Source organism: Quercus lobata, chromosome 3 (assembly GCF_001633185.2).
Source record: "Quercus lobata isolate SW786 chromosome 3, ValleyOak3.0 Primary Assembly, whole genome shotgun sequence".
NCBI classification, from domain to species: Eukaryota; Viridiplantae; Streptophyta; class Magnoliopsida; order Fagales; family Fagaceae; genus Quercus; species Quercus lobata.
This window is the reverse complement of record NC_044906.1, coordinates 22204532-22276620: the sequence shown is the minus strand read 5'-3', so window position 1 is coordinate 22276620 and position 72089 is coordinate 22204532. Positions and strand designations below refer to the sequence as shown.

At 32.9% G+C, this 72089-nt stretch overlaps 3 protein-coding genes and 5 long non-coding RNA genes across 11 annotated transcripts; 5 read left to right on the top strand and 3 right to left on the bottom strand.

Moving 5' to 3' along the window:
- Positions 1-8296: 8296 nt before the first annotated feature.
- LOC115982603 lies at positions 8297-9767 on the bottom strand. The gene is made up of 2 exons (XR_004089672.1): positions 9617-9767; positions 8297-8421 (listed from the first exon to the last, which is right to left on the bottom strand). It is a non-coding gene; the product is annotated as an uncharacterized LOC115982603 (long non-coding RNA).
- A 10996-nt stretch (positions 9768-20763) lies between these two features.
- Positions 20764-24028, top strand: LOC115982563. 2 transcript variants are annotated; one of them, XR_004089662.1, is made up of 4 exons: positions 20764-21354; positions 23212-23422; positions 23541-23780; positions 23925-24028. It is a non-coding gene; the product is annotated as an uncharacterized LOC115982563 (long non-coding RNA). The 2 variants fall into 2 exon arrangements; XR_004089661.1 differs by lacking the exon at positions 20764-21354 and adding an exon at positions 22053-22270.
- Positions 24029-24111: 83 nt separating this feature from the next.
- On the top strand, positions 24112-26437 carry LOC115978834. The gene is made up of 3 exons (XR_004088880.1): positions 24112-24702; positions 25644-25849; positions 26356-26437. It is a non-coding gene; the product is annotated as an uncharacterized LOC115978834 (long non-coding RNA).
- Positions 26438-33641: 7204 nt separating this feature from the next.
- LOC115980095 lies at positions 33642-37578 on the top strand. Its single transcript, XR_004089332.1, has 4 exons — positions 33642-33802; positions 35144-35236; positions 36298-36362; positions 37432-37578. It is a non-coding gene; the product is annotated as an uncharacterized LOC115980095 (long non-coding RNA).
- Positions 37579-46203: 8625 nt separating this feature from the next.
- Positions 46204-49351, bottom strand: LOC115980096. The gene is made up of 2 exons (XR_004089333.1): positions 48954-49351; positions 46204-46494 (listed from the first exon to the last, which is right to left on the bottom strand). It is a non-coding gene; the product is annotated as an uncharacterized LOC115980096 (long non-coding RNA).
- Positions 49352-50036: 685 nt separating this feature from the next.
- On the bottom strand, positions 50037-52333 carry LOC115980568 (protein FAR1-RELATED SEQUENCE 9-like). Its single transcript, XM_031102803.1, has 3 exons — positions 51280-52333; positions 51019-51180; positions 50037-50164 (listed from the first exon to the last, which is right to left on the bottom strand). Exons 1-3 carry the CDS (start codon positions 52331-52333, stop codon positions 50037-50039), a joined length of 1344 nt encoding a protein of 447 aa, XP_030958663.1.
- A 12042-nt stretch (positions 52334-64375) lies between these two features.
- On the top strand, positions 64376-65795 carry LOC115980567. The gene is made up of 2 exons (XM_031102802.1): positions 64376-65708; positions 65782-65795. The coding sequence occupies exons 1-2, from the start codon at positions 64376-64378 to the stop codon at positions 65793-65795; spliced, it is 1347 nt and encodes a 448-aa protein (XP_030958662.1).
- A 17-nt stretch (positions 65796-65812) lies between these two features.
- Positions 65813-67303, top strand: LOC115980093. 3 transcript variants are annotated; one of them, XM_031102365.1, is made up of 3 exons: positions 65912-65954; positions 66047-66262; positions 66846-67303. In XM_031102365.1, the coding sequence occupies exons 1-3, from the start codon at positions 65933-65935 to the stop codon at positions 66896-66898; spliced, it is 291 nt and encodes a 96-aa protein (XP_030958225.1). In that variant the 5' UTR covers positions 65912-65932; the 3' UTR covers positions 66899-67303. The 3 variants fall into 3 exon arrangements, 2 of the variants coding, with proteins under 2 accessions (XP_030958225.1, XP_030958224.1); XR_004089330.1 differs by lacking the exons at positions 65912-65954; positions 66846-67303 and adding an exon at positions 65813-65878 and having other exon boundaries at positions 66047-66464; XM_031102364.1 differs by lacking the exon at positions 66846-67303 and having other exon boundaries at positions 66047-66464.
- The last annotated feature ends 4786 nt before the right edge of the window (positions 67304-72089 follow it).

Here is a 72089-nt window from a genome sequence, read left to right as displayed (position 1 = left end):
TGAATATCACGCACACCACCATGCCCACAATCACGCCCTCAAGCATAACGGCCCCGATGTCTTCCACGATCACCAATGCTGTGACACTTCTCGCTCCGCCCCTAACAATTACCACATCATCTCTTTGCCCGATCAAGGTATTATTGTATTCCAAGCAAAACCCATGTGAAAACTCAACAAATTAGCAAGTGGGTACTCATGGATGGAAACAAAACTCCAAAAAAAAAAAAAAAAAAAAAAACCTTAAAAATTAAGTCTTTTGAGAAGAAATTACATTTGGGTTTCTTGGAATTTCTTCTGGGAGCTATAGAAACAGCAAATCCAGCGACTCCTGTGCCAGACGACACTGTATTGGAGCTTATCATAGACGAAAAGATAAACAAAAAAAAAAAAAGACTGCTTTTTTTTTTTTTCCTTCTCTGTCTCTCTCAAATCAAAAAAGCAAAACAAACCCACCAACCCTCAGAGTGAATTTGATTCAAAATCAAAGCCTTGGAATTTCAGAGAGAGAGAACAAAAGGGTATTGGCCAATTTGGTTGTTGTTGTTTGTTGTTGTTGTTGTTGTTGTTGTTGTTGTTTTGAACTGGGTATTTGTTACTTTGTTTTGTAAACATTTTGACTTTTTAGGGAATCAAAAAAGACTATAATTTTCTCTCTGCCTATAGAGGCCGGACACACACACTTGTTAATATATATATATATATATATATAAAATTAAAAATTTATTAATTATTTATATAATTTAAATAAATAATAATTAAATTATTTATGACGTCACCGGTTCGACCATCGGTCGGACCCTGGTTCGATCAAAAAACCGGTAATTAGCTCCTCGACCGGTTCTTTCACCGTACCAGTTTTTAAAACCATGTTTTGCAGTCAACATCTTCCTCAAGTTGGTGAGCGAGTCACATACTGGGAGCCGTGCATCATTGGTTAGTCACATACTGGGATTCATGCATTGAAAGGAGAGATTGCCGCTACATTGCAAGTCCAATTGGGTATTGGGGTAAGAGTTCAACTGTAAGTTGGTATTAGGTATTAGGATTTAGGATTCCTTTTACTTATAACCACTTGTATTGATAATAGTGGATTCTCGGAAATTGTGACCTTAAATTCACCCGGTGGGGTTTTGCCTTGGTGGTTTTCCCCATTTGTAAACAAATCACCTGTATCAAATTTATTTTTTGCTGCATTTAACTTAGTTGGTGATTTGTTTGTGCTACCACGCTATTGCTTGTTAAATTGACTTAATTAATTAACATGGATAATTAATTAATTAATTTACCAAATGGATCAATACATTTTTTGCCTATCACTTAAAATAAGGTTAATTAATAGGATCCTCAATTTGCCTAAAATTGAGCGTTATTCAACTCAATTATTATACTCAATAGTTTAAATAGTCTTCTACTCGGCTTATAGTGGCTGTGTGTGTTTGTATTTTTTTTTTTTTTTTTGGCTATGTGTGTGTTTGTATATAATTATGTATGTATTTATTTATATGTTTATAAAAATATAATTTAAAATCTTCATATTTTATAAGCTTAAGTACAATTATTGAATTAGGACAAAACTTAGGTACAGTACCTTAGGTGCTGTTCTTTAGATTCCCCTCTTAAAATTCAACCATGTGGCTACTTAACTAAAAAATACACTTCCTTCCCATGAGAAAAAATTCACATGGAAAAATCTTAAAAGGGAAACTTAAAGAACAGTACCTAAGTACTGTACCTAAGTCTTGCTGATTAAATTAATACCTACAAGCTTAGTTTTACATAAATGAGTATCCAATGCACTTGCATCTATGGACATAGCAACATCACCACTCAGCCCAACAACCGTGTGATTGAAAACGTTTATAAGTGGAGGGGATGCTGAGTTGCTCACCATAAACTTTGAAGTCATTAGGCTTTTTATTCCTATGACTTACACCTTCAAAAAATTTCATAAGCAAGTTTAGCTCTTGCATCGACTTTGAGATTCTTTTTAGTTTTTATTGAATATGAAACCACAAAAAACAAAAATATGAAAAATTTAAATTCAAAAGTTAAAGTTGACAAAGAAGAATTTGGAAAAAAAAAAATTTTGTGGTAATACAAGTACAAGGTAGTTTTATTTTAAAATGTTGCTTAATGCACAAACGTCGACAAGCATGAAAATATTAAAGCTTATTTTTTTTGTGATTTCATTAAGAATTTCTATTGAACAACCATAATCATTAATTAATCAACTATATTAAAAAGTTTTCACAATACCTTGTCACTGACAAAATCCACATATACTCAATCATAGAATATATTTTAAAGACATCCTATGTCTATGTATATAGGCTAGGTTAGATTAGCTTGCCCATCATAGTTGTAAACTAGGGCTCTTAAGTCTTAATCCATTCCTTAATTATTCATGAAAATCCATCTATTCTTTAATTATTCATGAAAATCCTTATTAGGGTTTATATCCTTTCTATTCATAATTGAGTGCTTATTCTCCATAAGGTTCTATATAAAAGAAATTTGGAGAAATTTCTAAGGGAGTTTGTGTTGTTGATCTTCCTAACATTTCATAACTACAAAAGACTTCTTTTTTTTTTTTTTTTGGACAAATAAGGGTGTCTAGACATCTACTAGTATCTGATTATTCTTGTGAGAATATGCAGTCTATCCCACACACACCAAATTATTATAGGAAGTAATCCCTTAAGGGTGGTCCCAAAATGATGACATAAAGTTTCATACTCAAGATCTCATGGATATTATATAGCTCTAAGAAATTTCTTTTCTTTACATAAAATAATATCTTCTTGCTTCTTTTTTTGGGCTTGGTAATTAATTCATGCATGCATTAAAAGGGATTTGAAACTATGGTTTCACCCACTACTCAGTATTTATAGACCAAAGTGGTCTTAGGCCTAGAGGTCAGTAGTGAAAACAGCAACATTAGTAATGAGCTAAAATTTTCCAACTCCACAATAAGCAACCTGTGATAAACTGTATCTCTGAACTCTACTTTTGATAAAACTGAAAAATGTGACCTTTTTCACAAAAACTAGAGGTTTGATAGAGAAAATGTGATGAATAAACCTTTTTTTTTTTGTGTGTAGTTATTTGGGTGAAGGAGGCTTGGTCATCAGGCATTAAAGAGGACTAATTGGTCGTGACCAACTTCCCGTGCATTAGGAGAGGGCAACTTGAGACAGTAACAGAGACAGACAAATAGAATTTCATTTTCATCTTTGACAAGAAATGTTTTCCTGTGGTTACCCTTTTTTTTTCTTCTCTCTTTTTTGGGTTTGAATTAAATTATGAATTTTTTAGGTAAAGAAGTTGAGAAATGTTATCCCAGTGTCATTATTTCTTGATCTGTATGTTTTGATTTCCCCGTAGACTCATGCTAGATTAATTAACAAGCTCTATCCTCTCGGTGAAACACTTTTGAGATCAGCGTCGTCATCATCATTCGGTGGATTTGTGATTTGTTGCGAGTAAAGATACAGACTACCAAGGGATGGGATGGGTTTGGGTGATGGTTGTTCTTCCTACCAAACGGACCCATTACATTAATCTCTATTTATTAGCTAGATTTTGGAAACTTTTTTTCATTCAAGCACCTTAAGAAATATGGGCTACATGTTCTTATGTATAAAACTTTTGTGAAGACGCTTTATGTTTCATCGATATAGGAGGTTAGTTATTACGGGCCACCTTTATAATTTTTGGTCCCATTAATAACTAATAATTATATACACCCATAAAAAAATTTATATATTCATTACCTCCGAAGTATTTGGGATGAAAATATTTTATTTCAAAAGGTTTGTGATACAAAATTTATACTTTATGACTTTGGTTGAGAGGGCTAGAAGATGGAAAAGATTTGAAGAATAGAATATAGGAAAGATTTATACTTTCCACCACGTGTTTGGTATGGAAGATAAGACGGAAAGTAAATTATTATTAAGCCTAAATTATTATTAAGCCCTTAGTATATAAAAGTGAAAGGAAAGAAAGATTGATTGAAATTTTCTTTTCAATGTTATTAAGTTTTCACCCTTTTTTTTTTAATTTGGATTAAAAAATGATATAGGTCTTGACGAAAATTTTCAGTCACCTCTTTTGTTCTCTCATATTTCACGCTAGCAAATGAAAAATATCACTATGCTCTTCATTTCCTTTTTCCATTTTTTCATCATCTCCCTATTCAGTTTCCACACTTCCAAACACAGTATACATGTGATTGTCAAAAAGGCACCAGTTATTTTGAATGCTTTTGTTTTTATTTTCTCACGTTACGTATGATTAGTTAGAGAAGACTCACAAGTCACAACCATTGCTTTGATCAGTGTCTCTCCTTTTGTCACTAACTACCATAGTGCTTGTAGTCTGATTCACGTTTTAGATAATGCAATTTCATTGGAAGCCAAGAAGACCAGTCATTCTGTGTTTAAAAGTATCCAATTATTATTCACTTTTTCTCCCTTCTTTTCTCCTTTTTATTTTTTGACCGGCCACCTCTTCTTTTCACACAACTTTTCTCCTTTTATGTGCAAAATGTATTTATAATTGGATAGTGGTGATAACTGGACAACTGGACAAGGGTTCGGTAGGTAAGGATAGGTTGTTTGCAAGAGTGGTTCTAAAAACTATTTCACATTTAGAATACTAATGTGACAGACTATAAGAGTTTTCCAATCATTTATACATAAACTTATCATTTTTTCTTTGCTACTTATACTCTGCCACATTACAGTTTTAGCAAAGAATAGTGTCCTGGTCTATATGATTAATGTCAACTTTCTTTCTTTTGGCACACTTGGCAAGTGGCAAACAATAAATTAGGCTTTCAATTGGTTTGGCTACAATGATTACTAAGGCAATGTGACATTGTTTGGGTCCAAACTCCAAATCCTATCTGATTTTGGATATCAATCAACTTGCTAGCTTGTTTGATTACATCAACTTGTCAAAGATTTTGGAGGAACTAAGAGTTCATCGTTACCATGCGGCATTATTTTATTAAAATTGATAAGTTACTTACTAAAACAAGGTTAACAAGATCCCAAATTTGCCTAAGATTGAACGTTACCTAGCTCAATTCTTATATTGAACAGTTTAAACTATCTTATACTCTGCTTATAGTAGCTTTGTGTGTTTGTATATTTATAATTAAGTATGTATGTATTTATTTATTTAGGTTTTCAATTGGTTTAGCTACCATGATTACTAACGCAATGTGGTATTGTTTTGATCCAAATCCTATCTGATTCTGCATATCAATCAATTTGTTAGTTTGTTTGATTACATCAACTTGTCAAAGACTTAGGAGGAACTGGCATTATTTAATTAAAATTGATAACATTTAAGTTACTTATTAAAACAAGGTGAACAGGATCCCCAATTTGCCTAAAATTGAGCGTTACCTAGTTCAATTCTTATACTGATCAGTTTAAACAGCTTTTTACTTAGCTTGAGCATTTTTATCCAAGTTTCTAAAAAAGTACCTATTTTACACTCTAGAAATCTATTTTATCTATTTTACCAACTCAATTTACAATACACCCAACATCTCATTTCTTATTTTTACATACAACCCAATAAAATAATATAAACTACACAATCAAATAACATTAAAATATATATTTCTCTCTCTTCTCTCCCATTTCTCTCTTCTACCCAACTATAAAATATGATATTTTAGTTTTACCATCAAGCTACAGTAATTCTTATATTTATGAACCTACTTTTCATAGTTCCTAATTTTTTTACAATAGCCACCCGGATAATTGTGGTTTTAAGGAATGTGTGGATCTAAAATAGCTATTTGGAGGTGTTTTACATCCCCAATGCTAATGCTAATGCTCTTGTGTGTATTTGTCTATAATTATTTATGTATTTATTTATTTATCTATTTATAAACATGTAATTTAAAATCTGCATATTTTATAAGTTAAGTACAATTATTAAATTAACACCAGTAAGCTTAGTTATACGTATCCTTTATATTCATAATTGAGTGATTATTCTCCATAAGGTTCTATATAAAAGAAATTTGGAGAAATTTTCTTAGGGAATTTGTGTTGATGATCATAACATTTCATAACAACAAAACAAATTTCTTTTTTCTTTTTTTCTTTTTTTTTTTTCACTCTTTTTGGACAAAGGAAGGTATCTAAACATTTTTGGGTATCTGCTATTTCCAATGCAATCCCTCGTCCCACACGCACCAGGTTATTATAGGAAAGAATCCCTTGAAAGTGCCCCAAGATGATGGCAAAAAGTTTTATACTCAGGATCTCATGGATATTCATATTATAAAACTTCTTATCTTTACATAAAACAGTATCTTCTTACTTCTTTCTTGGTAATTAATTCGTGCACGCATTAATTGAGATTTGAAACTATGGTATCAACCACAAATCCATATTTATAGTAGACCAAAGTGGTATTAGGCCCAGAGGTCAGTTGTGAACAATAGCAACATTAGTGTAGAGCTACAATTTTCCAACTCGACAAGATGCAACCTGTGATAAACTGTATCTTTGAATTGTTCTTTAAATAAAACCGAGAAATGTCACCTTTTTGACAAAAACTAATGGATTGATAGAGAAAATGTGATGAATAAACGTTTTTTTTTTTAGTTATTTTTATTTATACATTTGAATTCTATTTGGCTCTTAAACATGTACAATTTTGTACTTGGAAGTTTGAAATTATTAGGGTGTCATACCTATGTCATACCTGTGTCGATGTCCTATATGCCATATCATGTTATAAATTTTTTTAAATTGCTCCTGTCGCCATATCATACTTGTATCTGTATCCGTATCCATAGCAGTGTCTATGTCCATGCATCCTCTTTCTTGAGTGAATATATAATGTGATTCCAACAATGATAAATATAAATAAGACAATGCCTAAAAGGATGGAATTCAGTGTCATAACTTTATTCCACTTTTTAACAAGAGGATTGTGGCTAATTGTAGAAGGGCAAGCTTTCAATCCAGTGGCATTGCCACCCAACCCCTTATCATTTCTAAATACTTTTATAGGTGCCTCATGAAAAATTAAAAATAATACTAGAGGTAATTAAAAATTATTCAGGATTTGGAGTAATTCTTAGGTACATCCGAAGTACAAAGAATGGTACTCTCTCCTCTCATATTTATGGTGGGATCCACTCATTAAATGTATTGTGGGATCTACCATAACTGTGAAAATGGGGAGCACCATTTTTCCATGCTTTAGAAGTATGTAAGAATTTTCCTAAGATTTCATGCAGGTTTTGTAATCACTAAATAATTATAATCTTAGAGTTTGGACAAATTTAAAACACTAGGATTCTTTCTTGCTGGTGTACAAATTAAAAACACTATCTAAGATTCACTAATAATAGTATATTCTACTTCTTTTTTATTTTTTAATACAATGGTTCCTTTTTCAATTTGGTGGCCTTATACCATTTACTAAGTGCACTGTGATTGAGCTAACCTCAACAATCATTTATGGTATTTTGGTTGGGATTTTTTTTCAAAGGATGGAAAAAGAGAAGTGGAAAATAGGAGAGAAGATGGGCAGGGCCAACTAAATAACTTTGGGGGCCTTAAGCGAAAATTTTAAGTGGAACATTTTTTATATTTAAATATTAATTAAATAATATGTATTGAATTTTTTTATTTCAAATCTATTTTTCTTGCTTTTTGAGATGCCAAAATCTTGCTTTTTGAGATGCAAGAAAAATAGAAATGAGTTAATATTATCTACATCAAATTAATTTGATAATATATAACAATTGATAAAGTAAGAGAGTATACATTAAAAAAAAGTGATAAATTATAGTGTGTGGCGGGCCAGTTGTGATGTGCTGAGTGTTGTGGCCTGTGGGCAAACTATGTAGTGCTGTGCGCACTGTGCAGTCTTGTCCGCACAGCCCATAGTCTGTGTGCAATGTGCACTGTACAGTATTCTGGGTTGTGCAGCATGTGCAGGAGAAACTACACCCTGTTTCGGGTGTATGTTTCTCCAGTCTCACAATTGGTGGGACCTACCAGCTGTGTGTCACGCCCCGAACCCGATACCTAGATTTGTGATCATGACCGGCATGCTAATATCAAGTTTAAACCTGATATTAACAAGAACCAACTTAACTTTTACAAAACTTTTCCAAAAACTTCTCTTTTTCTTTTCATACTTGTTTCTTTACTTCTTGATATAACCTTTCACTTGACATTCAGAGCATGTACATTGTACTCCAAAGAATAACATAATTCACCAATTGTTCAAATTCGGAATTTCACTCTAAAATAAACAATGCTACAAATCTAAACATCATATTGCTAATTTAGGATCTATACATATAAAACTAAACCAGCTCCTTCCAAAACTCGACTAAGGCTCCCTCTGTTTCAAAATAAAACCTGCTAACTGAAAGAGTGGAAGTGATGAGCTACACAGCTCAATAAAGGTAAGATATATGAGAATTCAATAAGGATGCATGTCAATCAGATTATTTCATTCTATGAATATTCAAATAGGAGAACATCTTTTCATGCATAGTATTTAATACTATTCATAATAATAACTTATACACTCTTCATAGAAAACAATTGTTCTCCTTTTTCTTATTAGGTTAACATTACCAAACCTTTCAGATTAAACTTCTTTCATTTCCTACAAAGTCGCCATATATATATATATATATATATATATATATTCTCATTACAAAATAATTATTTTAACTTAAATCAGATAATCGGCAACTTTGTATTAAACTAGAAACATCTTGACTAATAAGAAAATTTTTCTGTATAAACTTCTTCTCATAGAATACTATAACTTTCATGGTCATAAAACTTAACGTTTCATAAAAACAGATATCTGATAACTTTTAAACATAAACTTGTACTTTTATCAGAAACTTTATCTTTATAGCACAACAGAACTTCAGAAACTTTTATCTTTAATGAACAGCTTTCTTTTCATCAGAAACTTCTTATTTTCGTGAGAGCTTTTAACTTTTCACAATGAATTTAACAAAATCATTTTCTCATGATTAATAACATAATATAGCTGTTCATAAATAACTTATTGGTTAGCCCGTATTTGATAAGTCTGTACTTATTTGGGAGGCTTCTAGCACCACAATGCTAGGCATCCAGCATTCCCCACAATGCCAGGTATTCCCGGGATTACATCATAATACATATCTTCCAACCATGGGGGTAGGTTGGCTTCCCCCACAAGTTGGCCGTAACCAACAAGGGGCAGGTACAGCAGAGCCAGTCCCACTTAATGGCCAATCATATAACGTTTTCCATGGAAAGCTAGTAATTAACCCCTACTAGCAGAGTTCAGATCACCAGAGGACATAACCCGAAAATACTTCATATTTTACATCATACTGAAATTTTGCATAACATTTCATAATAATAGCATTTCTATTCTTTTCTTTAAACATCATGTTCGTGAAATCAATAATGGCATCAATATGCTTAAATCATATACGTAAGTTTTTCGAAAGCTCACGAATATATCTTTGTCAGAATAATGATTACATGTCATATCTCTAATCAAAAATGGTTTAATGCATAATATATTTTAAAATAACCTCATGATTTACCAAATGCCCATATAACTTATCCCTTACCTGAAAGCAGAGGAACCGAGAGCCTAAAGTCAAAGGAGCTTAGACTTGGATACTGGTATCACCTAAACCAAATATCAAGCTTATTACTATCCATAATTTCCTTTTCATAAACTTCACATTCATCTCAAAGCCTGTCTCTTAGAATCAAGGAAGTCCTAATCCCACCTCAACGAGGTTCCCACAAACACAAAATGCATTCATCAGACAACATGATGTACTAAATCATAGAGAAACCAATTCATAAAATTTATATATGATTCTAACATACCAAAGGATGAGAATATTTAATTATAGCTCAAAACATTCACCCTAACTTTAGAATTAAATCCTCAAAGTTTGGCATGTCCCTTACTGTTCACTGTTATATTCCAGCAGCATATGCCCCATTTGTAAAATACAAACGGGTTGTCCAAACACATCCAATTGTCATGAAATTTTATATAACTACTCCCCTGTATGTTCATTATAAACCATAAAAATTACGGAGTCAAAGCATAAACACATGATTTACTAAAAATCACACAAGACAGCATACTCAAATCTGTCCTGACAGAATTTCATGCAACTTATAAATTAAACCATTATTTTTATATTAATCCAAATTCTGTGAGACCAATTCAATAACAACCAAAAGTGTCTTAGGTTTCATAGGAATTATCTCTAGCATCCAAATTCACTATATAAAATTTCATACATAATTTAACATGCATGAACACAGAATCTGTCACAGTGACAGCTTCAGTACATATTCTTATAAAATCATCAACAAATAGCAATAGACCTTAATTTCATTTGGGTATTTTTATACCTATAATTAACATACTAAAATATGTTATTAAACATTAAATAAACCATAATATCATTAAACATTAAGTTTGAGAAGATTACCTCTAGTATGTCCACGGCTCATGCTGCGCCTTTTCAATTTTGAAATTTACTGTTATTCGAAGGGAATCAACAAAGAAAGATTTCAAGTTAGACTGAGTTTACAGAAAAAGATCAAGAATCAAGATGAAGAAAAGAAAGGTAAGAGTAAGAATATAGATGGAGAGGCAGAGAGATGAGAGATTTTTTCTTTTGTTTTTGGAATTTATAATCTCTATTTTAGCATATTTGAAGACAATTATGTTGTATTATTAATGAATTTGTCTGGTATTAATTTTGATTTTAACATATTTCAAGAATGAGTTATAAATTTGTCTCCTAAAATTTAATTTTGTCAACTAAAGTTTGACTTCTTCTTTTTTCCCTTTTTAATCTTATGCATTTTAGGATACAATAGGGTCTTTTTAATGCATTTTATTAACCAATAAAAATACTTAAAAAAATTCAAATTAAAATATATAAATAAATATTATATATATATATATATTTATATATATTTTACAAGAAGGGGCCTTCTTTTATTTAGGAGCCTTAGGCAATTGCATCAACTATTGAGCCGACCCTGAAGATGGGTGGATGGAGTGCTTGGTTGGGAGGGTATAGGGGAGAGAAAAATGTTGGGACTTACTATTTTATCTCCAAGACCACCAAAACTTGATCTTCCAAAATCGGGTAGCTAGAAAATGAAAGTAAAAAGAGGAAAGTGTGATTTTGATAAAATTGTCATTCCCCACCTACAAGCAAGTTTTTTGTATTTTTCTCCTTTTTATTTTTCAGTTTCTTGAATTTCACTTGGTTCTAGGTTTCTTTTCCTCTATTATTTTTGTGCTCATCTAACTTTTCCTCTTTTTCTCTTTATTGTTTTTATATGTTTCTGCCAATCTCGTTCTCGTTCTTTTTTTTACATTTTTTTATTTATTTTATTTTATCATCAGTTTTGGATCTACTTTTCTATCATCTCAATTAAACAAATATAAGAAAAAACTACATCTTTTCTATCTTCTTACTTGTCTATCCCTTTTCCCATTTTTTATCCTCTTATTTTTTCACCCTTCTAACCAAACGGACCTAGTACATTAATCTCTCTTTATTAGCTAGATTTTGGAAACTTTTTCATTCAAAGCACCTTAAGAAATATGGGCTGCATGTTATTATATATAAAACTTTTATGAAGACGCTTTATGTTTCATCAATATAGGAGGTTAATTATTACGGGCCACCTTTATAATTTTTTGTCCCATTAATAACTAATCATTATATATACAATACCCATAAAATCCGAATTATTTGGGATGAAAATATTTTATTTCAAAAGGTTTGTGATACAAAATTTATACTTTTATGACTGGTTGAGAGGGCTAGAGGATGGAAAAGATTTGAAGAATAGGATATAGGAAAGATTTATACTTTCCACCACATGTTTGGTATGGAAGATAGACGGAAATTAAATTCTTATTAAGTCCTTAGGGTCCGTTTGGATACAGCTGAAAACTGAAAACTGAAAACTGAAAAACACTATAGCAAAATAATTTTTAAATGTGTGAATAGTACTGTGAGACCCATTTTTAATATTTTTTTTTCTGAATAAAGTGGTTGTGAGTCCCATGAACAATGCGTGAACAATACATGAACAGCAAAATTTGTCTCCCGCATAGTGCATGAACAGTTCTTGTTACTGTTCATAAGTGCTAAAAAAAAAAAAAAGGCCTGCTGAAACGCAAATGTGTGCGCTTCCCAAACGCACACTTAAGGTCCATTTGGATATAGATGAAAACTGAAAAACACTGTAACAAAATAATTTTTAAATGTGTGAATAGTACTGTGAGACCTTTTTTTTTTTTTTTTTTCTGAATAAAGTGCTTGTGGGAATCATGAACAGTATATAAACAGTAAAATTTGTCTCTGCACAGTGCATAAACAGTAAAAATACTGTTCATGCGCTAAAATTAAAAAAAAAAAAAAATTCTAAAACGCACACTTAGTATATAAAAGCGAAAGGATAGATAGATTGAGGGAAAATTTTGAAATTTTCTTTTCAATGTTATTAAGTTTTCACCCTTTTTTTTTTAATTTGGATTAAAAAATTATATAGATCTTGATGAAAATTTTCAATCACCTGTTTTCTTTTCTCTCATAATTCACGCTAGCAAATGAAAAATATCACAATCCTCTTCATTTCCTTTTTCCATTTTTTCATCATCTCCCTATTCAGTTTCTGCACTACCAAACACAACATACATGTGATTGTCAAAAAGGCACCAATTATTTTGAATGCTTTTGTCTTTATTTTCTCACGTATGATTAGTTATAGAAGACTCACAAGTCACAACCATTGCTTTAATCAGTGTCTCTCCTTCTGTCACTAACTACCATACTGCTTGTAGTCTGATTCACGTTTTAGATAATGCAATTTCATTGGAAGCCAAGAAGATCGGTCATTCAGTGTTTAAAAAGTATCCAATTATTATTCACCTTTTTTCCCCTTCTTTTCTCCTTTTTTTTGACCGGCCACCTCCTCTTTTCACACAACTTTTCTTCTTTTATGTGCAAAATGTATTTATAATTATGTGCTGGTGATACCAAGACAAGGTTCAGGTAGGTAAGGATAGGTTGTTTGCAAGTGTTGTTCTACGACTAAAAATTATGTCACATTTTTTTTTCCCCAATTCTAAGGTGGCAGACTATAAGAAATTTTCTATTACTTACACATAGATTTACTATTTTTTTTATACTATTCATGCAGTGTAAAATTACAGTTTTGGCAATGAATAGTATTTTGGTCTATATGATTAATGTCAACTTTCTTTCTTTTCGCACACTGGGCAAGTGGCAGACAATAAATTAGGCTTTTAGTTGGTTTAGCTACCATGATTACTAACGCAATGTGGCATTGTTTGGGTCCGAATCCTATCTAATTCTGGATATCAATCAATTTGTTAGCTTGTTTGATTACATCAACTTGTCAAAGATTTAGGAGGAACTGGCATTATTTTATTAAAATTGATAACATTTAAGTTACTTATTAAAACAAGGTTAACAGGATCCCCAATTGTCCTAAAATTGAGCGTTACTTGGTTCAATTCTTTTATTGATAAGTTTAAACAGTTTTTCACTTAGCTTGAGCATTTTTATCTGAGTTTCTAAAAAAGCACCTATTTTACTATCTAAAAATCTATTTTATTTATTTTACTAACTCAGTTTACAAGACATCTAACATCTCATTTCTTACTTTTACGTACAACTCAATAAAATAATATAAACTACACAATCAAATAACATTAAAAAATCTATTTCTCTCTCTTCTTTCCCATCTCTCTCTTCTACCCAACAATAAAATGTGATATTTTAGTTTTACCATCAAGCTACAGTAATTCTTATATTTAAGAACCTACTTTTCATAGTTCCTAAATTTTTTTAGCAATAGCCACCCAAATAATTGTAGTTTTAAGGAATGTGTGGATCTAAAATAGCTTTTTGGAGGCGTTTTACATCCCCAATGCTAATACTAATGCGAATGCTCTTGTGTGTGTTTGTCCATAATTATTTATGTATTTATTTATTTATCTATTTATAAACATATAATTTAAAATCTACATATTTTATAAGCTAAGTACAATTATTGAATTTACACCTGTAAGCTTAGTTGTACGTAGATGCTTAAAGACATTTGTGTATATAGGCTAGGCTAGATTAGCTTGCCCATCATAGTAGTATACTAGGGCTCTTAAAACATTCCTTAATTATTCATGAAAATCCAACTATTCTTTAATTATTCATTAAAATCCTAATTAAGGTTTATATTACATATCATTTATATTCATAATTGAGTGATTATTCTCCATTAGGTTCTATATAAAATGTTAGAGATATATTAGCCCATTAGCATAGGCCTAAGCCTAATTCTATTTTGTGTGCAAGCCAAGTCTCCTACTTGTACTAGAAATCTATTAGTCTAGGGTTTAGTCTACTATATATACACATATTATGAATCATTATAACACAGGATTTGTACTACACTCTAATATATTATTGATGTAGCCCTTTTAGGGTTTCCTCCGTGGATGTAGGCCGTTAGGCTGAACCACATAACTCTCGTGTGTTACTGTATTCTATATTCTATAATTTATGATTTCGCTTCCGCATCTATACTAGCATATTCAACATGGTGTATCAATGCTAATATTTAACATGGTATCAAAGCCAATCCTCTGACTTTCTGGTTCCTGTGGACATCTCCGGCGTTCTTCCGCTGCCCTCGCCTTCATCCAGTAGCCACTGTCAGAAGCGAGTCACTGCCGTCACGCCCACAGTCCCAGCAACTCTCGGATCTCGTTGTTCTACTCATCCAATTGTCAAAGCAAAGGCATTGAGTGACAGAACAGGCAATCCCGAGCAAAACCCAACCAAGAACGGCTAGAAAACACTTCACACGCGCCTCCACGCGCCGCCTGAAGTTTCTGCCTCACGAGCACGCGCCGCCACGCGCCGTCACTCTCACTCACGCGCCCCACGCGCCAGACCAGACGTCCTCCACGCGCCCCACGCGCTTACACGCGCCCCATGCGCCAGCTTCGTTTCGCGAACTGCCACGTCAGCCCTAGTGTGACGTCATACTGCACACGTCAGCCGTTGACTGGACCAGACCTGACCGTTGACTTTGACCTGACCATTGATTTTGACCTGACCGTTGACTTTGACCGTTGACCAAGTCAAAATTTTTCAACAGGACCTGTCTTGCTCAGTTTTTCGCGTAGATTCTGATTTTGGGCTCCGTTTCTGCATTTGAGGTATCTAAATCTCACTTTTTGGTTATTTTCTTCATTATGGTTCAACAAAGTGAACGAGATATCATACGTCCTATCACCATCATGTTGGATGGTCCTACTAGCTATCATGCATGGTCTCAGAATATGACCGTCTTTCTCAAGGGTCGTAAACTGTGGAGATATGTGACTAGTTCAATTCCTAAGCCAATACCAAACCCTAAGTCCAAAGCCACAGCTGCTGAAGAGTCTTCCAAGACTGCTGTTACAACAGATGATTATGAAGAACGTCTAGAAGAATGGGAGAGTATTCAGAGTAAGATCTTATCTTGCTTTATCAATACCTCTATTCCCTCCATTCATAATCTTCTTCCTCGTCTTGAAACTGCTGAGGCTGCTTGGAAATTTTTGGCCGATCGTTATAACTGTATTAATGATTCAAGCTTGGAGTTTCACATTGAATCAAAGCTTTATCAAATGCGCCAAGAGACAGGTCAGTCTATTTCTGATTTTTATTCTCAGACTTCTACTGTGTGGGAACAACTCTCTGCTGCAGATCCTCCACTGGTGTGTTCTAAGGACATTGAGCTCTTTGTCAAATATCGGGATCGCCGTAGATTTATGCACTTCATGATGGGTTTACGTGAGGATTTTGAGCCTACTAGGGCTTCTTTACTTAGCCGGTCTCCTACTCCTTCTCTTGATGCTGCAGTAAAGGAGCTCATTTCTGAGGAGAATTGTCGGCCCACTTATCACATGACATCATCTGATCATGTCTTGGCTACACCCTCACCACAGCCTCCCATTGTTGCATTCACTGCTCCTCCGCGAATAAACTCCGGGCGTCCCACCTCTCAGTCTTCCAAAGGTGCTCACTGCAAGTTTTGTCGTGCCAAAGGCCATGACATCTCTGTTTGTCGTAAGCTACAGAAATTTGTGCAAGAGCAGAATAAAGCCTCTCTTCCTCAGGCAGCTGCTGTATGTCCTTCAGATCCATCGGTTCCTACAGGTCCATCTTTGGCTTCCTCACTTACTACGGCTGATATTGAGGCAGTTGTTCAACAGGTTTTATCCCGCACTTCCACTGCCCTTTCTGTCACCTCAGGTAAACAACCTTGGTTTTTTGATACTGCATGTTGTAACCATATGACTCCTGATGAATCCAAATTTTCTGATAAGGCACCCTTAGAACATCCAATCACCATTTACACTGTTGATGGAACTCCTATGCCTGTTAGTCATAAAGGAACAATCTCTTCTCCTTGTTTATCCCTTAGTGACACTTTTCATATTCCAAAGTTATCCCTCAATTTGCTTTCTGTTGGTCAACTTTGCAAATTAGGCATAGATCTTCTATTTACTAATCATGGTGTGGATGTGCGGGATCCCCGGACGGGTCAAGTGCTTGGGACAAGCCGTAAGGTTGGTCGCATGTTTGAGGTGCATGACTTGAAGATTCCTTCACAAGTTGTTTCTGCAGCTGCTACCACTGCCACCTCCTCACCTGATCTATGGCATGCTCGTCTTGGTCATCCATCCTTATCTCGTCTTCAATTGTTAGCTTCTCAAGGTCATTTAGGTTCAGTTTAGTTTTCAAAATTTGATTGTACTTCCTGTCATTTTGGCAAACAAACAAAATTGCCATTTAATAAAAGTGACTCCTTTTCTTCTGCCCTTTTTGATCTTATACATTCTGATATTTGGGGTCCTGCACCTGTTCCCACTGAGGGGGGATCTAAATATTTTGTCATATTTGTGGATAATTTTTCTCGGTATACTTGGATTTATCTGCTTCACCATAGGTCTGAACTTGTGTCTATTTACCAAACATTTCATAAAATGATTGAAACACAGTTCAATCGCACCGTTAAAGTCTTTCGATCAGATAATGCTCAAGAATATAATGATAAATCTTTCCTATCCTTTTTAGACAGACATGGTACTCTTCCTCAGCGGTCTTGTCCTTACACCTCTCAACAAAATGGTCGTGCAGAACGAAAACATCGTCACATTCTTGATGTTGTCCGCACCCTTCTCATTTCTGCCTCTCTTCTTGAGCGCTTTTGGGGTGAGGCCGCACTCACTGCTGTGCACACCATTAATCGTATTCCTTCACCAACTACACACAATAAATCACCATTTGAGCTTCTCTATGGTCAAACTCCTAACTACTCCTCTCTTCAGGTTTTTGGTTGTGCTTGCTTTGTCTCTCTTCCTCCTCATGAACGAACAAAGCTCCAACCTCGTACTCGTCTATGTTGTTTCCTTGGTTATGGTGTGTCTCAAAAAGGGTTTCGCTGCTATGATCCCATTTCTCATCGCCTTCGTGTCTCCCGTCATGTTGAGTTTTGGGAACATCGTCCTTTCACGAGTCTTCAGTAGTTTCCTACATCTTCTTCCTCAGAGTCTCCCATTTTTACTGATCTTTTCCTCCCTCTCTATCCTGAACTTATGGAGGATTCTTCAACATCGACTGCTTCTCCAGACGACTCATCTCCGGTTCTGTCTCCGGCATATGACCCGCCTGTCTTGGATCCTGTGGCACCACCCTCTCCTGAGTCTCCTATTGGTCCTGAACTTCGTCGTTCCACTCGGGTAAGCATTCCTCCCCCTTATCTCACTGATTATCATTGCTCTTTTGCTCTTGCCACTCTCTATGAACCTCACACCTATCGTGAGGCTCATACTGACCCTCTTTGGCAGCAAGCTATGAATGAAGAACTAGATGCCCTTCATAAGAATTACACTTGGGATATGGTTGATTTGCCTCCTGGTCAGTCTGTAGTAGGTTGTAGGTGAGTTTACAAGATCAAGATCAAGGCTGATGGATCTGTTGAACGATACAAGGCTTGCCTAGTTGCCAAGGGCTTTACTCAGGAGTATGGTATTGACTATGAGGAAACATTTGCTCCTGTTGCTCGTCTTACATTTGTTAGATGTCTCATTGCTGTGGCTGCTGTTCGCCGTTGGCCTCTTTATCAAATGGATGTGAAGAATGCTTTCCTCAATGGAGACCTCCATGAAGAAGTGTACATGCAACCACCCCCTGGCTATCCACACTCAGGCAATCAAGTTTGCCGCCTTCGCCGTGCTCTTTATGGCCTCAAGCAGGCTCCTCGAGCTTGGTTTGAAAAGTTTAGCTCTGTTGTTGCTCAGCAGGGTTTCACTTCGAGTTCTCATGACACTGCTCTCTTTGTTCGAAGATCCTCTGCTGGTATCACTCTTATTCTTCTTTATGTTGATGATATGATTATTACTGGAGATGATTCTGCAGGTATCCGCTCTCTTCAGAACTTCCTTAGTCAGCATTTTGAGATGAAAGATCTGGGCACTCTCAGCTATTTTCTTGGGCTTAAGGTTACCTCATCCTCTGATGGATACTATCTTTCCCAGGCTAAATATGCTTCTGATCTTCTCTCCAAAGCCGGTGTCACTGATAACAAGACTGTTTCCACTCCTTTGGAATACAATGCAAAGCTCACACCCTTGGACGGTGAACCTATATCCGATGCTACTCGCTATTGTCAGTTGGTTGGCAGTTTGATCTATCTCACTGTTATTCGTCCGGATATTTCACATGCCGTGGGTATGGTTAGTAAGTTCATGGATGCACCTCGTTCTGTCCACTATACTGCTGTTCTTCAGATTCTCCGATATGTCAAAGGCACACTTTATCATGGTCTGCATTACTCCTCTCGATCTTCTCTCGAGCTTCATGCTTATTCAGATGCTGACTGGGCAGGTGATCCGACTAATCGATGCTCAATCACAGGTTTCTGTTTCCTGTTAGGTACTTCTCTGGTCTCGTGGTGTAGCAAGAAGCAGGATGTGGTTTCCCATTCCAGTATTGAGGCTGAGTGTCGTGCCTTTGCCGACACCACTTGTGAGCTTGTTTGGCTTCGTTGGCTCTTGGCTGACATGGATGCTCCACAGCCCACTGCCACTCCTCTTTATTGTGACAATCGTAGTGCTATCTACATTGCTCATAATGATGTCTTCCATAAACGCACTAAGCATATTGAGATCGACTGTCACATCACTCGCCAGCATCTTAAGAAAGGAAATCTCAAGTTATTCTCCATCTCCTCTGCTAACCAGCCTGCTGATATCTTTACCAAGACTCATCCGCCTGGTCGTCTTCGAGATCTTATATCCAAACTCCAGTTGGCTTCCTCCTTGCCACCTCGAGTTTGAGGGAGGATGTTAGTGTATAGCTTAGACTAGTTTAGCCCATTGGGCTTAGCCCAGTATACTGTACTTGTAATTTACTCCTTTTACTTGTACTGTACACATATCTAGCCTATATAAGGCTCTCTATTGTACATTATTATACACACATCAATATACAGACTATTCAGTCTTTCTCGCGCTTTATATTCTTAACCCTGTACATCTCTTCAATATTTGGAGGATGGGCGCTGTTTGAATTTGAAATCAATTCCAGAATCACTGACTCCTGCAGTTCCCTTCAGAACTTGGTAGTATGCGATTGTCCTAAGCTGAGGTCATTGCCAGGTGTCCCGTCAGTTATTCAACACTTGGAGATAATAGGGTGTGGTATTGATGAACTACCCAGTGGGCTACAATTCTGCACATCTCTTCAATTTTTGAAGATTGGGGACTGTCCGAATCTGAAATCAATTCCAGATTTAGGAGAAGTATTTCATTCTCTTATTCATTTAAAACTTAGCAACTGTCCTCATCTAAGACTGAAGCTTTCACGGCGAGAGGGCCACTTAAAAGACTTTGATAATCGGTGGGTTTATTGAAGACTTGGATGCTTTCCCGAGTCTGCGTTATCCTTTCATTCGATACTCGCACGCGACCCTCAAAAAGCTAAGGTTGCTTGGGAGTCCTAAACTCAACTCTCTCCCGAACGAAATTCAACTCTTCACTGCCCTAGAAGAGCTGTGGATAGAGAACTTTGACGGAATGGAAGCTTTGCCTGATTGGTTGGGCATTCCTTCTTCTCTTCAAAAGCTGTCTCTTTACTTCTGCCAAATGCTGATGTGCCATCCCATTCTAGATCTCACCAATTTAAAGCATCTGCACATTGCTTGTTGCCCCAATTTAGCTAAAAGATGTGCAGATGGGAGCAGCGCAGAGTGGTTTAAGATTGCCCTTATTCCAAACATCAAATTCAATGGAAAATACATCAAAGGGAAGGATTCTGAGGACTCTGAAGACTTTTACGACTATGACTTTGACGTCTCTGAAGATGACTTGTAAGTGTACTTATACCTGGACTACAAGTATATTCCATTTCCTACTAGCCCCCAATTTATTTATGTAATTTTTTATTTTTAAAAGGGCTATTCTTAAATTTCACATCTCAACATTTTAGATTAATTATATATATATATAAAAAAAAAAGATTAATGCTTCTTGAATTAATTCATAGAAATTTAACTCACCAACCACTCTGATTAGTGGAATGTTGCAAAAAATTTGATCTCAGCCAATGCTCATAAAATTTGTTAGATTAATCCATTCATGATAACATACATACTCATTCCGTTTCTCAGCATTTCTTTTAACCTTCACTTATTGGTGTCAAATTGATTATGTCCATTGATGAAAGCATACTTATTCTTTTCAATTTCATGAGCTGGAATTCTGATAATACATGGAGCAGTTCTTGTTTTTAGGTCTTTGTAAAAGTTGGAAATAGATTTTGTTAATTTGGGCTGCAGGGTCATAATTCCAATGTTTATTTGAGTGAATTTATTGTGAGAAAGTGGAGTTGGGTTGCACAAGGATGAGATGAGACATTGGGTGGGAGAAGGTTTTGTGGATTTTTGTTTTCATGTTTGGGCTGGAAGGTCAATTTTACTGGTCCATGAAGTTATGTGATCCCCAGTTTTACTAGTGGAAGCAAAGCTAAACTTTCTTGTAAAGTTTTAGACAGCACTGAAGGAAGGTGTTGATGATTCTAATATATTTATATATCATTTTTGACTTTTGAAGGTTGCTAACACATTTAAAATTTTTCAGCTAACTCATGAAGCTTGCAAGAAGATTCCATCTTGGAAAATAACCAACTCAATGACAACTGACGCCAAGGTACTTCAGGTCTGCTTTCTCTTTACCATTTTAGATACGTGTATATAACTTACTTCTTAATTGGTTCTTTGTGAGATCCAATTCAGTTTATATATATTTGTACAGCCACTGGGTTCTGTACCCATTGTGTGGATAGCTACATAAAATTGTTAGTCTATGTAAAGGTGTGCATGTCAACTCCATATATGTGTTCATGTCACCAAGACAATGTATAGAGTTAGATTGAGTAGTCAGATCGCAGAATTATGGTTTGACAGTACTTGTTGACATGAAAGTCATTCTGTACTCATTGACATGACTGTACTTGTTACTTAGCATCTATTCATCTTGATATTCTGATATATATGTAGTTTTCATGTGTTGATGTCATTGTATCAGTGTTGTAAGAGCCACCAGAAAATTTCTCATTTATCAGAGGATATTTTTTCCAATGTCAAGGATACTTCACATAGCACCCATTTCTGCCAGCTTTGACACCTATTTCTTTGTTGTTTTTGTGATGAAAATTATTATAATCAGTCAAACAATTTTCCAAAAATGGGTGAAGAAAGTAGCAGTGTGTACCTCAATACTTTCATGTAATGATGTAAGGACCTGAAACAAAACAAAAAAAAAAAAAAAACAAAAAACAAAAAAAGCAGCAAAGAGAAGAGAGTGTTAGTTCAATAAGCCCTAATCATAATCATAAATTTAGATGCAAAAAGAAGAAGGGATGGATGTACGGTACCTGGAGAAATAGGCGGTGGAGATGTTGTTGCTCCTCGGTACTGAAATTTTGAAAGGCACTGCAGAATCCCTACACCAACACGAGATTACTATCCCAGCTTTGACACCTGTTACTGCCACCAGTAATTTCTTTTTTATCAGCGGATACTTTTCCAATGTCAAGGATGCTTCACGATTGTTTGGTGCTAGGGTAATTTTTTTTTATCTCTCTTTCCATGGAAAACTAAATGAAGAACTGAAGCTTGAATTGGTTCCAAATTTCTTGTCTAATTGTTTCATTGAAATTTGTGAGTTGTTGCATTCTCTTCTTCTTTTCATTTGATGTCTCTCTTCCGACAAAACCTAATATGATTCCTTTTGATTCTTTTTTCTTCTTTCAATTTCATATTATTATTATTAAATTTTTTGTTCGTATACTATTTATAGATTTTGGCCACCCTTCTTATCCCTATTAGAAGCCATGCACTTCAGCACAGACTAGCCTTAGATTTGCCCTATTCCAAATATCCGGACAAACATTTGATTCCTATTCTAAGCTCAAAATAATCTTAATTCATATTTCCTTTGAAAGGTCCTTTTTTCTAACATTTCATTTTGGAATAAACTAGTTCTTTTTATAATTAATTTACCATCTTTCTTATCCTCTTATTTTAAGGCTACTTCCCTTCAATTTTTGTGTCAAACTTGTATCTCTATGTACTGCAACATATTCTTCTGCATAGCATATGTAAACCTCCAAATTTCTGTTTCAAACAATTCCCTCAAATTTTTTGGATTTATTTTACATAGGAAATTCTGGTATACTTGTTACTATTGCATTGTCTTCGCTATAATGTTTTGACTTTTCAGTTTTCTAATAATAATGGCTCTTATCGAATATTAAGCAACAGCATTTTGTATATGCTTTGGTCATAATCTGAATTCATTTCTATATGTCCACAATCTAGCTATCACATCTGCTGCATCTGTTTATTTGAGGACTCAATATGCCTGCTAATTGCAGCCAGGAAACAGCTATGAAGTTCATATATATGCTTATGTGCACAAATTCATGTATTCTGGAACCATGCAAGATCCCATAAGCCAATGCTTGAGCATCATTCATCTCTCTTAAATTTCTCTCTGTTATAGGAGATAAAAGAAGCAACAAAACCAACATAAATTTGAAGGCATAAATACACTATGACAATGGCTCTACTTGACTATGCAAAGATATGGAGACAACACTAAAATTCCTACCTGCCCTCTTCGAAGCTTCTCCAAGGGAATTCCAACCATGCCATCTTGGTTTAAGCATCCTACATAAACTTGTGTCTTGGTCCTAGTGGTAGAGAGGCTTCCGGTACATACTCTGACCATCACTTTTAAACCATATATAGCATTTTCAGCTTGGTATATTTGTTAAAGGTTTCATTTAATCTTGAATGAAAATTCCATGACTTGAACACACTTTTTATAAGGTTCAAAGTGGTTGGCCTACGTCCTCATCTCCATTTGGAAAGGATCATGACCTAGAAGAAGGAACATGTTCACCATTACAAGAAAAGAGTTCCCACAAAATTGAAGGACAAGGTCAAGGATTTGAGACATACTCTCAGCATGAAGAAACATAATCAGGATGTTAGCACCACACCCATCTTGGGATGTCAGGTTGGATGATGATAAAGTTGAAGAAGATGCTGTTTTCTTTGGAGCCCCAAGTAACATCATTACAACCTTATTTTTCTTAATACATTTGTTCCCATGTTGTCTTTCATTATTCTTTTACTGCTTTTGTGAGGTAAAATGCAAACACTCCAATGTGGCTTCCTAATTCATAATGCCCCTTTTCATATGATTTTCAGCATTGAATCAAAGCTGGCTCCTGAGGGGTTCAAGGAAAACCACCAGACATAATCCAAGAGCAATACATAAGAATTTCGGGAAGCATGTTTTGTCAATCACTATCATTCTTAGTATTAAAAAGAAAAACAGATGCCTACAAGTCTTAGAGGACATTAACTGTAACTGTAACTGCAACTGAAAATTTGGCATCTGCTTTTGCTGTGGTATCAGAAATTCAAAGTGCTATTCACAAACTTATCATATGCCAGACTCACTGCATACCGACGTTTTCCTTCAGAATTTGGCAGTAAAGGACTGTCCTGATCTGAGGTCTTTGCCAGGTGTCCCGTCCATAATAAGGTGTGGTATTGAAGAACCACCCAATGGGATACAGTGTTATACCTCTCTTCTTCAATATATGGAGAATGGGAATTGTGTGGGTTCTACTTCCATTCAACACTACCACCCCTTCCTCCAAAAGCTCAAATTGTGTGGGTCGTCTATACAGGCTATAGTCCACTCTCTCTTGGTCCTGGACCAAATTCAATACTTCATTGCCCTTAAAATTCTGTGGATGGAGAATTTTCATGAAATGGTAGCTTTGCCAGAGTGGTTGGGCAATCTTTCCTCTCTTCAAAAGCTGTATATTGTGGATTGCGAGAAGCTGATGTATCTGCCCACTGAGCAAGCCATGCAACGCCTCACCAAATTGGAAAAGCTGATGATTTATGATTTTCCCAAACTAAACAATGAGCAGTCCAAGATTAACCACATTCCACTGGTTCACATAAATACTCAGTAAGTCTACTCATACTACTATTCTCTTATATTCGTAATGGGTGAGAGTGTTCCTGGTATGAATACTTAATTGGACACAACTAAGAAAATTTATAAATGCTACAATTTGGGTTAATGATTCTTGATATAAATATTAGAAATTAATATCACCACTACTCTGGAAATACTTGAAATATTCAATTTATGAAATTACTATTTTCAATCATTTGAAATAAGTCTATAAAAAGCAGAGTATAATTAAAATTTTTGTGATTGATGCCAATTGACAGGTACTATTCAAATTTTTGTTTCTGCAAATCGTCACGAGACTTAAAAAGTTGCTAAAAGTATTGTTTACTTGTATAATTTAGGTTGACCACATTCCGGTTGTTGAAATAGCTGAATCTGTTACCAATTTGTCTTGCTTCTATTCAATTTCAGTTTGCTAAGCTATTTTCTTTCTGAAATTTTTTCAAAATTGAAATTTTCTGGACATTAGGAAATTTGGAATATTGGATTCATCATTGGTAGAGCTTGTTTTATGTCCACATGCTCATTCTTTCTCTCGGCATTTCTTGTAAAACTGTAATAGTTCATGGATCAGTTCTTTTTCTTAGGGCTGTCTAAAACTTGACAGTAGACTTTATTGATTTGGGTGGATCAAGGTCTTGCTGATTTTTCTTTTCACGTTTGGGTGGGTAAAGCTCAGTTTTACTGTTAACTGTCAATGAAATTATGTGATCCCCAGTTCTAGTTGGGCGTATGGTGTTATTATGCCTTATCCTGAACAGTGTGATTGTCCTATGTTTTGAGTCTTTTAATTACTGACAAGTATATGACGAACTAATTGCTACGAGCATGGGATGTTAAAAAACTACCAAAACTAACAACACATGGATTCTTCATTATTCCAAGAACTAGAAGATTATTCAATCAGTTAAATATGTTGCCTCAATGTGCAGGCAATAGGGACAGCATATCTATTGTGTTTTGCCAGAGGAAAAATTAATTTGTAGAGTTTGAATTCGTTCCCAAGCCAATTGAAGAGCTGCATATTCGTCATTTCCCCAAATTAAAGGAAAAAAGTGCGAAGTGGTCCAGGATTGCCTATATATCAAATAGCTGGATCACTAAATGTCTTGAACAAAAAGCAGTTTGAAGATGACCAGTAAGTTTTCTCCTTCCTCAGCCTCCTTTCTTCTGTTACACTCTCCTTTAAAAAAAAACCTAGGAGTGATTTATTTATTTATTTAATAATTATTCCCAATTTCTTCCTTCTTTCTTCAATTTCCCCCAATATTTTTGTTTATGGTTATTTCTTAAGAAGTTTTAATCTGACCACAAGCTAATAGAAGTTTATAAGAATTGGTAAGTTTTCTCAAATCTTCTAATATATAAAGCACTAACTCAATCCAGTTAAGTATATTATTCATGCCTGTTATCCCATGTTCCCTCTCACTTTTCCTACAACATTTTCTAACTTGTTAATTAGCATCTATATCATCTTGATATTCCTGTATATATATGTCGTTTCAAGTGTTGATGTCATTGAATTAATGTAGCGCTTTACAATTCTTCTAATGTAAGAGTCACCAGAAAATTTTCTTTTCCAATGTCAAGGATGCTTCACGCACCACCCATTTTTGGAACCTAATCTTCTTTTGGTTATCTTAGCTGTTCAGCCAGCTTTGACACCTATATGTCCTTAGCTGGAGCCTCTGCAGAGGTGCTGCAGTAGCTTTTCATCTTTTTAAGAACTGGAACATGAACTGCTAGTACTTACCAGCAATGCAGGAGGTGCGATCCCTTTCTACGGAAAGCTAAATGGAAGATTTCTGGAGCAGCTGTCAAAGCTGGGTGTTTTGTTCCTTACTGTTTGCTTTGAAAGGGATACTGCAGCAAGAGTGGTCCATTGGTAGAAGATTCTTCATAGTCCAAGAATCACAGTGGAGGGAATTCTAAATTGGTTCCAATGAGATTGTTTCATTGAAATTTGTGAGTTCTCCCATTCTCATATTCTTCTCTTTTGATTTCTCTCTTCCAACAAAACCTATTATGAATCCTTTATTTTTGGTTCTTTTTCTACTTTCAGTTTTGTATATTGTTTCCTAAAGTTATTGTTAATGTACTATTTACAGGTTTGTTATAATTCATTTTCTAATTATTGGTCATGTACTTCAGCACAGAGTGGCCCAAGATTCACCATGTTTCAAATATCCAGATAAACTTTTGAGTCCTATTCTTTGCTCAAAATAATCTAAAATTGGTTTTTTCTCTCAAATCTCCTTTTCTCAAAATAAAACTAGTTGTTTTGCATTTTTCACATGCTAGATATCTTGTTCACTTATTTTATAGCGATATCACTTCAATTTTTTTTTTGAACTTGTATTCAATGTAGTAAACATATTTAACTGCGTAGTGAATGTAGATCTTCAATTTTTTTTTTTCTCAATCAATTCCCTTTATCTGTTTTTGGTTAGTTTTGTACATAAATTCCGGGTCTACTTGTTACTATTGCATTTACTTCACTATAACTTTTTGACTTATCAATTTTTCTAAAAATTAGGGCTATTTATGTGTACAAATTTTAAAAGTCATTTTTATAGTACCACGTCCACCCTTACTTTGTCAATGCCATGAATTTTTTTTATTTTTTTATTTGTACAAAGTTTAAAAAGATAATATTGCCTCCACTATTAGGTGTATCTGAATCTTAGGAGAAAAAATGTTGAATTTATGAGTATGATTTCTGTAAGCCATAGTTAGCAGCACTTGACAATTCTTTTGATGTAACTACCACCATGTAATTTCATTTTTATCAGTGAATACTTTTCCAATGTCAAGGATGCTTCATGATTGTTTGGAGCTGGGGGTAACCTTTTATCTCTTCAAGAATAGAAGTTCAGGAGCAAGAGTGCTACTACCTACCAGCAGAGCAGGTGGCACACTCACTTTCCATGGAAAGCTTGAATTGGTTCCAAATTTCCAATCTAATTGTTTCATTGTAATTTGTGAGTTGTCACATTCTCTTCTTCATTTCATTTGATTTCTCTCTTCGATCAAAACCTAATATGATTCCTTTGATTCTTTTTTCTACTTTCAATTTCATATATTATTATTATTAAATTGTTGTTTGCTTACTATTTATGGATTTTGGTCATCCTTCATATCCCAATTACTAGTCATGCACTTTAGCACAGTGTGATCCTAGATTTTCCCTATTCCAAATATCCAGATAAATATATGATTTCTATTCTAAGCTCAAAATAATCTTAAATTCATATCTCTTCTCAAAGTGATTTTAAAGCGATTTCCCTTCAATTTTTGTGTCAAACTTGTATCTCTATGTACTGCAACATATTCTGTTGCATAGCATATGTAAACCTTCAATTTTTTGTTTCAAGCATTTCCCTCAAATTGTTTGGATTTATTTTACCTAGGAAATTCTGGTCTACTTGTTACTATTGCATTGTCCTCACTATAATGTTTTGACTTGTCAGTTTTCTAATAATAATGGCTCTTATCTAATATTAAGAAATACTAGCATTTTGTATATCCACCATCTAGCTATCACATCTGCTGCATATGCTTATTTAAGGACTCAATATGCCTGCTAATTGCAGCCAGGAAACAGCTATAAAGTTCATATGTATGCTTATGTGCACAAATGCATGTATTCTAGAACCATGCAAGAATCCAATAAGCCAATTCTTGAGCATCATTCATCTCTCTTAAATTTCTCTCTGTTATAGGGGATAAAAGGAGCAACAAAACCAACATATATTTGATGGCGTAAATACATTCTGAGAATGGCTTTACTTGACTGCATCCAAAGAAATGGTGACAATACTAAAAGTCCTACGAGCAGTCGAGCACCTCTTTGAAGCATCATTCATCTCTCTTAAATTTCTCTCTGTTATAGGAGATAAAAGGAGCAACAAAACCAACATATATTTGATGGCGTAAATACATTCTGAGAATGGCTTTACTTGACTGCATCCAAAGAAATGGTGACAATACTAAAAGTCCTACGAGCAGTCGAGCACCTCTTTGAAGCTTCTCCGAGGTAATTATAACCATGCCATCGTGGTCTAAGCATCCTACATAAATTTGTATCTTGGTCTTGGTGGTAGAGAGGTTTCCAGTACATACTGAGACCATCACTTTTAAACCATATATAGCATTTTCAGCTTGGTATATTTGTTAGAAGGCTTTATTTAATCTTGAATGAAAATTCCATGATTTGAACACACCTTTTATAAGGTTCAAAGTGGTTGCCTACCTCCTGATATCCTACATTTGGAAAGGATCATGACCCAAAAAAAGGAACATGTTCATCATTACAAGAAATGAGTTCCCACCAAATTGAAGAAGGCCAAGAATTTGAGACATACTCTCAGCGTGAAGAAACATAATCAGGATGTTAGCACCACACCTTCTTGGGATGTCAGTTTGGATGATGATGAAGGTGAAGAAGATGCTAAATTCTTTGGAGCCTTAGGCTATATTTTTTACACCCTTATTTCGCTCACCACATTTGTTCCCATGTTTTTTCTTTCTTTATTCTTTTACTGCTTTTGTGAGGTAAAATGGAAACACTCCAACATGGTTCCTAATTCTTAATGCCCTTATCATTTAATTTTCAGCATTTGAATCAAAGCTGGCTCCTGAGGGGTACAAGGAAATCACCAAACATAATCCAATAGCAATACATAAGAACTTTGGGAAGCATATTTTGGAAAGCACTGTCAATCTTACTATCAAAAAGAAAAACAGATGCCTACAAGCTTAAAAGGACTTTCACTGAAATTGTAACTCAAAATTTGGCATCAGCTTTTGTTGCGGTATCAGTAATTCAGAGTGCTTTCCACAAACCTATTCTGTCTCTGTTGCTATTGAAAGAGGAAAGGAAGATAATAATGGCGAGCAAATATAGACAAGGTTGTTTCAGTGAAGGATTATCTAATGCATAAACTTGAGCCTAGGGAAGATGTGTTTTCTCCAGTGATATCCAAGGCAATGAGTCCAAAGAGAACTAATAGTGATATGGGTGTGGTATGGGGGATGCTGCGACTTTGCTCCAACATGAGGAATTGTCCAAATACATAGCTACGAGTTCAGTTGAAACACAACATCGCCCATGCCATTTTCCACCAATGTGCATTCGACTAAAGAGTCACAATCACACACTCAGATCTCAGCCAATGCTCATAATTTTTTTTTTTTTTTGGTGTCAATTTTGATCCGTAGTGTGTATGGATATGTGTTAACGAGCTTCAATCAGTTTTTGACTTCCATGTATTGATGTAAAAACAATCTCCATCAGACAGGCATGATCTAATACTAATTATTTTACTGAAGTTCCAATGGTAAGAAATCACTTGGTCAAATGTATCTCAATGTTAAGTAATTTGAACAAGGTCCTGACCATGTTATGGTTTCCATGTACTATGGTGTAATTTCCCTTTTCGGTATTACGAATTTCTTAGCTGTTTTTGACTTCCATGTATTGATAAGTAGTTTATTTATGTATATAGAGATTTCCTTCCTTTGTTTGAAGAAGACTTTTACAGTTACCAATCAAATGTTTTGCAGCCTGTAAGTTGAAAAAAGCCCAAACCGATGCAACAAATGTGAATCTCTCCCTTTATAATATAGGTCAAAGACAATATTTAATGCATTGATAGTACTAAATTACTAAGTCAGTTGGCTGCCATTATAGATTTGTTACAGTATTTTTTAAGTGTTACTGTTATCAATCTCATAATAGCCAATCTTAGTTGGTTTAGCTTGTAAGAGTGGTCAGATGATGATGGTTGTATTATGTTAACAGGCTTATGAGGCAATACAAGTGATCAAACCCTACCAATAGCTGGACCTAGCACTAGGCCTGTAATGAACTATTTGGATCTCAAGGCAATCTTACTGGGTGCCATTCATTTCATGATGAAATGATTCTATAGAATTGGCTATGTTTGCCTTTAGCATATTTGTTGCTTATGTCATCTTTATTTAATTTTATTTATTCTCTTTGTTATGTCCTTTTCTTTTTATCTTTAATTATTAGTATTATTTTTGTTATATTAGATAATCCTGACTTTGATGAATTATGTACTATTTTGAATTCTGATGAACAGGGTCTGTACACTCTAAGGTGTTTTGCCAATACTCCTGTAATTATGGTTTGATAATGTTGTTTCCTTTTAACCCAAAATATATATATATATATATATATATATATATATATTATTAGTATTATTTTTTAATTTTCTGGCTAAACATGCTCACCTGGTTCGGTTTTCTCAAAAAAGTATTGAATTCCATCCACGTTTTGAAATGTTAAAAACTGATTTCTCTTGTGAATAATACTCTTGATTGTAGCATTAGCATATGAATGAAACTGCTTTTGGTAATTTAGAAATTTCTGACGCTCAACCCGGAACATTTGACTAAAACAAATATTAGTATTAGTGAGTTCCAGTTAATTAACTGGTAAAGTCTCTTGTCATCGAATAATAAATTTGGGATTTGAATCCTCTTTACGCTAAAAGCTAATTTGTGTGAAAAATGTTTGGCTTCAAATATATTTAGAGCCTTAGGCTCCAATCACAATAGAAAGAAGGAATGTGTCATGTCATGTATAATGCATATGACTCATTTAATTGGTTGGATTAAGAGTTATTTGCAATGCAGATCACAATACAAGGACTAATGTCATCTTCTTATTGATGGTTAAAGGCTTGGAGCCCAAATCTCTAAATATGTTTGAAGACAAATTTTGTCCTAAAGAACAATTATCTTGGAATGAATGTTTTAAGGACAATTATAAATCGTACTAACAAATTGTAGATTGTGGTAGAGTTAATTTAATATGTCGAGAATCTATAGTTGACTCCAAATTTAAGGAGTAAGGCTTGTTATTGTTACTATAGTATAGAGAAATTGTAGATTAGTTAAAAATTATATTTTCTGTTTTCTTTTTTATAAAAAAAAAAAAAATACAAACAAAGTGCCATAATTCCAATCCAATTTTTAGTTTCAACCTTTTATTTTCCCTCTCACTTGTTTGTGTTTGTCTCTATTTTAAGAAAAAAAAAATCTTTTGATTTTCTCATAGTGATATGGACAACTTATTTTACAATTATAAATTTACAATTGACTATGATTGGGGTGGATATGAGTAGCACTCATGGATTCATCACTTTTTTTTTTCCTCATCAAGTGACAGATTGTTACTTGTTGTTATTGTTGGGACAAAAAGTAATTTTTAATATTAGGTTTATATTTGAACCTATAACAACAAACTACCTAAAATTTGTTGTGAAAATGTTATAAAAATGTTGTGGACGTAACATCTCTCATGGTAGGTAGCTAAAGGGAAAATGAAATAATTAATTTTGAATAAGAAATTCTTATATTTCAGTTCCGTCTTTTTCTAATGGTGATGGCCATGAGAAATAATAACAATAATAATACATACATACATATATACATACTATTTTTTAAAAAAATTATTTTAGTTTAGGTGGACTAAGATTTTTTTTGAGAGTATTTCTCAAAAAAAACAAAAAAAACAAAAAAACAAAAACAAAAACAAAACAAAAAAGCCTTTTTGAGAGAAATGTGGACTAAAGTATATTTTTGAGAGAAGAAAGGTAGACTAAGTCAATTGAGTTCATTTTCACATTTTTAGCTGAGAAGGGAAACAAGTCCAGCTTTATTGAGTAGTACATGTTTAAACTTAGCTCATGTCAAGTTTTTAAGTTTGAGATCTACAAAAATTACATTATTAAATGCTTAAATTTCTAAAATTAAGAAAAAAAATAGTATATTCATTTTATAATGCATACATGTGTAAACTTGAGCTTAATATCAAGCTCAAACTTAAAAGTTCGAGCTTGGTCTGATTAATTAATTAAGTCAAACTTAAGCTTGATATCAAGCTCAAACTTGAGCTCATGTCAAGTTTTTAAGTTTGAAATCTAAAAAAATTACATTATTAAATGCTTAAATTTCTAAAATTAAGAAAAAAACAGTATATTCATTTTATAATGTATCAAATCATTCTTATAATTAGCCATTATCCAAATTAATAATTTACAAAATTTAAGTACAAAATTAGCGGTAAACTAAGCAATTTAGCTCATGATTTTATGAGATGGTAGCTTTACCAGAGTGGCTGAGCTATCTTTCCTCTCTTCAAAAGCTGTATATTGTGGATTGCAATCGCTTGCTACATCTGCCCACCGAGGAAGCCATGCGACGCCTCACCCAATTGAAAACGCTGGAGATTTATGATTGCCCCAATTTGGAAGACAATGAGCGGTCCACGATTGACCATATTCCATTTGTTGACATACAGGATAGTGGGTAAGTGGTTAAGTTTATTCAAATTTTTGTTTCTGCGAATCATCACAAGACTTCAAAAGTTGCTAAAAGCATAGTTTGCTAGTACAATTTAGGTTGACCACATTCCGGTGGTTGAAATAGCTGACTCTGTTACCAATATGTCAATTTCTGTTTGCTAAGCTATTTTCTTTCTTTAATTTTTTTCAAAATTGAAATTTTCTCGACATTGGGAAATTTGGAAATCTGGATTTAGCATTATTAGAACCTGCTTTATGTCCACATACTCAATTCTTGCTCTCTGTATATCTTGTAACCTTCACGTTATTATATGGTAAGAGTTTATATATGGATCAGTTCTTTTGCTTAGGGCTGTCAAAAACTTAACAGTAGATTTTTTTTTTTGATTTGGACTGGGTCATAATTGCTCTGTTTATGAGGGTGAACTATTGTGGAAAAATGGAGTTTAGTTGCACAATAATGAGAAATTGGGTAGGTGAAGTTCTTGCTAATTTTTCATTTCATGTATGGGTTGGGGGTCAGTTTTACTTGGGGGGCCATGAAATTATGCGATCCCCGGTCCTACTAGTAAATTAAAATTTCAGACAGCACTGAAGGTGTTGATGGTTCTAATATATCTATATATGGTTTTTACCTTTTGAAGGCGGCCAGATTGGTCTGATTTCAAAGACGAAGACTAACTCAGGAAGCTGGCAAGAAGTTTGCATTTGGGAAAATAATTGAGTTGATGACAACTGTTGCCAAGGCACTTCAGGTTTGCTTTCTCCTACCATTTTGGATATTTATACATATTTTACTTCATAAATGGTGATTTACAAAACCAAATTTAGTTTATATAGACAGCAAGTTCTGTCAATCATATAGATAGTTTGATTTGTAATTTACTGTTTTTCTTCTTTTTAATTTATAGTGGAAACTGAGGTTAATGAATTATAAATGATCACAAATGGGCTTCTGTTAACAACTCAAAGTGTTCTTTCTATAGCATAACTTTTAACATCTTTACTACAATAATCTTAAATCTAAGAGTGATAAAGTAATAAATGTAAAATTTTCATGGCAATAAAAGAAAATTGCGAGTTTATACCTTAGCTTTCCCAGCCTTTGTGCATTTGGTGTGAAAGGAATTGCTGCATTTTCAAGGACAGAGAGTCCACTGCACCAAACTTCAAGTTTTTATTTCTGAAGACTCTTTATGAATGGGGATTGAAGTCCTCCACTCTCTCCACGTTTTCTTTGATGGATTTCCTAGATACTCTACCTTTGTGCCGTTAATTATATGGCTGGTTTCGCGTATTTTATTTTCTAGTCTTGTTTTGCTTTGCTGTTTTTCTTTATTTTGAATACCATTTTGATTTTTAATATATTGCAATTACCTATCAAAAAAAAAAAAAAAAACTTTCCTAGTCATTGTGCACTTAAGAACTTAGATTCAAAGTTCAAACAGATTATCAATCTGAATGTTTTTTCATAATTAGGGCCAGTACTCTTAATCAGATCTTGGTGCTCAAAATTGTAACATTTATCTCTACTTTTTTTTGTGTGGTGGGTGAAGATGACACACAATTAGCAGCAGCTGAAGTGGTGAAATTGCATGCTAGCTTTTCTATGATTTTCCTGGCCTTTTGCTATCAATTTTAGGCCCAGCCACTGTAGCTTCACTCCTTTTCTATCATCTGCAAGGTTTCTCTGTAAATTATTCAGAATCCATAAGCGAATAACTAAAGATAACAACAAACTTTAAAAATAAAAATAAATAAAAAATGAAAGAAGAGAGAAATGAGATAGTGAATACATATTTGCCACACTTTGACCCCTTGAATAAATGACTATGAACCCTCCTTAAATCCATTAACCCTCATAAAATTTATAAAAAATAAAAGAAAAAACAAAAGTTTTGTATTACTGAGTAGAGAAGGGGAGATTAGTCTTCGAAGATTATGTACTTGCTCTACTTCAATACTTTATGCAAAATAAACCTCAATTCTTCTCAGGTTCCCATCCTTATTTAGCAGAATTAATAAAACCTGGATCCACATTATTAATAGACCTAAAAGATTATTCAATTAGTTAAGAATTTTGCCTTGATGTGCAGGCATGAGGGACAACATATCTGTTGTGTTCGGCTGGATGAAAAATTACATTATGAAGTTTTCATTCACTCCCATGCCAACAGAAGTTTTAGCTGGTTTGTGTTCTCAATTTTCTAATCCCTTCTAGTATATAATGTATTGATTCAATCCAATAAGTGTATTATTCATGCCAATTGCCCCCTCCCTCCCATTGTTCCAATAGCATTTTCTGAACTGTTACTTAGAAAATGAAAAAAAAAATTGATAATCCATTATATTTTCAGGAAATTATTTTTGTATGATTGGTTTTGGTAGTAGCTTTTCAGTCAACTGAGGAAAGCCTTCTATGAAATTATTTTTGCCTGATTTGTGTTGGTGTAGTAGCTTTTCAGTCAATTGAGGAAAGCCTTCATGAAATCTTCTGCTCATTTTCCAACATTTGAGACCATTTCATTATGAAAGCAGAAAAGCTTATTTTAGTGGTTGGTTGCCACACCAACAATCATGCCAAAAGGAATAAGGTTCCCTACACCAACCTCAAACCAAATATGCTGACTGACCAAACATCTCCCCACCCATGGATAGATTAATGCTTCTGAATTAATTAATAGAAAGTGATCTCACCAACCACACTAATTACTGGAAAATTGTGAATTATCTAAAACAATTATGAAAGTCATGATTCCAAATGAATTTTTTCAAAATCAAAATTTTTATGGCAATTTGGAATCAATATTGAAATGGTTGCTATTAGAGCTTGCTTTGATGCCCATTAATAAAAACATACACATTCTTTGTTTAAACATCTCTTTTAAAGTTCACTTCTAGGTTGGCCTTTTTAATTTCTTGAGCTGAAACTGCAACAGTACATAAATCATTTCTTGTGCTTAAAAGCTCTCTGACATTTGGCAATATATTTTGTTGATTTGGGCTGGTTAATGATTGCTATGTTTATGTGTGAACTGGGTGGGAAAAGGTCTTGTTGATTTTTGTTTTCATATTTGGGTTGGGAGGTCAGTTTAAGTGGATCATATGTAGGGGCTAGTGAGTTAAGTGATCCCCAGTTCAACTAGTGCAAGCAAAATTGAACTCACGTTCTTATAAAGTTTTAGACAACACTGAAGTTGTTGATGGCTATACTTCTAATATATTAATATATGGTTTTCACCTTTTGAAGCTAACAAGAATATTGCATCACAGAAAATAGCAAACTTGATGACAACTGATGCCAAGGCACTTCAGGTTTGGGATATGTATATATAATTTACTTTGTAATTTGTGCATTACAAGACTTTATTCAGTTTATGTATTTGCAGAGTCACTTTTTTATAGCCAATGTACATATCTACATAAACAAAACTTTTAGTCTATGTAAAGGTGTGCATGTCAACTCCACACATACGTTCATATATCGCCGTATATAGTTAGATTGAGTATAGCCAAATCACTGAATTGTGTTTTGACTCTTTTTGATATGAAAGTCATTTTGTGCATATGGTGTTATTGACCTTCTCAAGGTTTACTATCATATATATTTATATATATATATATATATATTTTTTTTTTTTGATAAGTAAGAATGTTATATATACGAATGGCTATTCTATGCATGAAAAAACATAGAGCAAACCCAGAAAATACAAGAAGAAGAAGACTGAAAAAAAAAAAAAAAAAAAAAAAAAATCAAACAACAGATTAATTACAAAAGAGAAAGAGAGCTAAGAAAAGAGGGGAGAGAATCACTAGTCGTGAGTCCCCATGCCCAAGACCAATCAAAAAGAGTCCTACTAAAAGAGGCAATCATTTGAACATCGGAACTATTCAAATCCTCAAAAGTCCTCCGATTCCGTTCCTTCCAAATACACCATAGGATGCACAATATATATATATATATATATATATATATATAGTTTAAATTATTCTGGCATGATTAAGGTATAGATATGAGTTAGCTGGAGGAAGGACTCATTAAATCTAACACTAGTCATGTATATATGTTACCATATACTTTGGTTAATGATATCCTAAGAGTTTTGTGACAAACCATTAATTCATATTTAACATATCTTACTGCATAGCTTCTGTGTATCTTCTACTTTTAGCTCTATTTTATCGTGGTTCTTTCATGATGGTTGAATTTCAATTAGCACATCAAATATTTCTCAGAAAATTCAGAATGTCTTTTGTTTTTTATTTTAAGGATTTCATTTGAATTATCACTTCTTATTTTTTCATATTTTCTAATAATATTCTACACTTATCTACTCTTTACAATTGTGCTATCTTCGTTGAAAAAATTGCAAAACTAAAGTTGCTGTGTATGAGAGAGAAGAAGAGTTCAGAAATTTTTTCTACAAAACCAACTACTTTCAAGCCAAAATTGGAAGGTTGTTATAATTCCCGATTTTGATGAAGTTCCAGTATATTTTTCCTAACGAACGGAGCCTCATGCATGTTGACTAGTTATTCTTATAAGGCAGTACATCCGAGGAACCCACAATAAAAGGAAGCTATAACTAGTAGTACACTACTCCTTCGCTTCAGAGCTTATAAGGCAGAAAGTGGGGGAAGATTCTTTCAATGTGGGACTCCAAAGGATGCTGTGTAAAAGCCAAAGGCTCTAAATCAGTACATCCGAGGAACCCACATCTAGCATTTGCTCTTGAGAATATTGTTGTAAACCCATTTTCTATAGTGGAAGATTGTTGTAAACCCATTTTCTGGTTTTTCCCTTTTCATTGAAGGGTTTTCCATGTAAAAATTCGGGGTCTTGATTGTGGCTTGCTACTGAGATTTTTATATTTATATATTGGTTATTGTGCTTATCTAATTTATTTGAAATACCCATTTAATTTGCACAAAGAGGGGAAAATGAAATAAATTTGTTGTATGTTATATTAATTGACTGTTTTTCCAACAAAGCCTGACCTTTGGATTAGGCAATGTTTGGTGTCTAACGCCAAACCTTCTTTTTCTGGTTATACAAATTAGATCTCTTCATAGAGGTCATGCCATTCTTAGAACTAAATCAAGTGACAACTCTAATCTTTGTGCTAAGCTTGATTTAATAACATACTCATGTATCTATGTGTTGGATAGATGCATATCAGACTTCTTCAATGCACCACATTACAATCACATACCTCAAAATATTGTCCTTTTTAAGAAGTTAATAACTACCATTTAAAAAAAAAAAAAAAAAATTCTTTCATTACTTAGGCTTTTCTTTACCTCTATTTCAAGGTCAATACCTGTTTCATATGTTTTATTTAAGTTTAAATTAATAGGAATAGTTTAGAAAATTTATAGCCATTTATTTTAAAACTAATGTATTAAATAATATCCCTTAAGAAGAACTTTTTGATTCCCTAAAATTTTTTTAACCATATGCAATAGAGGAAATAATTTTTTAAATATGTTTAACTGCGTTCAAAGTCACCCCTCGATACCTTCATTTGAATTTAAGTTACCAGTTTGTATGTTTTTGAAAGATAGACTTATAAAAGGATTATTAAACCTTTTTGACTTCCACGATTTAGGCAACTGAATAAGGACTCCTCTGTTCATATTGTATGCTTCTAGAACTTGGTGAAAGGGTTTTGAAAGGATCTATAATTCACTCAAATGTGCAAAGGACCTTAACTAATTGCAAAGGACAATTACAATAAACAAAGCCTTAATCCCAATATTTTGGGTCAGCTTAATTAATTGCAGTAATTTGAAAATGTGAACCCAAGTGGAATCATCATTTAATTCAATTTCCATCTGAATAAAATGGCATACTTCGACTTCATTTTCGTTCCCTTATTCTCTATCTTCCCTTATTCCTTATCACTAGTAGTTAAGAAATGTCGGCGCAAAACACGTTATAGACTTATATATTATAGTAGCATTTTTCATTAATGTAAATATAGAACAGCACAGATGGGAGAAGAGACTCTCTACCAAGTACCAATCCAACCCCTCTACACAACCGAGTTGTTTATTGCCAAGTGCTAAAAATGCTATGGAGCTATTATGTTAAATGTCACCAAGCTTATGGCAACCCCTTGAGGACCAAATGCTTTTCATTATTATTTCTCAAAAGTAAAAGAATGTTTTATTAGAGTTATGTTGACTCTGCAGAAACGTTGATGCTTCATAGTTGTTTGGGAAAAAAGTGGTTGTAGCACTCAATATGACCCTTGAAACAAAGGTTTATAACGCCCTTGTTAATTAATGTAAACACTTAAATTTGAGAAATAGTAACAAATAGACAAATGCCACCCTTGATGTTAGTCACTATGCATAGAAACATTCATACTATAAGCATGTGGCTCAAATCAAGACCCAATTCCGTGCCAAAACACTAATAATTATACGAATCCTCTTATATACCAAAGATAATAAATTTCTTATGCCTTGAGGTTGATCAAGATTGTATTGTGAGATCATTCCAGCTACTGCAATGTGAGGACACAGCCACGTGACGCCTCTCGGGATGGGTTTTCAAGAAAATAAAGGTTTGATCTTGAGAGTATTTTTTATTAGAAAAATCATGAGTCTGAAAAAAAGTTGAGGAGTCGCCACTGATGTAGGACACAATTTACTATTTAATTATTGTAAATTATTATTTTTGGTATTTTTATGTAAAAAAAAACGTTATTTTAGGTTTAGGTGATTTATTTCCTTGTTTTTATGTGCATTTAATGTTTACACAATTTCCTGGTGTTGTTGCTTGAAGTTCCTCTACGTTTTCTCAAATGCTGGCCAGTTGGTGAGATCTTTTCTTGTTGTTACTATTAGTATCCACCTCAATGCATAGCGCTATGAATAATTTTTTGTAATTCAAGATTGATTTTTTTTTTTCTTGGTAATCTCTAGCATTTGCTCTTGAGAATGTTATTGTAAACCCATTTTCTATAGTGGAAGATTTTACTGGACTACTAGGTCCTCTGGTTTTTCCCTTTTCATTGAAGGGTTTTTCATGTAAAAATTTGGAGTCTTGATTGTGGCTTGCTACTGAGATTTTTATATTTATATATTGGTTATTGTGCTTAGCCAATTTATATGAAATACCCATTTAATTTGCACAAAGAGGGGAAAAGGAAATAAATTTGTTGTTTGTTATATTAATTGACTGTTTTTCCCAACGAAGGCTAACCTTCGGATTAGGCTGTCTAACACCAAATCTTTTTTTTTTTCTGGTTAATTATCTATATATATATATATATATATATATATATATATAAAACCGAAACCTTTGAAGCTCTCATAATTTTCCACGTCAGCACAATATTTAAATAAAAATTTAAATAAAATTATTTGACTTTTTAAAAATAAATAACACGCGTTCCTTTTTCAAAACAAAAACTTGACTAGCCACGCTTCTTCTTCTTGAGCTAGGGTTTCAGCCATTCATAATTTTCTCCTTTAGCACTCCCTCTCCAGTTGCTACATCTGAAAAATCAAATCAAGGTTAGGATTTTTCTATTTGCTAAATTTTTTATATTGATTTCTAGGGTTTAGTTCAATAAACATTAGCAATTTACAAATCTGTGCAACCGACAATACATATTTATAAGTGGTGCAAGTGTTGAATAATACTTGATTGTTGATTTTTACAAATCTGTGCAATCGACAATACATGTTTATGAGTGGTGCAAGTGTTGAATTATACTTGATTGCTGATTTTTCAACCTTCAATGATAGCGTACAGTTCTAAATCTTGCAATCAAGTTTAGATATTTATTTACCATGACCTGATTGTATTAATATCGTTACATGATGAAAATTTTTGTGATTATAAATCAATAATTCATTTTTTTAAATCATTGATTTGTGCCCTTTGTTATAGATTCAGTTTTGCAAATCTCTATGGATTTCACCGATGACTTTTTTACTATGGATTTTCGTTTGCTAAGTGAAGGCTTAGTTATTGGTAGCGTGGGGGAGGGAATCAATCTTATGAGGTGATGTCAACAATTATAACATACTGTATGAATTTTGGTACTACACCTCCATAGCAACTTTCTTAATAATTTTTAATTTCTGTTAATAATTGTTAATTGGAATTCTACTTTAATGGAGTAACTATGGCTCTCTTGCTTATTTATAAAACTGTTTTTGTTTTTGCAAATGGAATTTACAAGTACTTCGGTGGATTTGTGGATTACATCGATTGGCAGAAGCTTTCAGCACCTTCAAAACCCACACATGTGATCATAGCCGCCTCACCTAATGGTCTTCTTATTTATAATTTGTGTTGATATTATACTTAGTTGAGAAAGGAAAAAAAAGTTACCCAACATAGATAATCACGTTAAATTTAATTTTACTATATAGCTGAAATAGGTTTGCATTTGATTTGTTTTTTTTTCGCTTGTAGTTATTTTCGTCAATGTTGAATACTTTCTTGAATTTCAAATGCATTAGGTTTATGATTGTCTCAAGTGAAGAGAGACATTTTTTAAAATTTTCATTCAACCACCCCCTATTGGTGCATCTTCATATTTTGAATTTATATTGATCTAATTGTTATTCCTATCTTGCATGCTTTCTTTGCAGCATAATTTCTAATAATGATAAGTTTGCATCTGTAATATGTGGTCTTATTAATAGTTAAATATATATGGGGAAGTATATATCTTAACTTACATTTTAGTTTAATTTTTGTTTTTATGAATTTAGAACAATTATTGATACTGCATATTTTATATAACTATTCTGTGCATCGCACGGGTTAACGACTAGTATCTCTTCATAGAGGTCATGCCATTCTTAAAATCAGGTGATAACTCTAATCTTTGTGCTAAGCTTGATTTAATGACATACTCATGTATCTATGTGTAGGATGGATGCATATTAGACTTCTTCAATGCACCACATCACAATCACATACCTCAAAATATTGTCTTTTTTAAGAAGTAAATAATTACCATTTTTTTTTAATTTCTTTCATTACTTAGGCTTTTCTTTACCTCTGTTTCAAGTTCAATACCTGTTTCATATGTTTTATTTAAGTTTAAATTAATAGGAATAGTTTAGAAATTTTATAGCCTTTTATTTTAAAACTAATGTATTAAATAATATCCCTTAAAGAACTTTTTGATTCCCTGAACAATTTTTAATCATATGCAATAGGGGAAATAATTTTTTAAATATGTTTAACTGCGTTCAAAGTCACCCCTCGATACCTTCATTTGAATTTAAGTTACCAGTTTGTATGTTTTTGAAAGATAGACTTATATAAGGATTATTAAACCTTTTTGACTTCCACGATTTAGGCAACTGAATAAGGACTCGTGTTACCATAGTGTATGCATCTAGAACTTGGTGAAAGGGTTTTGAAAGGATCTATAATTCACTCAAATGTGCAAAGGACCTTAACTAATTGCAAAGGAAAGTATATAGTGATTCAGAAACTCCAACTCAGCACACATGTAGAGTTTCTAAGACCAATGAAAATTTGACAAATGGATTAAAAAAATTACAACTCACCAGTTCAGGTTATTTAAAATAAAAAAATACAAATACCCTCCAGATTTTCAAAGCCCGCCATCAAAACAACACTTCCCCTTTCTTTGAAAATCAAAATTTTCTCTTTATCTCTGCTCTCTCACCGCTCTCTCTTCCAAACCTCCATAGCCACTGCCCACTGCCTAGCATCGTCGCTGGAGCTACACTGCCGGACATAAGCAGTTTTGAAAATACCAAATTTCACTATCCCGCCACTATTCCATTTCCCATTCTCCAAAATAGCAAATCTCATCTCTCTCTGCTTCTCTCGCACCACCATACCACACCGGCACCTCCATCTTCCCTCTCTCAACTCCAAACCTTGACAGCCACTGCCTAGCATCGCCGATAATCACCAGTTTCGATGAGACTGACCTTCGTCTCGTCGGAAAACGTCTAAAATTTTCTCTCCGTTGTATCCAACCACAAATTTTTCTTCACTGCTTTCAACTTCTGACTTTGCAAGAAGGTTTTCTCCTTAACAACTTCTGACTTTGCAAGTGTGTCATGTTTCAGGAACTCCACCTCAGCATGTAGTTGGTGTTTCTAAGCCCAATGAGAAATTGACATTTGTTCTAAAAGAGACATATCAGTATACTGGATCATTTAAATTAAAAAGACAAAAATGACCCTGAAAAATTTAAAGACCCACCCTCTCTTGCTTTTCCCCTTTTTTGCAAAATCAAAATGTTCATCTCTCTCTCTCTCTCCGTTTCTCTCTGCACCACCATAGCACACCAGCACCTCCATGACTCCATCTTCTCTCTCAACCAAACCTTGACAGCTGCTGCCTAAAATCTTCTCCGGAGATAGAGAAACACTGCCGATTATCAACAGTTCCAACAAGATCGACCTTTTTCTCATTAGAAAACGCCCAAAACTGTTTCCAACCACCGGCGTCCAAAGTTCTCTCCACTTCCAACACCTGACGTTGCAAGAAGGTTTTCTTCTCTTGTTTTGAATTTATTTTCTGAATTTTTCTATTTACATATATGTTTTATTTTGTTTTGTTTTGATTTTATAAATTGACATTTACATTCATATGTAGAAAGGAAATTCGTATTGTTTGATAAAATGCTTTAGTGAGTATGGATGCACTAATAATAAAGTAAAAGGGTTTTTTTTTCAAAAAAAAAAAAAGTTATTTTGGATTAGATTAAAAGTGTTTAGTCTGATGTAGTTTTATAAATAGAGAAATAAAGCCCTTTCTTTGTTTATTAGTTGATTTAATGTATTTGGTGGTTGTGCTTGATTTTCAGGTATTATTTATTAGTTAGATTTTTTCAGGTATCACATTAGGCTCAGCCAAAATCATTTCAAAATTCACTTTTTTAATTTACAAAACAATCCCCTTTTTTAAATAAACTGATGAATAATATGCTATTTAAATTCAAATTTTCACATTTATTTTCTTTCTACAAATTCTCAACAATCAATAGGATAAAAATTTACTTGCTGGTTTTCCTTGACATAATTATAAGTGGTGTACATTGATAAACATGACAGATTTTGTTTGTTGTTTGGGAACTTAAATCAATTTTTTGTTATCTTTTTCTTATGGATTAAATCAAAGTACTGTGTATGTAACTTAAAAGTACTATGATATATTCTAACTGCAATCTTTAGCATGAAATTTTGCGGTCACTGATATATTGGACACTTAGGATAGCTACAATGTGATCAGTTGTGTTGCTATCGCGACAAATCTTTTAATAATTACTACAACATAGATTTTGAGAAATTGGTGTTTGGTGATGTTAAGACCTTATCAGTTAGACATGTAAAGGGAATAAAAGGGAACAATGGTGGTGGCAGTGTGGAGAGTAATATTGGTAGTATGAAAATGTTTATTTGTTGAATTTGCTTAATGATACCTTTCAAATGAAATTTGAACTTGGCATTTGGATGCATAAAAATTCCACGTTCAAAGTTTCTCACAAGTTTTGAAATGCAATGTTTACCCAAAAAAGGGATATTGGTAGGTTAAAATTTTAACTATCAACTTCAAAGTAAAATCTCACTTCAAAATATGGAATTAAAAGTTTTCAGACGCAGACTAATTATTCTAAGTCTTGTTGACAAACCGAGGTTACATAAACTATAGTAAATCATGAGTTCAACATGAACTTCAAGTTGAAGCTTGCTAAATCAAATATGTTAATGGTGAAGCACTTAATGGCTATGGCTAAGTAACCTTTCATGGAAACAAACTTCTGATCTGCATATATGATCCCCTATCAGGTTGTCAGGCTGTCCTCGCATATGCATGATAGCCTTTGCAAGAGAAATATGGCTGTGTTAGTTGATTTTTGTGGTATGTTTTTTAAAATACTAGAAGCATATATACTTATGTTGGTTTGTATTTGAGAAGTACACTCAAAATTGGATGTGGCCCTGTTGACAACCATTATCATTTGCTTTAGTTCTTTTACGTTTCTAGTCCCCCCCTCCTCTTCTAATTATCTCAAAATTGATTTAAAATACAGAGCATTTTCTAATTACCTATCTCCCACAGTTTCTTTTATGTGCAATGCTTTTGAGTGCAAAAGCATTGGATAGAGCCCGAGATGATCTCATTTATTCAAAGTTAAAGGCATTGGCTCAACCTTGTGTCATAACTGTCTATCATTCACCATCTTTCATTTTAGCAGAAAACTTCTTCATCATACAATGCTGTTATTACTCTAATATGTGCTTTTATTTATTGTTTTTTTCCCCTAATATTGTTCTCTTTTTTTCTAGGGCCCTGCTAAAAAATTTTGAAGTATGATGAAAAGCTCTTTTGGATAGTATTTTGGACAATATACTACACAACTAATGGATAGCATTTTTGTATAGTTTTTTGGAAAGCATTTCGAACATTATTGCACAGTGGAGGAGCATCTTAGATAGTATTTTTGACTTGATAATTTTTTAGATAGTATAACTGAAAATTTGGACAAGTGATTGCATAGCCAACACTAAATAGTTATCATTTTGGAAAATTTTTGTAACTAATGAAGTTACTCAAACATGATAGATTTCGTGTATGTTTGAGTAGCTTCCAGTTAAAGAATAATTATATGCAAATTATGAAAGTTTTTAATGCAATAGTAAATTTTATTCTTATATATTAATTTCTATATGTGCGTGGTGGTGGAATTGCAATGCTAGATTATTGCAAGTGCTATATTGTTGTGGTGCTATATAGGATGAATGGTAGCACTCATTAAAAGTTCCAATTAAGGGGATGATATAGTGAATGGCAATTTTTTGGTGCTAGACTATTTCTTTTTTGTTATTTTGATGATATAGTGAATGCTACAAGTTGCTCCCATTTTACTCAAATCTTACAATAGTTTTAAGTTCATAGGTTCACAAGGGAGAATGATTGTCCCTGTATCGTCAGGCCAAGAAATGAATTACAACTATTCATTTCTTTTTCTTTTTTTTTTTAATCTTATCAATGTTTGTGTGTTCTCTTTTTTTCTTTCTAAAAGTTGCATAAAGATATCTTGGACATGTGACCAAATCACCCATTATATATATATATATATATATTTTTTTTACAATAAACCAAGCTTTATTAAAAAGAACTAAATTCAAATTACAATCCAAAACATCCTTCATGATCACATATATCAAATGATCCGTCCAGTAAGGCCACAATTTACAAAACCATTCCAATTGTTAACAAAGCCCCACTTAGCAAGCTCACAAGCTGCTTGATTTACATCTCTCACATACCAAATGAAACTTGGTCAATCTCATTTGTTAAGTTCAGCATGTCTTCAAGTATACTCCTCAAGCTATTGCTTATGTGTGGTTGCTCTAACATTGCTATTGCTACTGAAATTTATTTTCTGACAACCATTATAAACAAGCAATTTTAGACATTCTGCAAAACCAATTCAAGGTTGGTTAGTTGGTCACTTTACTCCAATACTAAAGCAAATTAAGGCTGTGTTTGTTTCATGTAAAATATTTTCCGGAAAATAAGATCATGTAAAATATTTTCGGAAAATACTTATTTTCCGGAAATGCTATTTTTAGGAAAAGAAAATATTTTTAAGTGTTTGGTTGCATTTTAGAAAATGTTTTGAAAAATATTTTTTGGTGTTTGGTTGTGTTCTTGAAAATACCATAGAAAACACATTTTCTACTTGTTGCTCACATTTTCTCAGCTGCCAAACAAATATATAATTGAGTGACTCAATCCAGAAACACAAATAAAACCCAGAAAAAAAAATTCATAATCTGGTCAAATTGAGAGAAGAAGGAAGAGAGAGAGGCGAGATCGCGCGGCGCGGTGCTGCGATCGCGATCAGCACGAAGGCGAGATCGCGATCGGCGCAGTGCTGTGACGATCAGACCCGGTTCAAAAGGGAGAGGGAGATCGAGAAAGAGAGAGATTGGCGGCGCGAACTCGATGGCGCAATCTCGCCGCTCCGTCTGTGAGTCGTTCTTTCTCTCTCTCTTTCTCCCTTTGCGCGTCTGTGAGCTCCTCTCTTTACGCATCTCAGTTCCGGAAGTGATTTGAAGGTAAAATAAAAACGGAAATGCTTTTCCGGAATTAGAGGGCATATTTTACGGTCAACGGAAATTATTTTCCGTTTGACCCAATTTTCAGGACCAACCAAACAGCCTATTTTACGAAAAAGCATTTCCGAAAGTGATTTTCAACCAAAACAAACATAGCCTAAATTAAAATTTAATGGAAAACACACTAACAATAGACAATATATATATATATATATATTTTTTTTGGTAACCAAATAAACTTCCCATTCATGCAGACGTAGTTGACTACCCATGAATCAAAACCACATATGCTCAACTTTGCTCCTTCAATCACCATAATAATAGAGCTTTGTGCCATGCTTTTCTCTGTCAGGGACTTAACAACAACCTGGGCATCACTTTCTAGAATTACCTTCTTTAGGCTTAGCTCCCTTGCAAAAATAATACCTTCCTCAATTGCTTTGGCCTCCACTTCCAGTGCTTTTAGGGGAAAATCACACTTTTTGCTCATTGCTCCCATTAGCTGTTCATATTCATTTCTTATGACCACTCCCACTCTACAGACATTTATCTTGTAGTATCCTTTATTTTGGAGGGGTCCATGACTGTCCGTGTGAAAGTGCAGGTCTGTTCTTTACATTTTTAAGCTGTTTGACTTCCCTCGTATAAGCAGCCACCTCACGGGCTATCAGCTCCGGGCTTTTACACTTACCCCCATGGCATACCGTGTTTCTGTTGAATCTAGATACTAGTTGACAGATTTTTGCTTTGAAAATTCAGATTTTTACTTTCAAACAAAGTAACCAAATTAAAGTTCAAGACTTCATATAAAAAGTGAAAAATAAAAGTTTAAGAATAGCCACAAAAGAAGCGAAAATAAAAAATTTGGGACTACTAATCTATCCTTCAAATTCACTCAATATAATATACCATTACCATCAAAACTAAGTTGGGAGCTGCTTATTAAAAGAAAAATTGAATGCCAAAGGCACATGGTCGTGGTAGCAAATAGACAAATTTCAAACCTTTTTCTTGTCCCTTTTTGTGTTTCATTATATAACTTTCAATCCAATACTTATCACTTGTTCAAACCTATGACATGAGAACAACATAAACAATTATATTTGTATAAATGTAAACTAAAGAAGAGCAGCAGACCTGATAAAAACTCAACCCAGCATCCATATGGTGCCAAATCCAACATCATAAAAACTCAACTCGGCATTCGGTTGGTCTATGCCAAATTTTCTTTACTTATTAATATGAGCCCAAATATACTACACCGTGTATGTTATCATCAGTAAAGTCAACAGCGGAAAAAACAAGTTTAGAATTGGGGAAACCAAATATACTGCAGTCAACAACCTTCACACACAAAAATGAAGTTGTTCAAGACCAAGATTTCAATAAACATATCAGCAAAGCATTTTATTAGCAAAATAAAGGCAGCTAGCTATTTGTCAAACAAAGAAAAAAGCTTTATGTTTCTACATATGAAACTATAACAAAAAAGTGAAAAAAAAAAAAAAAAAAAAACAACAACAACAACAACTTTAATCTGGTCCAAAAGAATATTAAAAAAGAAGAAGAAGAAAATTAACCATTAATTGTATATTATATATTCTGTTGATTGATAATAGTTTAAGAACAAAGGAGTGCATCCATCTTCATTGAGACATTTTATCAAACAGGTACAAATTTCCTTTCTACACAAAAATTCATTTGGATTTTCTTTTGTTTCTTTTAAACATCTGTAATTTTGGGAAGAAAAAAGCATACAAAAAAATGTGAAAAATGCAGAAAAGAAACAGAGAAAAAAAAAAAAAAAAAAAAAACCTTCCTGTGAATGTCGGGTGTTGGAAGTAGCATGAAGTTTCCGGTGTAGGGTGGTTCTGCTAGAAAGAGAAGATTTTGGGGATTTTCTGACCAGAGAAAGGCCGGTTTCTTCAGAACTTTTGATGTCAGCGGTGTTGTGCCGGCGGAGACGTTACCGGTGGGCATTGGCTGTTGGGATTTGGGGTTGAGAGAGAATAAAGGCTATGGTGGCGTGTGGACTGGGGAGAGAGACATTGAGATTTGATTTTGAAAAGATGAAAAGTAAAGTGGTTTTTGGTTTGGAGTTGAGAGAGAAAAGATGGAGTCATGGAGGTGCTGGTGTGCTGTGGTGGTGGAGAGAAAAACGGAGAGAGAGGTAGAGAGAGATGAACATTTTGATTTTGCAAAAAGAGGAAAAACAAGAGAGGGCGGGTCTTTGAAACACCAACTAGATGCTGAGGTGGAGTTTCTAAAACATCATATACTTTCTCAATATTGTGGCCCTTCAACGGCAGAATTTTGTGTGTACAGCTGTTTTTGTTCCTAGGGTCATTGTAAGCCCATTGTATGGGTTAGCTAGCCTGGCAACCAAAAATTCTGGACACCACAGTTGGGTGCTCCCAACTTTATTGTAATTTGCTGCTGTTGTTTTTCTATTGGTATTATAAAAAAAATAAAATAAAATAAAAACTCATTTTTATATACAAAACAATCTCAAATAAATAATGAACATGTCTAATTAATGAAGTATATGAAATAATAAATGAAGGTTTAAAGATATGAGAATAAAAATGTCTAAAATTGTACCAATGCTAAAATTGCTATAACTCAATCAAGCCTTGATCCCACTAATCAGGTCAGCAGCAAACCTACTATGAGAAGCTCAAATAAATTTCACATGAGATCTTACAACTATTATATGGTTACATAACTGAAACTGCATTTTAAAAGGATACTTCTCCTTATAAAAGTATATGGCATTGGCTTCCATTTATTAAACCAATCTGGTAGTTCAAAATCAACAGGATTCCCAATTTGCTTCAGCAAGTTGTTAAAGACATTCCTGACACGATTGTGCTCAGGAGTCTAATTAAACGCAAGACATCAAGAAGCAAGAGCAGTAATCACAATAACACCATTATCCTCATTTTTCACCATTAATATATTTCTTGTAAACACACTTGTACAATTCTCCTCTGGAATAATAAAAAACAAATCCCCTTTCCCCCCTCCTGTAAGAAAACAAAAAACAAAAAAAGGTCCAACACCTGCCATTCACTGTATTATCAAAATAACAACAACAAAAAGTCTAGTACCAAAATATTGCCATTCACTATATCATTCCTTTAACTGGACCAATATAACACTTGCAACAATCTAGTATTGCAATTCCACTACCATGCACATATAAAAACTAACATATAAGAATAAAAAGTACTCTTGCATTAAAAACTTTTATCATTTGTATATAATTAGTATTTAGCTAGAAGTTACACAAACATATACAAAATCTATCATGTTTGAGTAATTTCATTCGTTACAAAAGTTTTACAAAATGACAGCTATAATTAGTGTTTGGCTATGCAATTACTTGTCCAAATTTTCAGCTACGTTATCTATAAAATTTTCAAGTCAAATATACTATTTAAGAGGTTCCTCCACTGTGCAATAATGACCAAAATGGTGTCCAAAAAACTGTCCATGAGTTGTGCAATATATTGTCCAAAATACTATCCAAAAGAGTTTTTCTTCATACTTTAGGAATTTTTAGTAGGGCCCTAAAAAAAGAGAACAATATTAGGGTAAAAACAAAAAACAAAAGCACATATTAAAGCTTCTCCCCCTCTAACATAAAAAGTTTAAGGTTATAGAATGTACTTGATTCAAGTGTGACATTGAGGTACTTTCTTGAAACATTCTTGTAGAATTAATCATGGGATAAGCAACAAACATTTTCAGGGGACAGAATGATGTTTGAACATCTTCTATATAAAAAAAGAAAAAAAAAAAAAAACAGTAACAAATGATTATGCTCAACAAGCAAAAATAAGAAAAATAAAAATTGAAATACTAGTTTTGTACTTACCATGTATCATAGAAATAGCTTCTGAAGCTTGTGAAGTGGTTATATCTTTCACTTTTCTTATGTTCCTTTTTTTCAAATGATTTTCTTGAAGCATTTTTGTAGAGCTAACCACAGGATTAGCAATAGACATCTCCGGGAGAAGAAATGATGATTGAACATTTTCTGAAAAAAAAAATTTAAAAATAAAAATAAGAACATACAATTAAACTCAACAAGCAAAAAATAAGAAAAAGAAAGCTTGAGTGCTAGTTTTGTACTTACCATGTACCATAGAAATAGTTTTTGGAGCTTTTGAAGTGGTTGCATTTTTCACTTTCTTTTTTCTTTGCTTCTTTTCCAGTTGACTTTTTATTCTAAAATTAGTTATCCCTTTCTTTCTCACATGTGGCGGATCAAGGATTGGTCTCTTACCATCTAAGCAAGGTTGCACATCATCATCATGTATGAGATCTTGAGGACATATTTTACCAACATCTTCCACCTTATTTGTATCTGCTGAACTCTTTTCAAGCTTGCATAATAGCTCACTTAGACTATCCATTGCTATTTTGGTCTCATGATCAGTCAATGTAGCCTTATCACAACATTTATACCATAAAAGACTTAAGTTGCTCATACGCAATACATGAGTCAATTTCTCATTTGATTTAAATGAATCAACAGAGCAACACAACATTTTCTTGGCATCTTTTGTCCATCTACTTGATATATTTTTGTCGGGTATATTATTCACATTATTCACAAGAAAAACCCTTAAAGCATGGCAACATAACAACCCCAAAGTCTCAAATAATTTGCAATCACAACAAATACTTAATTCAGCTCGGTTAAAATGCACAATATGAAACCTTCTACTCTCCCCACTACTTAGTAAATATGTAAAGTTATCCTCACAATGATTAGTTTCAACACAATTCAATCCCATACCTGAATTAAACTTTTCTTCAAACATTTCAAACAAAGCAAGCGTATAAACTTTAGCAGCATGATTTAAAATGCCCCCATGCTTATGAACTTTCCCAGGTGCACTATTCTTACAACGAAAATCTTCATTTATTTCATCTTGTCGCATTTGTGTTGCCTTTTCCTCATAAAATTTAATAACTTCAATAAGAGGCATAGATGTTTTCATAATTTGATGAAAAACACTATTTGTACTCTCACTTCTTTGGGTAGACTTCATCTTTGCAGAAAAGAAATCGAGATTGAAAGTTGGGCACCACTTTTCTCGAATTTGGTATAACCTGTCCAGCCATGTATTGTCCTTTAAATTATGCATCTCAATCATTTTGCTCCAAGTTGACTCAAACTCCATTTCATTTGAACACCCACCATATAAGCAATGATTAAATCTTTGATTGAAATCTGGAACACTATAGATTCCAACAAGATTTTTTTGAGCATTTTTACTAATATGCCATAAACAAAGTTGATGACAAGACTCATTGAAAACCATATTAATAGCATTTGCCATTGCTTGGTCTTGATTTGTAAAAATAGATTTTGGTTGTTGACCTCTCATTGTAGTCAAAAAAGTCTCAAACAACCAAATAAATGATTGAGTTGTCTCATCTGATAAAAAAGCACAACCAAACAAAACATTGTTCCAATGATGATTGATTCCCACAAATGGTGCACAGATTAAGTTGTACTTATTGGTTCGATAAGTGGTGTCAAATATAACAACATCCCCAAAAGAGTCATAATCTAATTTTGATCTACCATCTCTCCAAAAAAAATTTGCAATTCTATTATCTTGGTCTACTTGCACCGAATAAAAAAACATTGGATCTTCACTTTGTTTTTCTTTGAAATGATTAATAATACTTTGCCCATCACCAGCTTTCATAATTTCTTTTCTTTTTGTTTGCACAAAATTATGACAATCTCGCCTAGAGAACCCAACATTATTTGCACCACTAAGTTCTTTTGACAAAAATGAGTAAGACTTTGTTGCTTTTATACTCGAACTAACCATTGTGCTAATTATATTCCCATGAGCAGGTAGCACCTTGCTTCCTAATCTCAAGTTACATCTTTCTTCTGGAGTTGCAAATTCATGATTGTGTGTGTCATTAAAGTGTGAAACACTCCAAATATCATTTTTTACATCAAACCGGATCCTAGCACGACAACCCGTTCTTACATCTAAATTATGATACTTTTTAACATTAGAAGGGTCTTCAAACTCTTTAAAACCTTGTTTTGAACACACAAATTCTCATTGCCTAATAACACCATTATACTCTCGTTTAACCGCTTTTTAAATGCTAAATCCCCTTTTTAAACCATACTCATTATAAAGGTTATATGCTTCTTCTTTAGACCTCACTTGCATTCCGATTTTAATTTCATCACATTCACCCAAAGTTACATTTTCAAACTTTTCCCTTTTATCATTGTCCCCAATAGCAACAAAAGCATTTTTTGAAAAATCCATGACTAGTCGAACCTAATCATGGAAAAAAAGATGTATTGAATGAACATCATGAAAAGATGACTATAAATGTACATAAATCACCATAAATTCATAAAAAAAGAATTGCTGCCAGTCACCCATTGGTCCTCAGCCATAAACACATTGAAACTCAAGTGGGCTTTATACCAAATATCAAAATACATAATTTTCCATGATAAATCAACCAAAGGCTTAAACTAAGAAAATGACAAGAAGATAGATTGAATACCTCAGAGGAGACTCTTAGGATGAAACTATTTATAAAATCAATTCCTTTAGCAAAAACAACAGAGCAAAAGCATTGCATACATCCCTGCACCATGAAAAAAAAACTATTACAAGGAATGAAAAAAATTGTGAAAATTCCAAGTAAGCCAACACATATTGCAAACTAAATAATACTTGAAAGCACAATCTTCAAATACATTAAATCAACTAATAAACAAAGAAAGAAGCCTTATTTCTCTACATATAAAACTACATCATACTAACCACTTTTAATCTAATCCAAAAGAACAATTTTTTGAAAAAAAAAAAAAAAAAAAAACCTTTTACTGTATTATTAGTGCATGGCCTCACTGAAGCATTTTAGTAGACAGTACAAGTTCCCTTTTTACATAAGAATGTATATGTCAATTTTTTTGGGGAAAAAAAGAAGAAGAAAAGACAAATATGTAAACAGAAAATTCAGAAAATAAAATGAAAAAGAGTGAGGAGAAACCTTCTTGCAAAGTCAGAGTTGAAAGCGGCGAGAAAACTTTCAGCGTCGTGGTTGGAAACAACGGAGAGACGATTTCGGGGGTTTTCTGACGAGACCGATGATGATCGGCAATGCTAGGTAGCAGCTGTCAAGGTTTGGAGTTGATAGAGGGAAGATGGAGGTGCTGGTGACTGGTGTGCTACAGTAATCCGAGAGAAACAGAGAGAGAGAGAGAGAGAGAGAGAGGGCGTTTTCCTACGAGACAAAGGTCAGTCTCGTCGAAACTGATGATGACCGGCGATACTAGGCAGTGGCTGTCAAGGTTTGGAGTTGAGAGGGGGAAGATGGAGGTGCTAGTGAGTGGTGACTGATGTGGTACAGTTCTGCGAGAGAAACAGAGAGAGTGCGAGAGAGAAAGATTAAATTTTGGCAAAAATACAAAACTGACCCTCTAACTTTCAGTTTTTTTCATTTCAGTCTTCTAACTTTCAGTTTTGTTATTTCAGTCCTCTAACTTTCAGTTGTTGTCAATTTGATACTCCGTTAAACTTCAGTTACTGTTTTGGCTTTTTTTTAATAATAAATTTAGAAATTTAAAGAAAATTAAAAAAAACTAATATTAAAAAAAAAAAAAAAAGGAGGAATCATTCCACACCCAAATCACTCACTGAAAAAGCTTGTAAATTTTCTCACCACCATCAACCTACTTCGGCTGCTTCTCACTGAGGTCAGTCCCCATCCCACTCATTCCCATATCTCTCATCTCTGATATATTTCTTCGATCCTCTACTTTATGTTGATTTTGTCACCGACCCATTTGAGCTTATGCTTTTTGGTGAAATGGGTTTCCTGTATTGTGATTGGTTTTGGCGAATTGGGTCTCAAACCCCTGAAACTATTTAGGTGTTTGTTCTGTAAAAAATTGGTTTTTGTGAAATGGGTCTGCCTCCATCTTGTACTTTATGTTGATATTGACGTTGAATCATTTGAGCTTATGCTTTTTGGTGAAATGGGTTTCTTGTATAATGACCGGTTTTGGCAAAATGGGTCCGAAATCTTTGAAATTTTTGGGTTTTATTCTGTTATAGATTGGTTTATGCGAAATGGGTCTGCTTCAATTTTGTGCTTTATGCCGATTGGTTTATAGATTGGTTTATGCGAAACGGTTTGTACCCTCAGAACCCATTGAACTAGTCGCTATTCGATATTCTTCAGATGCACTTCTACGAAACCTGCCCTTACCTCAAATTCGCTCACTTCATCGCCAACCAAGCCATTTTAGAAGCGTTCGAAGGCATGAAACGAGTTCACGTCATCGATTTTTCTATGAATTAGGGGATGCAGTGGCCAAGCTTGAATGATTTGGTTTGGGAAGTGTAGGAAATTTACAAGCTTTTTCAGTGAGTGAATTGGGTGTGGAATGCTCCCTCGGTTTTTATTTATTTATTTATTTTTTTCTCTTTAAATTCCAAAATTTATTTAAAAAAAAAGTCTAAACGACATCATTTTGACTTAATTAACGGCAGAACGTAACTGGAATTTAATGGAATATCAAATTAACAACAATTAAAAGTTAAATGATTAAAATGACAAAACTGAAAGTTAGAGAACTGAAATAAAAAAGACTAAAAGTTAGAAGGTCAATTTTACATTTTTGTCTTAAATTTTTTATTTTGGAGAAGGGAAAAAAGCAAAGTGGCGGGATGGGGGAAAATTCAAGGGCATTTGTGTCTTTTTGTTTTATGTAACTAACCTGGGCTGGTAAGTTGTAATTTTTAATCCATTTGTCAAATTTTTATTGGTCTTAAAAACTCCTTATGTGTGCTGAGTTGGAGTTTCAGAAACATTATATATTTTCTCGAGGACTGGACGGTGTATTAGAAGGGAAGGTGTTCGGGGTTTAAGTGGGAACAGGCTGGATTTGTGGGGATGGAATATAGGCTCTTTACACTGCCGAGATCTCTCACCGACACTCAACAAATGAAGCCAATTCAATTCTACTTAAGTCTATGGAGGTTTTTTACTCTTTTCTAAGCCTTTGGGCTGGGTGGGTAAATTAGGCCCAGCAATCCCAGCCAGCCTAATGTGCCACTATTTTTTAATTAAATAATAATAATAATTAAATTATTGCTCTTTATAATTAAATTCAAATACTAAATTTTTTTTATTTATTTTTATGGAGGGTATTTAAAACCTCATATTTTGTATTCAATAGCAAAAGACTTTATTCAAATCACCATAAATCTCTTAAAAGCTTTTTTTAAAAAAACTATTTTTAGTAACTCATTCCATAATTAAAAGACATACTGCAATAGTGGGGAGATTCTAGCCTTTTGCCCTTAATTTTTAAAAAAATTAGCAATATATCCTTATTTCGAAACTATATAGGGATACGCCCCTGTTTTGATACTCGATTACCTTAAAATCGAGTTTCAATGAAATACTCGATTCGTAGAAAATTGAGTTATGCCGAATAAAACTAAAAAAAAAAAAAAAAAAAAAAAAAGCAAGGAACTCGATTTTAGAGAAATCGAGTTCAAAAACGCCGCTATAGTACTTTAAAACGTCACTATAGGGCTTAAAAACGCCACTATAGAGCCCCTTGAACCTGTATGGGGACTAATAAAATTTTTTTGCAGGAAAACGCCGCTATAGGGCTATAAAACGTCACTATAGGGATTAAAAACGTCACTATAGGGCCTAAAAATGCCACTATAGGCACCCAGAACAGGGCGATCACACTTATAAAAAATTTCTGCAGGAAAACGCCGCTATATGGCCTTAAAATGTCACTATAGGGCTTAAAAACGCCACTATAGGGCACCCTGAATATGGGCCAATCACACTCATAAAAAAATTGCAGGAAAACACCGCTATAAGGCTTTAAAACGTCACTATAGGACTTAAAAACGCCACTATAGGGATCCTTGAATATGGGGAAATTACACTTATAAATTTTTTTTTTTGCATGGAACTCGATTTCCTGAAACTCGAGTTCCATGGAAATTTTTTTTTTTTTAAATATTTTTTTAAGTTTGATCGGGCATAACTCGATTTTCTACAAATCGAGTATTTAATTGAACTCGATTTTAGGATAATCGAGTATCGAAACAGGGGCACGCTCCTATATAGTTTGCAAACAGGGGCATATTGCCAATTTTTTTTTAAAAATGAAGGGTAAAATGCCAGAATCCTCGCAACAGTGGTGATATTCTTAAAAATTTTGGCAAATAGCTCAAATTTTATAATAAAAAATATATTTATATTCCTTAAATGAAGTGGCTGTTTGCTTTTGGTGTTTATAGATGTTTTTTTTTTTTTTATAGATGAAGTGGTAAGAAAATAGAATTTTTATGTATGACGTATTGTAAAGTAAGGTGTTTAAAATAGATAAAATAAGTTTTTGAGTTGCAAAAATTTAAAATTTTTAACTCCTTTGATGTGAATGCTTTGGCCTTTGTGTGAGTTGTGCACATAGTTATATGAATGAAAGTTTTATGTTAGCAAGAATACAAGTAAACGTGATGGTGGTTGATTGCAACTTATTATTTTTGTTAAGTTGTGAAAAACAAAAATGTGTTTGTTGCATGACTCTTAAATAATCCAAAAATATTTTTATTGGTTTATCAGGGAAATTTTTTATGCCACGTTGGATTCTCAAGGCAAATATCATTTTTTATATTTTGGTCTTTTGGGTAGGTTTAAAATTTGCCCACCTTATTTAATTGATGGAAGGCCACGCTATCCCACCGACAAACAAAACTACAAAAACCAATTCTATACAATATAGTATAGAAAACATTTAAATTAAAAAAAAAAAAATCTATAGTATATGACTCTCTTCTTCACCTTTGGGCTACTCATATTAGGCCTAGCAACAACCTTTTTTTTTTTTTTTTTAATACAAAAAAAAAAAAAAAAAAAAAAAAAAAAAAAGAGAAACCTAGCAATACCTAGCTACCAGGCGCATCCTTATTAAAATAGAAATATTTTTAATTATTTGGAAAATCTAACATCTTTCTATTTATACTTTGTTTTTTATCGTTAAAATCGTGCCTTCAAAACACCATTTTACAATATTTTATTATGACTTAGTGAAACCTACAAAGGTAATTTGTCCGAATTGAAATCATGTTTTTAAACATACAATTATAACAAAATATCAAAATCAAATTTCTGAAACACAATTTTAATTTTTCAATTCATGTTTTGGAAACATGATTACAACAAAAATATATGTAACATAGTGCTAAGAGCAGCAGTTGTTGCTTATAATACATAACGTGGTTGCTAATGTTCGAATATACCATATATTGATATATAGTCTAAATTTGCATATGTTCAAATCCTTGATTGTGCAAAAATTAGGAGAAATTTCCTTTATATTAGCTCAGTCAAGGATCTCCCTAGCCGAGATCAAAGTTTACACATTCATCAGCTCAGTCAAGGATCTCTCTAGGTCTTACAATGTATTTTGACATATAGAAAACACAAATAATATACAAATTACATAGTTTATTCCATCAATTTATTTCATTCTTTCTTTTTCTTGTTATCTCAACATGGTATTAGAGTCACATTCTTGTAACCTTCAATAGGTTTTGTCCATCACTATGCAACCTTGCACACCACCAATCAATAGCATCATCCACAAACGAGCTTGCTCAACGTCACAAACCTTCTCTTGTCTTCAAATTGATTCCAAGAATCAGTTACATCTTCAAAAACTCAGCCAAAAGAATTAAACTGAAGTTGATTCCAAGCTCACATGTGCTTGCTCAACAATCAACATCACATATTTTTGGCCATTGCTCATTTAAAAAAAAGAAAAGAAAAAAGACAATTTAATATCAACAATTACTTTTTTCTCTTGATCCCTTTAAATAATCAAACCAAATTTGACCAGACCAAATAAGTCTTTTATTTTTTATTTTCCAAAAATCCATTATCACATTTAGTTGCTTCAAAAACCCGCTACCACTTTCAGAAATCATAGCCTAAGGCTGGAAATCATTGCCTAAAGGTTGCATTCCACTACAAAACACCACCTCACAAGTCACAACTTACTTATTTTTAATTTCAAATATATTAATGTTAGGCATATATTTTTTATATGTTGTTAATGATATATCATTTTAAAAGCAATAATGAATAATAAAGTGAATATTTTTTAAAGATAGTTTCAACCTATATGGCGAGATATTTTACCTGTTGAGTTAATTAGAACTCACAATAATAAAGTGAATCTATAGCCATTATATATGATGTTTAAAATACAAATCAAGATCTAAAAGTGTAAATAAAAGATAATTAGATAATTAATTAGTGTTCAACATTGAAACTAATATGTAAGAAAAAAAAAATCCTTATAAATTTGGATTATCTCTCACTGTCAAGAGGTTGGATTACAATCTTATCCAAGTTGTATCACGGGCATATCTTCAACATATCAACACTTTTTCTTCAAAAAAAAAAAAAAAAAATTACGAATATCACACATATGCAAAGGAATCTAGTTTGATATGTATCAAATACGGATACTTAGAAAAAAAAAAAAAAAAAATTTGAGTATCTGTGTATTCTAGTTAATTTGTGAGTCAAAAATAGAGTACCTATGTAAACTAGTTAATTTGTGAGCCATTGACGTTGTAATTGTTTCTCTTCAATGAATTTTCATTGAGACTTCTTTTGTCCTCTAATGATTTTTCCATTAGAAATGTTTTCCTTTAATTCTCTACTTTGTGACCATTTTCTGTGTCACCAATTTTTTTTTTTTTTTTTTTTTTTATTGCTTTGGTAATATCAGAGTTCCATTGGGGATGGCCCCCAAAAATTAAAAAAAAAAAAAAAATTTGTATACTGATAAAAAAAAATCTTTTTATATAAAATATAAAAACATCAAACATGCGTATAAAATTTTAAAAGAAAATCTTATTCATTTTACATGGAAATTAAATTTATATATATATATATATATATATATATATATAAATTAATTAATTTTTTTTAAATTTTTAAGAAAACAGAGTCACATTTTTTTTTCAACAAATGATAGAGTCACAATTCATTAGTGATTAGTGTTATATATATATATATATATATATATATATCCTATTGGGTTATGTTTTGACTTTATTGTGTGATTAATTGTTAAATTTTTTATCTTGTGTTGTTAATCATTGTAGGAACATATAAATTTTGTTTGAGTTCGATTTCTTTATATATGATTTATGATTAGGTCATGTATAGCACGGAATGATACTATTAATTTTTTGTTATAGGTGTAAGGATTTTTTTTTTTCCAATTATTGATATGATTAGTATGTATGAAAAGTATTTTTAGTGGTAGATTCATATTTGTATCAATTTTTAAAAAGGAAATAATAATTTTTTAAGATATAATAAATGAGCCTTTTTAACTTTTTAAAGTTTTTCACTAGTGAGCACATTGGTGCCCATCTTCCTTGTTGCCTTGGGCATGTAGGGGTTACCACCTTCCCCTCCTATACATTAACACCCCTAAAGTTTGTACTTTTGGGCTAATACTAGCTAGGTCAAAGACATTTCAAAATTTACTAACTTGGTCTCTAAACCCAACTTGTTCCATAAACAGTTACTCATTTTTTTTCTCTCTCTCACTATTAGTAACTAAGTTGGTTAGTTTTGAAGTGTCTTAAACCATCTTGAACTGGCATTAGCCCAAGCTTACTTTTGGGCATTAGATACCCTTTTTTATTAACCAAAAAAAAAAAAAAAAATCTAACTCTATACATTTTTAAAAATCTTTGGGACAATTACACTCCAATTTCTTGAAATTTGAGAAAATGACACTCCATCCCAAACTTCCAAACCTAAAGGGGAAAAAAAAAACAAAAACAAAAAAAAAATCACTTTTTTGAGGTTTGAAGAAATTAACACTATCCCATTTTGTTTATATTAGTAATGAAATATTCTACACTTCTATATGAACCTCTTTACAAAAATTTAATCAAAGTTAATAAAAAAATAACTGATAAGTTTAGAAAAAAAAAATGCAAAATTTATCAAGTACCAAAACACTTGCAATGGTAAATCTCCTTATAACCTATTGAAAATAATAATAATAATAGTAAGCAAAATGCATACTTAATATTTTTTAAATACTCTTTAATTAAAAATTTAAAAGACAAAATTCAGTTACAAAATTGATTGTACCCTAAGGCTATAACCTTATTCAATATCTTTTTATTGACAGTGAATTTTGACAAATCTACCATTAGATTACATATTTTTCTTATATCTTCTTCTTGTCTTCCATGCTTACAAAATTTCTAGAAAATTATAGATCAATAATTATATCATCAATATATTGTTTAAATTGTAAGTTTTTATAGTTTAAAATTATGTATAAAATATAAGCTTATAAATCATATAGGAAATAATATTTGATTGACACAAAATTCGATATGTATATTAAAAGTGTAAAGAACATGCGATTAATTTTTATTTTATTAAGTAAGGTTATAGCCTTAGATTACAACCAATTTTGTAAATAAATTTTGTCCAAATTTAAAACAATAAATTTTAATTTTGAAATGGAGAATAAATTTTGAAGACAAATGGCAAATTAGCACACAACATTTTTAATGGTATTAATATAAAAAAAATTTGGGCAATTGGATGTCAAAGAGGAAAAGTGTTTTTTTTCTTTTAAATTTGTGGGTGTTACAAGCATAAAAATTTCCCCCAATTTTTGTTGCCTCTTTTTCTCTCCAAAAAAAAAAAAAAAAAAAATTGATAGCCTTCTTTTATTTTTATTTATTTATTTTAAGAATAGAAAACCGTGTATCCTAGGTTTTTTGGTTTTTTTTTTTTTGGGGGTGTCACCACCAGAAAAGAACAGAACTTTCTGAAGAATCTGAACAAGAAACGTGAATTGTTAGAGCCCAAGAAAGAGTTAATACTGATCTCATCGTGAGAGATGATATAAGTAACGTTCCCTTTGACATCCGCTGCTGGTAAGCTTGACACCTTGCAACGTTATCTCTTTTGGGTTTCAATATAAGAAATATGCACTGTGCTAATGTGTTTTGAATGTAAATTGCTTTTCATATTTGTACAATTGTGGGGTTTAAGTAAGAACATATTAGTGGGTGTCAACAAATTCGTGGAATTTTTGTTACTGGCAGGAATCTTTTTCTTGAAGAGTCTTTTAAGCACAACATAGTGAGCGTTTGGTTTCAGCTCAAAACCAACGTTCGCGTTTTCATTTCACGTTTCCGTCCCTTTTTTTTTTTTTCTTTTTTTTCAGCGCATGAACAGTAAATTTACTGTGCAGAGACAAAAATTACTGTTCATATACTGTATCAGTACTGTTTACATACTGTAGCAGTACTGTTCACGCATTAAAAATATTAAAAATAGATCCCAAGGTACTTTTCACACATTTAAAATTATTTTGCTACAGTGTTTTCAGTTTTCTGTTTCAGTAACAATAAGTTTCAGCAACAATAGTCTTTAACTTGTGTACTGGTGGGGCCTTAGTCAGCTGAATATATGAGTAGGTGTGAAAAACGTGGGGAAATTTTTCTGTCCCTTAGCGTGGGTTATGCCCAGTGTAGCCAAAGGCGAAAGGCGATTTTAAAGCCCAAGAAGGCATCAGCCCGAGTGAAGTAAGATGCCGAATTCTAAATATAATTATTTTAAATTTAGAGTTCAAATCTAATGTATTAGATGTATAAGAATATTATAAACAAATTTCTAAAACTCTGTTCCTAATGGATAGGAGCTGGTCTATAAAACTAGTTTTTGGGTTCGAATCGGGAGAGAGCCTATGTTTGTGACAAACAGTTAATTCTCATATATTACCATTCAAAAATTAGTCTATCCAAACACCAACTAAGTATTAAACCAAATACTGTTCATAAATTCATATTAGGAAGAAGAAAACTCCTAAACAAAACATTGAACTTCATGACTATCCATGAAAAAACAAATGCATTTGAAGATTGAACATTGTAATAGCTTGAATTCATAAATTCATATTAGGAAGAAGAAAACTCCTAAACAAAACATTGAACTTCATGACTATCCATGAAAAAACAAATGCATTTGAAGATTGAACATTGTAATAGCTTGAATGTGGTTGTAAGTACTCAGGTTGGCTCCGATTTTTAATAATATTTTACATTACCTATCAAAAAAAATAATAATAAAGCTTGAATGCGGTTTTAAGTTTTAATCTAAAGGTCATCACTAGACTCTTCATTCAGGTTGCCATCACTTTCAAAGCCACTTGAACCTGATTTATAACCATCAACATTCTCTTCCTCGGTCTCATCAGAATCAACATCTTCCTCTTAAATGTTTGGTTGTGATGTTGAGGCCTTTGAGTTTGCCCTTGATTGTGTTTGGAATCTAGTATTCTTCCTTGCTTCTCCAACAGTGGCAGCTCTTGCCACTGCACCCCATATCAAACCATCATCATCATCATCATCAATCAACTCGTCTTCAGCATCCATAGATGGCTCAATACCAATTTTCCCCAACAGCCATTCATTACTTTCATCTATATCATCCAAGGAGATGGGATCAATAACATCACACTTATCATATTGTGCCTTCATTTTTTTATCATACTTCACAAAGAACAAATCATTTAGTCTTTTTTGTGCGAGTCTATTCCTTATTTTTGTGCGAATCTACAAGTACTTGTGAAAACTAAGCATTAGTGATTAATTACACCTTTGGAATTTTCTATGGAATAATACTGCTCATCAAATGATAAAATTTACTTATTATACTTAAAATCTCACCTGCCAAAACACACAACAATTATGCTCACAACCACATGCACTACAAGTCAAGCTCAAGATTTTAATAGCTAACTGTTGCAAATTTGGAGTTGAGCTCCCATTCAAACTCCACCATTCAGCTATGTTAATAAAAATTAGTATGAGTAATGATATATCATAACAGTTAGATTTTAATTTGTGAAAAGTGCTTGTCATTTTAATTTAGATATATTTTTATTCTTGCATAAAGTTATCATTTAGAGAATGCCTTTGATGGAAAGGTTTGGTCGGCATAAAGTAAGTATTTAATATTTCAAAGAGGTAGGATAAATTTATTTTTATTCATATTTAGAATCTTTGTTTAGATTAATTAATTTTTTTCAAATATTATATTCTTTTCTTTTCTTTTTTTAAGGGAAAATAAATATGGTTAGAAAGAAAGATCGATTTTGGAGCTATGTTGAAGACCTAGATGGCCATTTCAAATGTAACTTTTGTCAGCATAATTTTGCTGGGGGTGCTTCTAGGATTAAATATCACTTGGCTGGAGTTAAAGGTAATAATGTAGATATTTGTACAAGTGTGCCTGAAGATGTTCAAAAAGAAGCTTATCTAGCAGTTGGAGGGACTAACAAAAAACTGAAGAGTGCATCAAGTTCTAGCAATGCTAAAGAGAGTAAAAACACATTGTGTTCAATATCGAAAGATATGTGCCACGCTACCAATTCAGAGATGTGTGGTAAAAAAGATAAGAATGCAGTGGACAAATTGCTTGCACAACTTGTTACGGTAAATAACATATCATTTGATGTTGTTCAAACGACATCCTTTATTCGCTTTGTGCAAGGTGTTGCTGAATATGGTCCTGACTATAAGTTACCCTCTTATTTGACTTTCCAAAGGAAGCTAATTCCAGACTTGAAGGTAGAAGTGGAAGAGTATATTAGAAATGTTAAGAAATCATGGTTGGTATCTGGTTGTACACTTATGTCAAACATATGGAGTGATGTAGAGCATAGAGCATTTATCAATATTATTGCATATTCTCCTAGTGGAGTAATATTTTTGAAGTCACTTGAAGTTTCAAGAGATAAAATAACAACACTATATATTAAAGATATCATCTCTTCAGTAATTGAAGAAATTGGGTCAGATAATGTTGTTCAGTTGATCACTGATAATACTACTAATTTTGAGTCTGCTGGAGATATGCTTATTAGCAAGTACCCTTGGTTGTACAAAACTCAATGTGCTGCTTACAGCATTAGATTGCTTTTGAAGGAAATATGCAAGGAAGTTGATTGGGTTCAGAAGATAATTATTGATGCAAAATCAATTGTTTCATACATGTATAAGGATGGTATCATTTTGTCCCTTATGAGAGAGTACACAAACCACAAGGAATTGAAACATCCTTGTAAAAGGAGGTTTTCTTCTAATTTCTTGATGCTTCGATCTATTTTGAATGTTCAAGATGAATTGCAGTTACTTCTTGTATCTTCTAAGTGGAAAAATTTGAATCATAATGAAAAGGACATTGCTAAAGTTGCTAGTATCATTCAAAGTGCAGAATTTTGGAGTCAAGTGAAAGAGGTGTTACTAGTGTTGGAGCCTTTGGTTCGAGTTCTTCGATTAGTTGATAATGATTTGTCAACTGCAGGATACTTTTATGAAGCAATGGAAATGGCAAAAGAAACAATGAAGCAACAGTATGATAGCAATCAAGACAAATATATGCAGATATGGAAGTTATTTAGTTGTAGGTATACTGAAAATATAATGCACCCAATTCATGCTGCTGCGACATTTCTGAATCCTGCTTACTTGTGCAGTGAGAAATTTATAGAGAGTCAGGAGATGAAAGATGGTATAAGTTTCATTTTGGAGAATTTGGTGGCTATTGAAGAAAGGGAAGATTTCATGAAAGAGGTGCAACTTTATCGCAATAAAGTACAGAGCTTGTTTACAATTACGGCAAAGACAATGTTGAAAACATCTCATCCTAGTAAATTCAATAGCTTTGATATAATTTTAATATTTAACTATATTATTTCTTGATAAATTTTATGAGCATATAAATTGTAATTTTACTTGTAGGAATATGGTGGGATTTCTGCGGAGATCGTCTTCCTATCTTACAAAAGTATGCCATTCGAATTTTGAGTCAACCAGGTAGTTCTACCTTGTCCAAGGGTTATTGGAATGCATCTGAGCTAGCACAAACAAAGAAGACAAACATGTTGACATCTGAGATGTTGGATAATATGGTGAATGTAAGATTGAACTCAATGATGATGGAGAAATTCAACACAGGTGAATCTCGAAACTTGGAGCCAATTGATCTTTACAAACCATATGAGCTTCCTGAATATGTTGATCATGAACAATTTTTGGTGGATGATGCATTAAGCAGAGTAGTAGAAAAGGGTATTGATGACTGATTACTTAGGATCAATTATTTGAGACATTTTAATTAATCAAAACATTATAATGGTCCTAAATTTGTTTATCATGGTTATTGTAGTAATTTTCTTTACTAGTTTAGATTATTTAAAATTGAATTGTTAAGGTTCTGCTATGTGCCTGTTATACAAATCTCATTGTATTTATCAAAAGAAAATATGAAAAATAAAATTCCATATATATTAAATTTAACCATGTTATGCCCATATACTATTTATGAATTGTTGCTCCAAATTCTTGAAACATACTTTTCTTAAAAGAGGCTGAATCATGCCTGTCCTATATTGAGTGTACTTACTAACTGTTAATTATTTTAGGAAAATATGTCATACAAGTATTTATCTAGCTCCAGTTCTATATGGTTTTTTATTTCTACTAGAAGCATATACTCAGTTCTTTGCAAAGCTTTCCATACTAGTTTCTTTTGTGTAAGGTAAGGAAGAATTTATGGCTGAAATTTTCCTGTGTTGTCGTGGAGGGTGCTAGCTAGCCAACTACTAAACATATTGGTTCCGATTGGGGTTTCATGAACCGAACTAAGTTTCTTGTCTCAGTAACCAAGAATCAAGTCATATTGCATGATGCAAGTGATGAATTTGTGGGGATCTGGTTAGTGGAGGCAAGTTTGGCTATGAGATCTTTTGGCTAAAGGTAAAGTTTAAAGCCTAATGAAGGAAAACGTATGCAACTTCTTTTCATTCTCCAATCCTGTTGTATTCTACTGCAATATGACAAACAAACTTAAGCCATTTGTCAATCGTTGGATAGAATTCAAGATAATATTATTGGCTTTGGACAGTGGAGTTTGTGAATTTAATCGTTGAGATTAGTCTAGATAGGGAGATAATCTCCTCTATGATTTGGAAGTTGTATAAAAGGAAGATGATGTTTTAAAACTGTAAACTTGCTAATTAGTGTAAGCAGCATGGTTTTATAAATCAGTACGATCAAAGAACATTTTTTTGCTCCCGGTTCTTGATTTTGACCAGTTTTGGGGGTTTTTACTAAATTGAATTGGTGCTTTTGGTTCACGGTTGTACCAGTGGGTCAGTTTCGGTCCAGTTTTTAAAACTATACTAAGCAGTCAACAATTTTTGGAAAGACTTAAATAAATCTAGTGTATAAATATAATCATTGACAAGTAAAGATGCATTTTTATGTACTGTACTGACATGGCTACAATCACTAAATATTTTTATGTACTGTAAAAATCTACAATCACTAAATATTTTGGTACTAAAAGGACTTTAATTCCCATGCTGTCATTTCCCCTAATCTAAGTGCTGTTTCTCTCCTTGTAATTATCATGGTTCTAATGTTTGGTATAAAAAAACTATTGTTATATTTGTGGTATTTAAACATATTTGGATTTTTGTGGATTGTTTTTACAGCATAGAGTGCATCAGTGCACGTAACAGATCTGTGATTAAGTGCTATATCTAATAGTTTTCTAGAGTGTTGTTGGCAATGGAAGTACTTCTGTTCGTGTCCTGGTTAACATAGGGTGCCATTTTATATTTGCTTTTGAGATTGAAACAATTTATATTATACACTTTTTATCATTTTGCATCACGGATTGATGCGCGACTCTAGTCATTCCATGTTGCTGCAACAAATTTTCATTTTGATGAATGATCTTCCATCTAGGTGTGGTACGGTGGCTGTTGGAATTTGTGGGGCAGCATAAGACTCTGTAGTAGCCACAATATTGAGTGTGCATCTGGTAATTTTGAATTTACAACTCTGTAGACATCCCATAAAACTGGTTAATAAACTTAACTCTAAAATCTTCAAGAAAATACAGAACATAAACCTTTATCAAAACCTTAGGTGAATACAACAAAATGGCTGAAAAAGGTTTTTATTTATTTATTTATTATTAAATAAGGCCATTATTAAGTCCAAAACCCAAGCCCATGAGTCAATGACAGATTCTTACCATGGTTTACTTTTGAGAGGAGGACATGATTTACTAAGTTAGGAGTTGGTCTTAGCTTGATTGCTCAGAAAAAAAGAGTGTTTCTGTTTGGGCAAGCTAAAGTGTAACTTGGGCCTTTTGATTTGGGTTTGGCTCAATATGATCCTTCAAACAAAGGTGTATAAGGCCCTTGTTAATTCATGTAAACACTTAATTTGAGAAACGGTATCAAATAGACAGATACACACTTGAGCAGGCTTGAGAAAGACAGATTCAGCCAAAAAAAAAAAAAAAAAGGCTTGAGAAAGACAGTATGCAAGATTAGCATCCACCTTATATGTGTTCATTTCATGGACTTTGCTTGGCTGACTGAGTAGTACCATTGTCTTAGTGCATTTACAGCAAAACATCTAAAAAATATAGCTTTTAACAACTGAAAAAACCATTTTATCCCTTATAACAACTCACTTTAAAATATACCCAACATTAAAGGTTTTAGTTTAGCATACAACACATTAAAATAATATAAACTACATAATAAAAGAATATATCCTACACAATAAACACTACAAAAAATTAAAAAGAGAAAAAAGGACAGTAATGTACCGTCCTATCTTTGGCAACTCACTGTAACTAAGAGTTAAAAATTTATAGGTGTGGCAACTTTGATGTTGAGGATATTTTTAGTATGTTGGTGCTAAACTAGCTTTCTATTTAGTATGACTACTTTATTGTGAATGCTCTCTCATAGTGTTTAGGTTGGGTTGCCATTAAAATGTTCAGTCAGGTGCTAATTGGTTTTTCTCTTGCTGTGTTGGGTTGCCATCAAAATGTTCAGTCAGGTGCTAATTGGTATTTCTGTTTTACTGTTTTCTAATGTAACCAAAAAAAAGATTTCATTAAAAAGATGGGCTAGTTATGCTGGGCCTTTTCCCCCATTATCTAAGTTGATCTCTTTCTTGCTTCCATGCGTTATTGGGGGCTGTAAACCACTTTTTTTTTCTTGTGTGTGTGCGTGTGTGGATAAATGTGAATATTTCATTGAAAGAGCAAAAAGGAAGGGATATCTACATTACTTTCCCAAGCCTCCAAGACAGCAAAAGGAAGGGATACACATTTACAAAAATATGATATATTTGAGTACAAAACATACTTGCTTAGTTCATGAACTATAGAATTAGCATCCCTTTTGATCCAACAAAAATAACAACACAAAAGAATTAGCCAAGACTGATGCATCATTCAACAGTGGCTGAATCTCCTAACATGCTTCCTTCAAATTCTTATTTAAGACATTACATGAATCTTAGAATCACCTTTAACAATTATACTTTGGAACTTTTCTTCTCTGGCCCAATGTAAAGCCCAAACTATGGCAAAAGCTTCAACAAAACTAGGACCATATGGTTGTAAGATGTAGCATTGTTTTTTTTTTTTTTGATAATGTTGTAACATTGATTTTATTCTTAGCAATAATCCGATTCTAATTTTCTTAATGATTTGTTATTTCTATCTGGGTATTTGTTGTGATCCTTGGTACTGAACTATTACTTGATTCAAGTTTGGGGGATACGCACTTCAAAGTTCAAATATTTGCAACGTTGTTTGACATTTGACATTGACACAATTAAACATTGTAGACTGAATGATCATATTGAATAAATCCAAACCTTAACTTAGAATTGTTTAAATTTAAGCAATCAATGCAACATTAATAAAGAATCTAAATTTTGAGGAACCAAATCTTTTTTTTTTTTTTTTAAATCCTAATATGCGCTAACAGGAAATAAAATTCTAAAATAGATAAAAGTAATTACAAGTAAAGATACAAAGAATAAAATCAAGGACTTAATTTTGTTATTATGTTTGCAAAAATAAAAAACTGTTATCTTGGAATAAAAAAGAAAATAGCAAAAAGAGATGCTTTAATGTTTTTATTTTTTCATAAACTAGAACAAAATAAAAATCAGTTCTGAAGTTGAGAGTATCACTTACTCTGAGTTTGAGATTGATTTAGGCTTTAAACATTTGTGATGTTGTTTAACAATTAATAGCGACAGTAGTAACAAGTAACGATCGTTGATAGAAGGACAGAATTGAACAACTCTTAAACAATGGTGCATATATACAATTGTGTATAAGTGTGTGTAATATACAATATCGGTGGAAAGGATAAAATATGATTAATAAAACTACATAAGAATTGCGGTAGAATTTGTGTGCATTTTGACAACCAATTAAAAACTAGCATTTTACTTAAATTATCTATTATTTATAAGTCTCAGATTACTTTTTGTTCAAGTTTTATTTCAAATAATTTAAATCTAAATTTTTTAAAAATAAGCTAACTCTTAACCTTTTTTTTATTTATTTATTTCATATTATGTATATATAAATTACCAAAAAAAAAAAAATTAAATGGACACTTCAAAGAAAAAAAAATTGAAACTTATTCAAGTGAACTGAAGAAGACCAAAATTTAGACGTCAGGTAAGATTTGATTTTTTTTTTCTTCTTACGTGATTGAATTTATGTTTCACCTAAAATTGATTAGGGTCAAGATTGGATTGAATTAAAACTACCTCAATCAAAAGGAGTCACTACTTTTAAACACATGACAGGAGAATAGTTTAGATCAAAACCCATAAGGTTTTTTTTTTTTTTTTTTTTTTTTTTTTTTTTTTCTATTAAAAATTAAAGAGAAATTAATCAAAATTTTAAAAATATTTCAAAAATCAATATTTTTAGAGAATTCATTAATTTTTCCCATTTAAAAATGTTTAAAGGTGAAATATTGTTCCAAAGAGGAGCATTCAGAGGAGTCCACCAAACGAGCAATTTCTTTGAAGATGAGAATAAATAAAACAGAAAGTGATTCGTGCATAGTAGAGTATTAAAGAGACTTAACGAGTAATTTCTTTGAAGATGAGAAGAAATAATGAGAAGAAATAAAGCGGAAACTGACTCATGCACAGTAGAGTATTAAAGAGACTTTAAAATCGGTGGAAGAAAATTTGTAATTTTGAAGGTGATATTTTTTCTATCTAAAAATGTGAACATGAGAAGAAAAAAAAAAATTAAAAAATTTTCAAGCGTGAATGTGAACATGAGAAATTAAAGAAGATGGTGATGGCTTCGGTTCTACAAGGTTCAATCTACATTAATAAAAATAAAAAACAGACTTAATAGAGGTGAAGTTCCCCTCATCTAATAATAGATGTTTCTTCTCTGCTTTCCGAATACTTACAGCATATCTGTGACTTACTAGAGCACCAAAGTAAATAGAAGAGGTCATGTGTTATGGTTAGCATTTTTCACTTTTGAGAAAGAAGGGCCCTTTTTGGATTGAAAATTCACTGATGAAGAATGAAGAACAATAATTTAGACCAAATGATTGGATGTAATTTTTCTTTTCAATTTTTAATATTTGTGATTAGTTTTGGAATTTGAATGTACATATGCATAAACATAAAAATAAATAATAATAAAAATGACCACTTATTTATGCCTTTCTCTCTAATATGGATTTTTTTTTATTGACAATTTAATGTGATTTTGCCTTAAAATAAATGAATTGCCTTTATTTTTCTATAGTACTAATAAAAATAATGGTACAATCACAAACTATTTTACAACATTTTTATAAATGGTTGATGTGACCAACTTCTTTTTGGTTTTCATCTAGGCTCCCCATTAATACCACATTTTCATTTACTAATGATTACTCACTGCATTGATAGTTTGTAAATTTTTTGTAAA

Bases quoted from the DNA above. Each gene is read 5' to 3' on its own strand.
- LOC115980568 (XM_031102803.1), bottom strand. From the start codon at position 52,333: ATGGAGTTTGAGTCAACTTGGAGCAAAATGATTGAGATGCATAATTTA. The intron at 51,181-51,279 runs GTAAGTACAAAA...TTTTTTTTTCAG, and splicing joins AACTATTTCTATGGTACATG to AAAATGTTCAATCATCATTT. The intron at 50,165-51,018 runs GTAAGTACAAAA...GTTTTCTTACAG, and splicing joins AGCTATTTCTATGATACATG to GAGGGGGGAAAGGGGATTTG.
- LOC115980567 (XM_031102802.1), top strand. From the start codon at position 64,376: ATGGTTAGAAAGAAAGATCGATTTTGGAGCTATGTTGAAGACCTAGAT.
- LOC115980093 (XM_031102364.1), top strand. From the start codon at position 65,933: ATGTTGAAAACATCTCATCCTA. The intron at 65,955-66,046 runs GTAAATTCAATA...TTTTACTTGTAG, and splicing joins GTTGAAAACATCTCATCCTA to GAATATGGTGGGATTTCTGC.